Source organism: Xenopus laevis, chromosome 8L (assembly GCF_017654675.1).
Source record: "Xenopus laevis strain J_2021 chromosome 8L, Xenopus_laevis_v10.1, whole genome shotgun sequence".
Classification (NCBI taxonomy): domain Eukaryota; kingdom Metazoa; phylum Chordata; class Amphibia; order Anura; family Pipidae; genus Xenopus; species Xenopus laevis.
The window spans coordinates 53,274,093-53,346,181 of NC_054385.1; positions in this window are offsets into that span (position 1 = coordinate 53,274,093).

Here is a 72,089-nt window from a genome sequence, read left to right on the forward strand (position 1 = left end):
AGAAAATCCAGCATCTCAGACCTGTCGAGGTTGCATATAAGTCAATGGGAGAAGTCTCACTGATTTTTTTGATGTGCCCTGGGGTGCAATACCCCAATGATTTCGGCGTTTTCAGGCACAAAATCGTAAGAAATCAAAGTGGCATATTAAAGAATCTTACCAAACTGGAATATATATTTAAGTAAATATTGTCCTTTTACATCTCTTGCCTTGAGCCACCATTTCGTGATGGTCTGTGTGCTGTCTCAGAGATCACCTGACCAGAAATACTGCAGCTCTAACTGTAACAGGAAGAAGTGTGGAAGCAAAAGACACAACTCTGTCTGTTAATTGGCTCATGTGACCTAACATGTATAGTTTGTTGGTATGTTTGTGAGTACAGTGAATCCTACGATCCCAGGGGGCGGCTCTTATTTTTTAAAATGGCAATTTTCTATTTATGATTACCCAATGGCACATACTACTAGAAAAGTATATTATTATGAAAATGGTTTATTTACATGAAGCAGGATTTTACATATGAGCTGTTTTATGCAATATCTTTTTATAGAGACCTACATTGTTTGGGGGGTATAGTTTTCCTTTAAGTGAAAATGATCTGGGAATTTTTGTAGGCAGGCAGTGTCATTCAGTGGCTACTAAAGCAAATAAAGTACTGTCTTGTATAAAAAATGGCATTAACTCAAGGGGTAGAATTGTAATTTTTATTCTTTTTATATTTTGTATAAAAAAAAAGTTAGCGAATTTCCCGTGAAATTTGCGAAACCGTGAAATATTCGCGAAACACAAATTTTGCTGCCGGCCTCAAAATATAATTGATGCCAGTGACAATTCCGACGCCGGCGACAATTCTGATGCTGGCGACAATTCTAATGCCCATTAAAGTTAATGGGCGGCTAGAATTGTTGTCGGCGTTGGAATTGTTGCAGGCGTCAGAATTGTCTTTGGAGTCAAATATATTTTGACAGCGGCAAAAATTTGCCGGTGAATTTCCGCTGCAATTTCGCAAATACATTCGCCCATCACTAGTGACAGCAACCCACTCAGTAATCAGACATATCACTAGATGCGTCATACAGACACATTGCAATTATCAACTAGTCTATGTGTTTTTATCACTATTATATCAATTTTATGATAGCATTTACAGACAGCCTGTTACACTTTTAAGCTCATGTGAATTTTTTTGGCAGGCAGGAATTTGCAGTAAAATGTTCTATGTAAAAATTATAAGGCAAAAATACAGCATAAAAAAAAATGTATTGCCAAAACACCCTTTGACTCCCAATGTATTTTGCATGGAAAAAGTTGCAGGAAAAAAGAAACATTGCGTTTTGAGCAGAAAAATTGCCATAAGTAAATGCCCATTGACTTCAATGTATTTTGCTCTGAAAAAAATTGCCACAAAAAATGCCCATTGACTTCAATGTATTTCGCAAATTTTTGCTGTTTCAAAATGTTCCCTGTGATTAGAGAATCTGCTTTATTTCAAATCAATGGAAAATTTGCAAAAAATTTTTCCTGTGGCAACTTTTTTGTGTTGCCTTTTTCAGCACAGAATACATTGAAGTCTATAGACACAGCTCTTCCCATGCAAAGTACATTGAAGTATATGGCATTTTTTTGCGGTGACTTTTTCAGCACAGAATACAATGAAGTTTAAGACATTTGTATACAAAATACATTGGGGTCTACAAGGCCTTCTGGCTCAGCAAAATTTCCTGCTGCCAAATATGCCACGCTTTCACGGAAATATTCATTGATGGCGGAATGCAGAATTTGATGTGAATCAATACATGGCGAAAATTTTCAGGCTTTACTTTCAGCGAAGCAGAGCAGTACAGATTTGTTCATCACTATTTGCAATTTGTGTTTCACTATGTTTCGTAAGCCTGGTATAAAGGAAGGAAAAAAGGAACAGTATCTCCATTGGTCCTATGCATTTCGTTATGGGTCGTGTCCCCCGGGGGGGCACAAAATGCATAGGGCCAATGGAGATACTGTTCCCTTTTTCCTTCCTTTATACCAGGTCTCAAACAGAAAGAGGGAAATGTATTATCAGAAAATATATGAAAACAAACTTTTGAAAATTCCTGCACATGATATATGTGCTGCAAGTGAAAAAGGTTCAAGTCAGATTCTCCTACAATGTTTTGTCCTGGTGATAAACTTTGCTATTTATTCACATTTATTCATCTTGCCTTTTTCAGTTCAGGTTAACCTCAAACTATATTTTAACACACATCTTTAGATGGAGTAGACTGGGAATATCACCTGCCTTTTCTCAAGTCATAAACCCAGTATGAGAATCACAAAATAGCAGACTATGCAGAAATTTTGATTTGCCTGTTCAGCTTTAAAAATACCTGGTCCATAAGGTGTATTTTTCTTGGCCTTGCTTAGGCATGCTTTACAAAGTAAATTCTGTTATTTTTATTGTATATATTTTTCTCTGTGGAATATTTTACAGTATACGTTCCTGTTTTTCTATGCCGTACAGTTTTGATGTACATTTTTTACATATAATACTATTCGTATTTTGCATAGATTGGTACTGCTTTATAGCTGCTTTCCTTCCCTTGAGACTTGTAAAAGAATTCTAGCAGGCATTTAGGTATGTGGATGTGGGACTTGAGAACAGAAAGAAAATGAAGCCTGCAAAAGCCAAACCAATAATGAATGTGTTATCTCCCCTGGGAATATTTTACTCTATGATAAATTGGGGATTACTCCTGAAAGAAATTTAATCCTCTGATTGTGGTGAGATTTCATACTATATGGTCAGGAATATAACCTTCACTCAGAAAAGCATGTGGATGCTACTTTGGTATGATGCTTTATTATAGGCAAGTTAGATGCTTGTGTTTAAGTGGCTGCTTTTGTTTTTCCACCACTTAATTTAGAACTTCAGTTTTTCCATTTAAGGCTCAGTAATAATAAATATGAAATTACCCACCTGCAATATGTTATGTGAAAAGGTTAAATTCTAACTGCATCTATATGTACATTAGTTTAACATTGAATGCATCCATTATGTAGCATAGGTATAAGAATTTAATCATATTATTTATTAGTGTATGAATTTATTGTTAATTAATTACATGTTTATGTAATTTTTTTTCTGGCATATGGTTAGTATGGAAGAAACATTTATAGAAAGACATAGGAGCAAATGTATCAATATTTATATTTGTGAATTTTCCAATTTTTTAAAAGTTATTTATTTAAAAAAAACTTTTAAACTGGAAAACGTATTTAAAAAGTGGAAAAACTGCAAGCAGTGAAATAGTATTCTACTCATCATTTATAAATCCACTTTTAAAAATTAGAAAAACTGGTATTGGAAAAAAAAAAGATTGCATGAATTTTGCCCATGAAAGCTTTCATTAACTTCTATATTAACTAGCCAGCTTTGGGATGCCATTTTTTTTCCATGTGAGTTTTTTTGAGTTTTTTATGCTTGCTAAATCTCTAACATACAAATTTTTAATTTAAGTTTGTGAGTTTCATAAAAAAAACTAAAAAAAACAAACACTTGCTACAAGAGAGACTAGTTCAGTATTTTCTGTCTGGTTTAAAATAAAATTTCCTTTACAGCAGGATAAGCAACCCAATATTGAAGCATCTAAGGAATAAGAACTTCAATATTCTTAAGTACCCCACTCAAAGTGCCTACCTTAAATATTTTGAAAATCTGTGCCAACTATTTTCAGATTCAAGAAAGCTGGATGAGCTGGAAAGAGAGAACACTCTTAAAAAGCATTTGTGTCAGGAAGATTGCAACCGATAAATGCTTGAAATAAGCACACCACTTTCATTTAATTTTGTACTATTGATTGTAAACATAAAAAGGTCACACTTTTAAAACACTGGCAGAGCTGAGTGCCTTATACACAATAATTCAAGAATGATAGACTAATCAACCATTCCCAAATATTCCACTTGGCGCTGTCTCTTGTTCCCATCTTTACTTAATCATTGGGATTTGGTTTCTCCCTTTAAAAAACCTAACTAAGCAGCACCTTCCTTTTTTTTATTCGAGGATAATAGCAAATGGAATTAAGGGTTAGGAATATCTGTGGAAATACCTGAAAAACCTGATTTTTTTTTTTTGGAATATACAGTAGCACAAAACATAAATATAGCGCAGAATATCAAATACTTCTGGTCCTATCAGCAAATTTGGATTTAATTGCTATGAACCAAACAACAAAATGTCTGTATAATTTTGTTAATTTGTAAATAGACTTTAAAAAGAGCTAAACCCTAAAAATGAATTTGGCTATTAATGCCATATTTTATATACTAAACGTACTGCATCAGCATCTCTGTAACCATAATAATCCAGGGCTTCCATGTTGTGAACAGAAGCTTCCCATCTTGCATTTTGTTATATATGCTGATGCTACAGGGCAGTGGTGAAACTAAGGGGCAAATTCACTAAACCGTGAAGCGGCTAACGCTAAGGCAAATTCGCCAGCGTGACGTTATTTCGTTACTTCGCCAATTTACTAACGGGTGCTGGCGTAAATTCGCTAGCAAGGTGGACCTACTCTAGCGCTACTTTGCACCCTTACGCCAAGCGAAGTTTCACTATGGCGAAGGGAAGTAACTACGCTAATTCACTAACTTGCGCATTTTACTGAACGTTACCTCTTGCGCCAGACTTGCCTTCGCCAGCTCAGACGAAGTGCAATAGAGTAGATAGGGCTTGCTTCAAAAAAAGTTTAAATTTTTTCCAAGTCCCAAAAAACGCTGGCGTCTTTTACTTTTTTAAGGGTGATAGGCTGAAAAAGATAGACTTTTTTTGCGGGGTACCCTCCTTCCCCCCTACATTTCCTAACATATGACAACTCAACGATACAGTGGGCACATGTGTAGGGCAATAGAACACCTTTATTTTATTTTTTAAAGGATTCATGGGCTTCTGTAGTGTAATGTAGTTGCTGCAGCATATACGTTCATTATATTTTAACTTCACGCTGTATGCAAATTAGGCAATGCTAGCGTAACTTCGCTTTGCCTGATGAAGTAATGGTAGTACAACTTCACTACCATTCACCTCCCTGAGCACAATTTCGTATTTTAGTGAATTTGCGTAGCGCTAGCGAAACTACGCCTGGTGAAGTGCGGCGAAGCTGTCGCTGGCGCAACTTCGGATCTTAGTGAATTTGCCCCTATGACTTTGTTGTCATGTTGTCATGCCCCTAAATACCATTACCATTTTACAAAAGCATGCCATGTTTGGAATGGCAGCATCAGAAGCACAAAGTGGACCAGAAAACAGACATACAGTATTGTCCGCTGCCATTTCATGGCATATTGTGGCCCTAAACATATGACGAATGCATTTCACGACAGCTTATACCAGACTTTCCAGTAAGACATTGCAGAAATAGCCAGCTAAGCACTGTATTAACCTCAGACTTGCCAGTAAGATTATTGCAGAAATGGCCAACTAAACACCTCTGTAACCCCAGGCATGCCAGTACAAGCAAAGATGCCCGCAATATCTACATTGGCACTCACGTCCATCGTGTCCATCTCAGGTTTATTCAAGCAGCATCAGACTGGCAGGTGAGGAGGTTTTGTAAGGTCCTTTCAGACTGATGTGACCCAGCAAGGGTGTTATTTGCACCACTGCTTGAAGGCTGATTATTTAATTCTGATGCTAATTGCAATGGTTTCAAACTGCTTTATTTTCTCTCTTTGTCTCTCTCTCTCTCTCTCTTGGCCCAGTGCAGAACCCCAAAACATAATGTGCAACATCTTTACCTTACTACTTTCTTAAGCTTTAGTTAAGCTCCTTTAAATTTGCTGCTGTGAAAGCAAGTATTGTGTTTTAGTCAATATTTATAGTCAATAAATTAAATTGTCTAGAAGACTGAAAAACATCATTATCATATATATATATATATATATATATATATATATATATATATATATATATATATATATATATATATATATATATATATATATGTTAATAAATGTGTTTATAAACCGTCAATAGCAATAGCTAAACAACAGTACTTTTCTTTAAAGGACAAGGAAAGTCTAAAATAGAATAAGGCTAGAAATGCTGTATTTTGTATACTAAACATAAGCATGAACTTACTGCACCACAAGCCTAATCAAACAAATGATTTATGCTTTCAAAGTTGGCCACAGGGGGCTGTCATCTTGTAACTTTGTTAAACATCTTTGTCTGACCCTGACCCTGCACATGCTCAGTGTGGTCTGGGCTGCTTAGGGTTCGTCATAAACAAAGCTGCTTGAATTCTGCATGGCTGGTAAGTAAGGCGGGGCTCCCCCTGCTGTTCAAGTATGATTGTTTCCCTGCTCAGCAGTTAGGGACAATCTGACAATTCCTATTCACGGCAGTAAATGAAGGGAGAATTTCACTGCATACAGTCAGGTGTCTTATAAAAACGGTACACATTTTTTAATTAAAGTATATTGGAGATAGGTTTCTTTTTCATTAAAGAAAGTAAAAATGGGATCTTATTTTTTTGCCTTTCCTTGTCCTCTCTTGTCCACTCTAGCCTCTAAACCACAGTGACTGTTTGCCATATTTAACTCACTCCTATGCCCCCTCCACACCCTCTGCCCATTAATGTAACTGCCTAAGATCTTGTTAATTTCTTTAATCGAATCGATCTCATTAGACTGAGCATATCATCTGACAACAATCTCAGACTTACTTGCAGTCCACTCTGGACTCCTTCACCCCTGCAACACTATATGAAGTTAGCAAATAGCCTGCTCAAAACGCATAACCTGCTCTCTTGACCTCATACCCTCTCAACTCCTTTATCCAATCTCTGATACACTCTCTCCTGCACTTACCCACCTATTTAACCTTTCACTCTCTACTGGTACTTTTCCATCTTTATACAAAGAATCACTAATCACTCAACTATCATCCAGTTTTCCTTCTTCCATTTGCATCCAAATTATTATTTCAGTCGTTTGTAATTCAGTATCACCTTTATGCCGATGACACCCAACTCTACTTGTCTACTCCTGACCTTTCTCCTTATGTCCTTTCCCAAGTTACAGATTACCTCTCTGATGTCTCCTCCTGGACTGGATGTCACAGTGAAACCTGAAACTGAACCTTTCAAAAACAGAACTCATTATATTTCCTCCAAGATCTCCCCCTGTCCATCAGATATCACTCATAGTAAACAACACCACCTTTCAATCACCCACACAGGCATGCTGCCTAGGAGTTATCTTAGACTCGCATCTGTCTTTTTTACCACACATCCAAACACTTTGCAACCTATTCCTCGCAGGTATTCCAACATGTCACCTTTCACAACTATAATCTGTTCTAAATGCTGCTGCTAGACTAACTCATCTATCTTCAGGACTGGATTTCCTTACCAGTCACTATTAGACCGTGCCCCAGTGCTCCACAGAAAGCAGCTGGTCTGCAAACTGCCCCTCATATTTTGCTGCCATAGGCCAGGGCCTTTGTGGCCTCACCACAAATCTGGACCTGTCTCACCGCTGGACATCAGCTGCTCTAATATGCATGCCCCTTCACTGGCTCCCAATCTCCTCTAGAATCAAATTCAAACTACTCACACTTACATTCAAGGCCCCTCCCTATATTTCATCTCTGATCTCCAAATATACTCCTTCATACAACCTTCACTCTGCTTCTGATTGTAACAAAACTACCTGTGCGGCAGGATCACCCGGTGCGCCATCGGCGGGGACACCCGCCGCGTGGTTCTTAGTCCGGAGCCAGCGCCGTCTTTGATCCTTAGGGCGTGCGCGGCGCGCCTGCGCGCCTCTTAAAGGTACAGGCGCGCTGGCGTGATTGCGCCAGCGCGCATTGGTGCACGTTTTGGCGCGAAATTTTAATATAGTTAAGGCCCATTCATGCTCCCAGCCAGTGCCCGTGATAGAACTTAGTTTCTAGTGGTTTCTGAGCCTAGTGCATCTGTTCCTGTTACTCTTTACCTTGATTATTCCGTGTTTGACCCTGCCTGTATCCTGACTACTCTGAACTCTGTATCCTGACCCTTGCCTGCCTACGACAACTCTTCCTGCTTAACCCCTTGATTGACAACCCGGTTTGACCCTTGCCTGCCTGACGATTCTGATATCCGCCTGTCTGACCATCCTTCTGCCTAATCCTTTTGTACCGTGACCTTCGGCCCAAAAAGACTTTGCTAACAGCCGTGCCCCTTCGCCAGCCAGAACATCTCACCTTGCACCCCTCGTTAAGTCCAGGTGGCATCCAATTAAGCTGAGGGCTCCTCCCGAAGCCCAACGGTGGTCACACTACTGGTGAAGCTGAGCCGAGACCAGGGTGCTTGGCATTTGTTCTGGTATCGGGTGCCGGCCATGACACTGATCTTCGCCTCGCTTCTTCTTCCATCACTTCTGCCCATTCTCGTCTACAGGACTTCTCTCTGGCCTCTGCTTTTCTCTGAAACTCTCTGCCATTAACTGTTTCTCCTTCTGTCCAAACTTTCAAACGCTCCTTAAAGACCCACCTGTTTAAATTAGTTTATACAGGAGCAGTGGCCAGCTCCATGTTGTAGCCCCCACCCTTTCTAGCTATAGTCAGGTGATCCCACTGGTGGCTAACATGTCTTAATAATCAATAATTGCTGTATTATAAATCACAAAATTGTTTCTAAAATCCTAATGTCTCAATTGTAGCCTAACCTTTGTTTATAAACTCCCGCGGGTAGGGCCCTCTAATCCAATTGTTCTCTGTAAACCCATTTGTTATTCAGCATTTATTCCCCGTTTGTTATAAACGAAGGTAAAGCCCTGCGTAACTTGTTGGTGCTATATAAATAAATGATGATAATGATAAAACATGCAAAGGGTATCAATACTTTTGAAAAACACTATGGGGCTTATATATTAAAATTAATGTTTTAAAATCCAAATGTGTTTTTTGAGCTGAGTCTTTGAAAAATTAGTTAAATTTGTGGATGGGAGTTAGGTCAATTTTGTTTTAATAAAAAAATCAATTTGAGTTTTAGTAACTACCCCCATAGTCAGTTTGGGTTAGTACTAATGTTATAAAAAACAGCTATAACGTTGCTGCTTTGCGAATGCATATTCTAAATAGTGTTTTATTATATTAATATATATATATTATATCGTTATAGCTTAAGAAAACAATTCTTTATCAGGATAATACCCTTCTCCATACTTTTTTTTTTTTTTTTTAAACATGATTAGTTTTCCTCCTACATTTCCACAGAATACATTGACAATACATAATTCTGAAGTATTTCACTGCTTTATAGTTCAAACTCAAAAAATGGCATGCTTTTATTCCGTCACCTTGGTTTTCTCTAGCACATTGAAACAAGGTAAACTATTTGTATTTCTTCTCAGCGCTATAAAAACATCAGAATGTAATAGATGCTTTTTGTCTGTATTTTTTTTTTTCATAATAACAGCCTCAGATTTAAGGAAGGAATAATGGATTAGCCTGAAATGCTCAATCTACCTGTCCACCTTGGCATAATAAAGCCATCTCACGCTGATTTTAAATACAGAATGTGCATAAATAGAGAATGTGCATGGAAAGTACAAAATGAATTTTGTGACAAATGACTCATGAGACTTTTCTCAGTTTCCGCTGCTAAAACCATCAAATTGTTCTTTTATTCTTCATAGCGGGAAATGTGGGTTGCCATTACAATTGCTTGAGCGGGAAGCATAATGTATTTGCAAGCAGTGACCGGTACTTGCTGAGTGTTACATCCAAACATATTGAGAAAAAAACAAGACATATGTATGCACCAAACCATTACAGGAAACAAGTCAGTTTAAAATAGAATTTTAGTCTTTTTCAATAAGAAAACATTTTACAAGGATAGAAAGTAAGCTGCACCATGAAAATGACTGGTGCTATTTTCCATCACAAAAGAGACTTAGGGGGAAATTCACTAAGGTACGAAGTGGTGAACGGTGGCAAAAATACGCTAGTGAAGGAAATAGACTCTAGGGCAACTTTGCAATTTTCGTTACTACGCAAATTCACTAAGAAGTTGATTTTACTGAACGTTACCTCTTACCCCAGACTTGCCTTCACCAGCTTAGACCTGGCGAAGTGCAATAGAGTAGATAGGACTTAAAAAAAAAGTCAAGTTTTTTCTAAGTCCCAAAAAACACTGGCTTCTTTTCCATTTTCATGGGAGATAGGCTGCAAAAGGGCTACATTTCATAACATATGGCACATAAACTATACTCTAGGCACATGTGTAGGGCAATGAAACATCTCTATTTGCATTCATTAAGGTTCCCTGGGCTTGTGTCGTTTTAAGTATTCGCTGTAACATATACGTCCATTCAAACTTTAAGTTCCCGCCGTATGCAAATTCCCCTTCGCTAGCGCAACTTTGCTTTGCCTGGCTAATTTTCGCTAGCGCAAATTCGCTACCTTTTTCACTTCGCTGAGCGCAACTTCGCATTTTAGTGAATTTGCGGATCGCTGGAGAAAATTCGCTAGGCGAAGTGCGGCGAAGCCATCGTTGGCGCAACTCCGCAGGTTAGTGAATAGAGATGTCGCGAACTGTTCGCCGGCGAACTTGTTCGTGCGAACATCGGGTGTTCGCGCTCGCCGGAAGTTCGCGAACGTCGCGCGACGTTCGCCATTTTGGGTTCGCCATTGTTGGCGCTTTTTTTTGCCCTCTCACCCCAGACCAGCAGGTACATGGCAGCCAATCAGGAAGCTCTCCCCTGGACCACTCCCCTTCCCTATAAAAACCGAAGCCCTGCAGCGTTTTTTCACTCTGCCTGTGTGTGCTGAAGAGATAGTGTAGGGAGAGAGCTGCTGCCTGTTAGTGATTTCAGGGACAGTTGAAAGTTTGCTGGCTAGTAATCGTTTTGATACTGCTCTGTTATTGGAGGGACAGAAGTCTGCAGGGGTTTGAGGGACATTTTAGCTTAGGTAGCTTTGCTGGCTAGTAATCTACCTTCTACTGCAGTGCTCTGTATGTAGCTGCAGTGGGCAGCTGTCCTGCTTCTGATCTCATCTGCTGACTGCTGCAATAACAGTAGTCCTTGTAAGGACTGCTTTTATTTATTTTTTTGTTGTTTTACTACTACTACTACTACTACTATAAGAGCCCAGTGCTATTAGTCTAGCAGTGTTGGGGAGTGGGACTGGTGTGCTAATCTGCTGCTCCTAGTAGTTCAGCAGCACCAACTTTAATTTTTTTTTTTAATATTCATTTTTTTTTATTTTACTTTTTTTTATTTTACTACCGCTGTAGTAGTGTATAAGTTGACCTTTTAGGCATTATTTGCCCTGTAGGCATTATTTGCACAGTGTTTTCTTCAACCCGCCATCTAGCTGTGTGACCTTGTTCACATTCTGTCTAAATATCCATAATATTACCGTCTCCAGAAAAAACACCGGAGTGACTTTTTTCAAGCAGCCATAATATATTTTACGTAATCCGTATCCACCGCTGTAGTAGTGTATACGTTGACCTTGTAGGCATTATTTGCACACTGTTTTCTTCAACCCGCCATCTAGCTGTGTGACCTTGTTCACATTCTGTCTAAATATCCATAATATTACCGTCTCCAGAAAAAACACCGGAGTGACTTTTTTCAAGCAGCCATAATATATTTTACGTAATCCGTATCCACCGCTGTAGTAGTGTATACGTTGACCTTGTAGGCATTATTTGCACACTGTTTTCTTCAACCCGCCATCTAGCTGTGTGACCTTGTTCACATTCTGTCTAAATATCCATAATATTACCGTCTCCAGAAAAACACCGGAGTGACTTTTTTCAAGCAGCCATAATATATTTTACGTAATCCGTATCCACCGCTGTAGTAGTGTATACGTTGACCTTGTAGGCATTATTTGCACACTGTTTTCTTCAACCTGCCATCTAGCTGTGTGACCTTGTTCACATTCTGTCTAAATATCCATAATATTACCGTCTCCAGAAAAAACACCGGAGTGACTTTTTTCAAGCAGCCATAATATATTTTACGTAATCCGTATCCACCGCTGTAGTAGTGTATACGTTGACCTTGTAGGCATTATTTGCACACTGTTTTCTTCAACCCGCCATCTAGCTGTGTGAGCTTGTTCACATTTTGTCTAAATATTGATAATATTATCGTCTCTAGAAAAACCACTTGAGTTACTTTTTTTCAAGCAGCATTCATATATTTTACGTAATCCGTATCCACCGCTGTAGTAGTGTATACGTTGACCTTGTAGGCATTATTTGCACAGTGTTTTCTTCAACCCGCCATCTAGCTGTGTGACCTTGTTCACATTCTGTCTAAATATCCATAATATTACCGTCTCCAGAAAAAACACCGGAGTGACTTTTTTCAAGCAGCCATAATATATTTTACGTAATCCGTATCCACCGCTGTAGTAGTGTATACGTTGACCTTGTAGGCATTATTTGCACACTGTTTTCTTCAACCTGCCATCTAGCTGTGTGACCTTGTTCACATTCTGTCTAAATATCCATAATATTACCGTCTCCAGAAAAAACACCGGAGTGACTTTTTTCAAGCAGCCATAATATATTTTACGTAATCCGTATCCACCGCTGTAGTAGTGTATACGTTGACCTTGTAGGCATTATTTGCACACTGTTTTCTTCAACCCGCCATCTAGCTGTGTGACCTTGTTCACATTCTGTCTAAATATCCATAATATTACCGTCTCCAGAAAAAACACCGGAGTGACTTTTTTCAAGCAGCCATAATATATTTTACGTAATCCGTATCCACCGCTGTAGTAGTGTATACGTTGACCTTGTAGGCATTATTTGCACAATGTTTTCTTCAACCTGCCATCTAGCTGTGTGAGCTTGTTCACATTTTGTCTAAATATTGATAATATTATCGTCTCTAGAAAAACCACTTGAGTTACTTTTTTCAAGCAGCATTCATATATTTTACGTAATCCGTATCCACCGCTGTAGTAGTGTATACGTTGACCTTGTAGGCATTATTTGCACACTGTTTTCTTCAACCCGCCATCTAGCTGTGTGACCTTGTTCACATTCTGTCTAAATATCCATAATATTACCGTCTCCAGAAAAAACACCGGAGTGACTTTTTTCAAGCAGCCATAATATATTTTACGTAATCCGTATCCACCGCTGTAGTAGTGTATACGTTGACCTTGTAGGCATTATTTGCACACTGTTTTCTTCAACCCGCCATCTAGCTGTGTGAGCTTGTTCACATTTTGTCTAAATATTGATAATATTATCGTCTCTAGAAAAACCACTTGAGTTACTTTTTTTCAAGCAGCATTCATATATTTTACGTAATCCGTATCCACCGCTGTAGTAGTGTATACATTGACCTTGTAGGCATTATTTGCACACTGTTTTCTTCAACCCGCCATCTAGCTGTGTGAGCTTGTTCACATTTTGTCTAAATATTGATAATATTATCGTCTCTAGAAAAACCACTTGAGTTACTTTTTTCAAGCAGCATTCATATATTTTACGTAATCCGTATCCACCGCTGTAGTAGTGTATACGTTGACCTTGTAGGCATTATTTGCACACTGTTTTCTTCAACCCGCCATCTAGCTGTGTGTATTATCGTTTCCAGAAAAACCAACTGAGTTTTTGTTGTTGTTGTTGTTTTTTAAAAAATAATGCCAGGCAAAGGCAGGCCGCCACGCAGAGGCCGTGCTAGGGGCCGTGCTGCTATGCAATCCTGTGGCCCTAGCAAATTGCCCAGTTTTAAAAAGCCAATGACCCTGAACTCCCAAAATGCTGAAGAGGTAGTTGACTGGCTTACACAGCACACCCCATCCTCTACCGTTTCTAACTTTACCACAACATCCTCCTCATCCTCCACTGCTATGGCCACCCGACGTAACACTTCCTCCACCACCGGTGCCCCTTCTTCACTGGGGTCAGAGGAGTTATTTTCCCATGAGTTTCTTGAACTGAGTAATGCGCAACCATTATTGCCAGAAGAAGATGAAGGAGATGAGGACCTTACACCAGATTTAATTCTGGCAGAGAACACGACAGAGATGGACATAATGAGTGATGAGGAGGAGGTCCCCGCTGCTGCTTCCTTCTGTGATGTGTCAGAAGAAATTGATGCATCTGAGGAGAATGATGATGAGGAGATTGATGTTTTGTGGGTGCCTAGTAGAAGAGAGCAAGAGGAGGGTAGTTCAGATGGAGAGACGGAGAGTCAGAGAGGCAGTAGGAGAATAAGACTTAGAAGAAGCAGGGAGGACAGCCCGCAGGGATCAGTAGGGCAACAACATGTATCGGCACCTGTGTTCAGCCGGCCAACGCACCCGCCATTGCCGCCAATGCCGCCAACTTCTACTGTTACCGCCAGATCGCACACTTCCAAAAAGTCAGCAGTGTGGGATTTTTTTAATGTGTGTGCCTCTGACAAAAGCATTGTAATTTGCAATGAGTGCAGTCAGAAACTGAGCCTTGGTAAGCCCAACAGCCACATAGGTACAACTTCTATGCGAAGGCACATGAGCGGCAAGCACAAAGCACTTTGGGAGCAACACCTCAAAGGCAACAGGCAAACTAAAAGCCACACTCCTTCTGGTCCAGCATCTTACTGCTCTACCTCTGCTCTCCTTGACCCGTCTGAACCACCCTCCACTCCGCCTTCCACCTTGACCACCTGTTCCCATTCCCAGTCATCTGCCACCAGCCAAGTTTCTGTGAAGGCCATGTTTGAGCGTAAGAAGCCAATGTCTGACTGTCACCCCCTTGCCCGGCGTCTGACAGCTGGCTTGTCTGCACTCTTAGCCCGCCAGCTTTTACCATACCAGCTGGTGGACTCTGAGGCCTTCCGCAAATTTGTAGCAATTGGGACACCGCAGTGGAAGGTACCCAGCCGTAATTTTTTTTCTAAAAAGGGAATACCACACCTGTTCCAACATGTGCAGAGCCAAGTTACCGCATCTCTGTCACTTAGTGTTGGGCCAAAGGTCCATATGACTACTGACGCATGGTCCTCCAAGCATGGTCAGGGCAGGTATGTCACCTACACTGCCCACTGGGTGAACTTGGTAATGGCTGGGAAGCAGGGAATGGGTAGCTCAACAACAACAGTGGAGTTGGTGTCACCGCCACGGATTGCACGCGGTTCTGCCACCACCTCTACTCCTCCATCGCTCTCTACCTCGTCTTCTTCTTCTTCTTACTCTGCTGCTGGGTCCTCCTTCTCCTCCTCCACACCTGTGCACCCCCAGCTCCCCCTAGGCTATTCGACGTGCCAGGTACGCCGTTGTCACGCTGTCTTGGGGATGACGTGCCTGGAAAGCAAAAACCATACCGGATCTGTACTCCTGTCATCTCTGCAGTCACAGGCCGATCGGTGGCTGACCCCACACCAACTGCAGATCGGAAAAGTGGTGTGTGACAATGGAAGCAATCTGTTGGCAGCGTTGAGACTAGGCAATTTAACACATGTGCCCTGCATGGCACATGTGTTAAATTTAATAGTCCAACGTTTTGTCTCCAAGTACCCAGGATTCCAGGACGTTCTCACCCAGTCCAGAAAGGTGTCGGCCCATTTCAGACGTTCCTACACAGCCATGGCACGCCTTGCTGACATTCAGCAGCGCTACAACATGCCAGTCAGGCGTTTGATTTCTGACAGCCAGACTCGCTGGAATTCAACGCTCCTTATGTTGGAACGTCTGCTGCAACAACAAAGGGCCGTCAACGAGTACCTTTTTGAACTGGGTGGTAGGACTGGATCTGCACAGCTGGGGATTTTTTTCCCCCGTTACTGGGTGCTTATGCGCGATGCCTGCAGGCTCATGCGACCTTTTGAAGAGGTGACAAATATGGTCAGTCGCACCGAAGGCACCATCAGCGACCTAATACCCTTCGCTTTATTCCTGGAGCGTGCCGTGCGACGAGTGACAGATGAGGCTGTAGACCAGCGTGACGAGGAGCTGGAAGCGCACGATTTCTGGTCGGAATCACCAGAACGAACCCAGGCACCTGCTGCAACGCAGGGAGAGGTGCCAGAAGTGGAGTCAGAGGAGGAAGGTGGCTTTGTGGAGGAGGAGGAGGAGGACCAACAGGAGCAGGCTTCCCAGGGGGCTAGTGGTGACCTTTTGGGGACCCCTGGTCTTGTACGTGGCTGGGGGGAGGAGACCGTGGATGATGCAGTCCTTGATAATGAGGAAGCGGAGATGGATAGCTCTGCATCCAACCTTGTGAGAATGGGGTCTTTCATGCTGTCATGCCTGTTGAAGGACCCCCGTATCAAGAGGCTTAAGGAGAAGGACCTGTACTGGGTCGCAACGCTACTAGACCCTCGTACAAGGCATAAAGTGTCAGAAATGTTACCAACATACCACAAGTCCGAAAAGATGCGGCATTTACAAACCAGCCTGCAAAACATGTTGTACAATGCTTTTAAGGGTGATGTCACTTCAGGAACTCATCAACATTCCAGGGGCAGAGGTGCCAGTAATCCTGCCACGAGCACACCTGCAAGGACAAAGCCCTTTGGCCAGTCTGTAACGTCAGACATGCAAATGTTTTTCTGTCCAAGGCAGCGCCACAACCCTTCTGGATCCACCCTCAAAGAACGCCTCGACCGGCAGGTAGCGGACTACCTGGCATTAACTGCAGATATCGACACTCTGAGGAGCGATGAACCCCTGGACTACTGGGTGCGCAGGCTTGATCTGTGGCCAGAGCTGTCACAATTTGCCATGAACCTCTTGTCTTGCCCAGCCTCAAGTGTGCTCTCAGAAAGGACCTTCAGTGCAGCAGGAGGGATTGTAACTGAGAAGAGAACTCGCCTAGGTCACAAAAGTGTAGATTACCTGACCTTTATTAAAATGAATGAGGGGTGGATCTCGGAGGGTTACTGCACGCCGGAAGACTTGTTCTGACTTCTATGCAGCTGTCCTTCTCTTCAAGCCTCATGACTCCACACACAGCTGTCCTTTAGCGTCCTCCTCCTCCCTCCGCCACCGTTACAAACTAGGGTGCAAACCCTACTGGTTTAATTTTTTCTGGCCTCTGTGCTTCAGTGGCTGCAACCAAAAAAACTGGGCAAACAATGTCTACAAGGTCAACGTATGGCGAAAAATTACTATTTTCAGCATTTATATGGCATATTTTTCTGGCAACTGTGCTTCAGTGGCTGCGTCCAAAAAAATGCATATTTTCTGCATTTATATGGCATAATTTTCTGGCCTCTGTGCTTCAGTGGCTGCAACCAAAAAAATGCATATTTTCAGCATTTATATGGCATAATTTTTCTGGCCTCTGTGCTTCAGTGGCTGCAACCAAAAAAATTTATATTTTCAGCATTTATATGGCATAATTTTTCTGGCCTCTGTGCTTTCAGTGGCTGCAACCAAAAAAATGCATATTTTCAGCATTTATATGGCATAATTTTTCTGGCAAACTGTGCTTCAGTGGCTGCGACCAAAAAAATGACTATTTTCAGCATTTATATGGCATATTTTTTCTGGCCTCTGTGCTTCAGTGGCTGCGGCCAAAAAAACTGGGCAAACAATGCCTACAAGGTCAACGACGTTGACCTTGTAGGCATTGTTTGCCCAGTTTTTTTGGCCGCAGCCACTGAAGCACAGAGGCCAGAAAAAATATGCATATAAATGCTGAAAATAGTCATTTTTTGCCATACGTTGACTCAACGTATATGGCAAAAAATGACTATTTTCAGCATTTATATGGCATATTTTTTCTGGCAACTGTGCTTCAGTGGCTGCGACCAAAAAAACTGGGCAAACAATGCCTACAAGGTCAACGTATGGCAAAAAATGACTATTTTCAGCATTTATATGGCATATTTTTTCTGGCAACTGTGCTTCAGTGGCTGCAACCAAAAAACTGGGCAAACAATGTCTACAAGGTCAACGTATGGCGAAAAAATTACTATTTCAGCATTTATATGGCATATTTTTTCTGGCAACTGTGCTTCAGTGGCTGCGTCCAAAAAAACTGGGCAAACAATGCCTACAAGGTCAACGTATGGCAGTTGTTTAAAGAGAACAGTAGATTACTAGCCAGCAAAGCTACCTAAGCTAAAATGTCCCTCAAATCCCTGCAGACTTCTGTCCTCCAATACAGAGCAGTATCAAGCAGATTACTAGCCAGCAAACTTACTATCATCTGTCCCTGAAATCACTAACAGCTCTCCCCCTACACTATCTCTTCCAAGCACACACAGGCAGATTTTTCAGATACATTTTTGCCCTTGATCCCCCTCTGGCATGCCACTGTCCAGGTCGTTGCACCCTTTAAACAACTTTAAAATCATTTTTCTGGCCAGAAATGTCTTTTCTAGATGTTAAAGTTCGCCTTCCCATTGAAGTCTATGGGGTTCGCGAACCGCTCGCGTTTTTGCGCAAGTTCGCGAATATGTTCGCGAACTTTTTTTCCGACGTTCGCTACATCCCTATTAGTGAATTTGCCCCATAGAGTTATGCAACCTGTTATCCCGATTGCTCGGCACCTGTGATTCTTCAGATCATGGTTTTTTCAATAATCTGGATCTTAAGACTATGAATAAAAATCATGTAAACATTGAATAAACCCAATAGGATTGTTTTTTATTACAGATAAAGGGAAATCTTTTTTTTATTGTATTTGGTTAAAATGGAATAATTTGGAGCTTTTTGGATATTTTTTTGGATAATGGATCCCATACCTGTATATTTACAGGTGCGGGACCTGCTATTCAGAATGAATGGGACATGGTGTTTTCAAGATAATTATCTAAAGGGGAACTCAGGGTTCTAAACCAAAATTTGATAAAGAGGCCCACATAACAGAGAAACCCCTAATATACCCATCACACTTATTTCTTCAAAAAGTATGAATAAATACCTTTTTCTATGCTGCAATCCAACTGCTTAACAGTTCTTCTCTTTCTGCATCATTTGAAATTCTGACAGGGAAGAAAGGACTAAACACTGATGTTACAAAATATAACAACTTCTCCACATCTTACAGTCAGCATGCAGGAACTACATAATCCACAATGCATTGCACTGTGATGTTCCTTATTGAAATCGCATATGCAGGGAATTGTGGGGTTTGGAGGATGCATCCTGAGGACAGATGGCTGTTAACAGTAGTCAGCCACCTCAGCAAAGTAGTCAGACAGATCAGCAGGAGAGCAGGGGGCTAGGCTTAGGGAATTGTTCCATGAAATCATGAAAAATGCAGCTCTACCATGTAAATTTTAATTCCTGAACCAACAAATATAATTATTTTAGTTGTAATATTGGTGTGTAGGCAGCCATCTCAGGTCATTTTGCCTGGTCATGTGGTTTCAGAAACAGCAAGTGCTGCACTATGGAACTGCTTTCTGACAGGCTATTGTTTCTTCTACTTAAAGGAACAGTAACATCAAAAATAAAGTGTTTTAAAGGGATACTGTCATGGGAAAAAAAATGTTTTTTTCACAATGAATCAGTTAATAGTGCTGCTCCAGCAGAATTCTGCACTGAAATCAAATTCTCAAAAGAGCAAACAGATTTTTTTATATTCAATTCTGAAATCTGACATGGGGCTAGACATATTGTCAATTTCCCAGCAGCCCCAAGTCATGTGACTTGTGCTCTGATAAACTTCAATCACTCTTTACTGCTTTACTGCAAGTTAGAGTGATATCACCCCCTCTCTTTTTCACCCCAGCAGCCAAACAACAGAACAATGGGAAGGTAACCAGATAACAGCTCCCTAACACAAGATAACAGCTGTCTGATAGATCTAAGAACAACACTCAATAGTAAAAACCAATGTCTCACTGAGACATATTCAGTTACATTGAGAAGGAAAAACAGCAGCCTGCCAGAAAGCATTTCTCTCCTAAAGTGCAGGCACAAGTCACATGACCAGGGGCAGCTGGGAAATTGACAAAATGTCTAGCCCCATGTCAGATTTCAAAATTGAATATAAAAAAATCTGTTTGCTCTTTTGAGAAATGGATTTCAGTGCAGAATTCTGCTGGAGTAGCACTATTAACTGATGTGTTTTGAAAAAAACATGTTTTCCGATGACAGGATCCCTTTAAAGAAATAAAAGGTTGCCCTGCACTGGTAAAACTGCTGTGTTTGCTTAAGAAACACTACTTTTGTTTATATAAAAACACTGCTGTGTAGCAATGGGGGCACGCATTCAAAGGAGAAAAGGCTCAGGTTACACAGCAGATAGCAAATAAGCTCTGTCTTTCTAATGGTGTTATCTGTTATCCATTAGTTAACCTGTGCCATATAGCCGTTTTTCATTTTCCGCCATTACTCTAGAGCAGCTTGTTTATATGAACTATAGTAGTGTTTCTGAAGCAAACAAGTCAGTTTTACCAGTGCAGGGCAAAACTACAGGATTTTTTCATTACTTTAAAGCGCTTTCATTTTTTGGTGTTACTGTTCCTTTAATGTAACTGAAGTAGTTGCAATGGGGCTTTGATATTTACAACTGAGTGCTGTTGTTATATCAGGGAGCTGTTATCTGGTTAAATTCCCATTGTTCTGCTGATGGGCTGCTGGTGGGGGGTTGTGGAGGGAGTGGGGTGACATCACTCCAACTTGCATTGTAACAGTAAAGAGCTGCTGGAAAATCTGCATCCAAAAAACCTTTCAAAGTCATGTAGAAATCAATGGCAGGTGTCTCTTTTACAATTTGAAGATATTGCGATCTGTGTTGGGTTTCATGATAATCCCAAAAATTCAGGGTTTCTGGACAATTTGAAAAATTTGATTGATTCGGCATCAAATCCGAAAATGATTTGGATTTTTGCTTGATTTTTGTCCCAACGTTTTCAAGCTGATTATTTTGTGAATGAGTTAAATTCTTGGATGGACATTGGGTCGAGGCAAAGAAAAAATTTGCGGTCACTTTAATATGTTATCGTTCAATGACTGCAGTTTTATTTCGACAGTGTTTTCTCAGTGATTTAAGGCATAACAGCATCCTTCACTGTCAGACCCTTTCTGAAAAGTCATCAAAATATCTTCGTCTTTTGCACATATGTTAGAAACAGGATACCTCTTTGTCTGTGGGAGTGCTTGCATTGAATTATATTACCAATGAGATCTGACAGGTGCAGCAATTCTTTAAAAAGAATGAATAATTACTGTATGGGTCTCACTTATTTAATGTTTTTATTGAACTGCGCTTACTGAACTCCAATACCCCGTCACTAAATCCTTAATAAAGGGCTAATTCTGACTGCATATTATTATTTATGTAAGATAGAGAGACTGAAATAGCCTTGCCTGAATACAAAATCAATATGCACTAGCAAAACAGCGGTTCTTCTATTTATATTGTTATCTGCTTAAAACAAAATGAAGTGAGTTACCATCACAGCACCAAACTCCATAGCTGTCTGCTTGTTTCTAAGATTACTGAGAGCAAATGAAAACTATTTTGGAATGCTGGGCTGAATAAAAATTCAGAATACATAGCGCTAGAGGCTTTTTTCATAAGAAAGAAATATAAATCTCATATCCAAAAACAAATCTAATAGAGCTCCCGGACACCAAAGGGTTAAGGCAGGGGGAGCCTTGGCTGGGTTAGGAAGGAGGACTATGACTGGGTTGGGTATTAGGGAAAGAAGTGTGGGGTAGGGGTGGATGGAGAGAGAGAGAGAGAGAGAGAGGCTTTAAGAAGGGGTCACAGGGAGTTGTACTTCCTTTTCCGGCTTTGGCAGCACAGAATAGAACATCCTGTCCTACAACTTCTATCGGTATAAGGGGTTATCAGGTTGTCACAGCTTGTGTTTGGTTATGGGTAGTAATGCTTGGCAGGTGGGTAGGGGCTCAGGTGCCCTGGTAAAGTAGAGTACAATTCAGCACCTCATGGGTAGTGGTCTCAGGAGGTAACAGTGGGGAGTGAGGCTTACCCGCTTCCACTTGTCTATCAGAATGTGGCTGCATCTGGTTGCTGGCATGGCGAGTGGCCCATTCACTTCTGTGGAGTGTCGGTAAGTATTCCCAGGGTTCTGGTTAACAATTTCTATAAATCATGTTTTGTTAATAGTTGTTTTGTAAAATAAAGCTGTCGCCTTTCAAATCCATCCTGGTCTTTCTGCGAATTTCTTGGGGGGATTTTATGAAGTCAGAAGGGTAGTAAATTGGATAATGTTCTGGGGGGATGACCAAAGACATTAATGCTGCCCCGGTCATGTCCTTTAATATAAGCAATCAATTAATATGAAAATACACCTAAGATAGCCTTCCAATATGTGCCTGAATGCAAAATGTATTCTTACGGTAAGTTGCTAGAGATAGATTTATCCATACATTTTCCATCAGCACTGAATACTGAACCAAAGTCATTAGTTAATACATCTGAAATATCCTAGATCCAAAGGTGCTTTGAAAAAGAGCAATATTATGGAAGGAGGCTGCAATAAAATAAATGATCTGCTTAACGGGGACTGAGAATGGTATTTGCTTAATTTTACTGTGTCAAATTAATGTAAAAATGGAAGTGTGAGTTATGATTCTAGTTCATGGGATGTAGCTGCTGCATAACTCAATAGGCATGGTATCAAATATACATGCACAAGCTAATAAAAGACATGGTCACATTAATAGATTTCTGCCAGAATATAGGTGCAGAACTGTGAACTGACACATCTGATTATAAGCCTACATTTCATCACATATGATATATTATTAATGGACAACATGTATGTTTATTTTTAGAAATTTACTATAGCTGAGATATAATGGCAGAGGGCTTTGACAGCAGGGGTCTTACCATCACATAAATTATGTTATTATGATACATCAAGATACATTTCAGATTCCTCTGTGTTTTCAACTGTCAGGTTCTACCAACGTCCTTGACATCATATGAGCCTGTTTGCAGGTGTCGTATGATATAACAAAATCAGTGAGGGCAAAACTACTACATTTGAGGAGCAGCTACAAATAATACTAGTTTGCACACAATGCTGCATTATGCAGAAATGTATTCTTTTTCTGATGCAGCTTGTTGGAAATGGGTGGGTTGGGTCTACTGCAGCTGTAAATCACAGCAAGAGCTTGAGGACACTGCTGTGTCCCTTGAGAATCCATCAGGGACATAACAGAGGTGACAAAGTGTTCCATTTCAAGATAGTTCTCTGGCTTGGCAATTAACATTTAGATTACTGGTCCATGATTGGGTATTGCTGCAAGTGTAGTTAGTAAAGAATAGACCTTTACATTTTTAAACAGCAAAAACAGCTATAGGAGGAATTTCAAAATACATTAAGAATATTTACATCCATTTTTATATATACCTTATAACAGTCATGCCAAATTATGGTTCCTAACACCTTTTTTTCTTTAAAGGGATACTGTCATGTACTGCAACCTTACTATTAACCATTTAACAACCAGAGAGGCAGGTATTATGGGATTATTGTTGACCATGGAAAACTGAAATGATATGTTGTTTAAAGATGATTTCATTCACAAATGCCTTTTGTTAGTAGTAAATCAAAGTATTTAAAGGGAGTGTTCACCCAATGCCTTTTTTTGCATAACAAATGAAAAATGTATAAAAAAAATCTCCATAGCTTTCATATATTTGTAAATGTATGTTAAACTGAAAGCCGTTTCTGCCTGTCTTTCACAATCACCTCCTCTTCTTTCCCTGACTACCTGAATACCATGACATGAATATCTGTCAAGGTCGACACCCAGAATCCAGAACCAATGCTAGGCTCCCTGGTCTTGTCTCTTGCTTCTGCCTTTAACGGTCACCTTTTACCTCGGGAGGAGCCCTCGACTAATTGGATGCCGCCATATCTTATAAAGAGAGAAGCCAAGCTAAGGGTTCTCGACGAGCAGAGGGCACGATCGTTAAACAAAGTATTTTTGGGCAGAAGGTCACAGTTCAAGGAACAGACGAAAAGCGTAGTCAAATTATGCTGGGTCGGTGTGGGCAGTATTCAAGCGTAGTCAGACAGGCAAGGGTCAAAACCGGGAGATCAATCAGAAAGGTCAAGACAAGCACGGGTTGGAATACAGATATCAGAAGAGTTGGTTTACCAGGCAGAAATCAGGATCACAGAAATCAGGAATAGTCAGGCAGCAGGACTGGACTGGGATTCAAAATAGGCCCTGACATTCCTAGTAAACAGAGGACCAAACAGCCCCCACCAGCCCACTTAATAGTCACTTTCTATGGCATCTTACAGCAGCCCCTCTGGCATTTGCCAGAACCCACAGATTGCCAGTCCGGGTCTGTCAGGCAGGCATTGTCAAAACCAGAATCAGAACACAGGATTATTCAGGAAAGCACCCAGGAACTCTCAAAAGATGAACCTAACAACGGGCAACAACCTTCAGCCAGAACTCCCTTTAAATAGGTTTGAATTTCACACCAGAATGAAGTCATCACGATAGCGTCAAAGCCTATAAAACCAGGAATTGCGCGCTGCACGCACCTTAGTGTCAGGCAGCCGGCAACACAGCAGGCCCCTAGACCACCAGGGTGAGTCCTCACAATATCATTGCAAGAGTATGGCGCTAGTCAGCTCTCCTGTAGTCATTACTCCAAATCTCACAATACATAGCATATTCTGTGACTAACAGCCCTGTAAAGAATAAGAATAAAAAAAGTGTGCAAGGCATTGTGGGACACCGAGTTTTGACTGTGGGAGATCTGGTTTCTGAACCATTGTTTCTGTAGTCTGGCAAACAAAGAACTGAGTAAAGGAAGGGGCAAAGAACAGATATACACTGGGTAAATTGATAGGTCCAGGCCCGGACTGGCAATCTGTGGGTTCTGGCAAATGCCAGATGGGCTGCCATAAGATGCCATAGAACAAGGGTGCCCAAAAGGTAGATCTGGATCTACCAGTAGACCTTTAGCTGGTGATCAGTAGATCTCAACAATGTCAACAAACAGCTTGTCTGTATTATCCTCCTGTTTTAAACGTTTCATTCAGATATTTATTATGTTAAGGTTACATAAGAAAAGATTGTTTGTTAAATATAGCAGTATAAATTCTTTCATAAATCAATATAATATTTAAGTAATATTTTCGATGGAACAGAAAGCTAACATTGCTTTTATGGATGTAGATCATAATGGGACAACATCACTAAATGCAGACATCGTAGTAGTAATGTATGGGCACTCCTGCCATAGAAAGTCACTATTTAGTGGGCTGGTGGGGAGCTGATTGGGCCTCTCTGTATCTGAATGACAGGTCCTATTTTGACTCCCAGTCCAGACCTGGCTGTATGTATGTATGTATGTGTGTGTATTTTTTTTTGTATAGCGCTCCTTGAGAGCTATTTCTGTACAGCAGAACAATAAATTATTACAATAATAAGTACAAATAAGTATAACAATACACATAAATATAAAGTTTAGTTACAATATATATTAAGTGCTTATTGTCAAGACAAACGGATGGAGGTCCCTGCCCCTTAGGGCTTACAGTTTAAATGGGAGGGTAATATATATAGACACAAATTGGAAGGATATTAAGATTACAGGGGTTGACACTGCTATATAATTGCCAGTTCCCAGTTCAGGGGTTGTGCTCCAAGAGGCAGTCTTTGAGTTTAGATCTGAATGCATTGAGGGGGGGATTCTCTCCAGAAAAATTCAGGAATGGCACTCCAGGTATAAGGAGCAGCAAGACAGAAGGGTTTGATGTAGAAAAATAAAAAAATGTTTATATAGTTATCCAAAAATGTGATATATAAAGGCTGGAGTGACCAGATGTCTAACATAACAGAAAATAACCCAACTTCCTGCTTTTCAGCTCTCTAACTCTGAGTTAGTGAGCGACTTTTGGTGGGGACATATGGGACATGTTCAGTGAGTTTGCAATTGATCCTCAGCATTCAGCTCAGATTCAAAAGCAAATAGTTATGACCCATGTGCCCCCCCCTCAAGTCACTGATTAGTTACTGCCTGGTAGCCAATTAGTGGAAACAAGATAGCTGCAAAGCAGGAAGTAGTTTTCAGGCTATTATGTTAGACATCAGGTCACTCCAGCCTTTATACATCCATTTTTTGGCTAACTACATTGAAAACATTTTATTTTGCATAGCTATTTATTTACCCATATTATAGCTATATATTTACCCAGTTTATATTTTTATACTGAAAAATTCCTTTAAGGGGCTGTTATCGCCTATAGAAAGTCTTTAGTGGCATCCTAGCTATGATAGAATGTCCACCTTCTTTGAAATCCCCCAGTGTTTGCATCTATGGACATTCTAGGGCTAGAGTTCCTTCTTCATTATGATATGCCGCTTTTATGGGGCTATTAACCAAGTAATTATGCTTTCTTTTCAAACAATATTTTGACTCATGCATTCTATAATTAATAATTCTCAAGGGCTTGACAAATATAGTTGTCAGCTATATAGAGAAAATAAGGGAATCAAAGAGAAAGAACAAGTGAGAGTTGCTTCACCTTTTTTTGACCTCCTACTTGCATTAGTCTACAGTGTAATTCTATTTGCATACTCTGCCATGGGAAGACTATGAAAAATGAAATTATCAGTAAGAAAAATGTCTCATCTCATAACTCTTTTAAAATAACCACCATTGTGATTATATTCCAAATGGCTTGTTAACCTAATCATAAACACTGGCCCCTTGAAACTGCTGCCGATCCCTGTCTTAAGCTTAATGTAATAACTCACTGTGACATACAATGCTAATTGGACATCGTTTAGCCACATCTTTTTGCATGTACTCCTATACAGTGAAGTTTTATGCAGAATATGGAAGGCTTAATAATTTAGCAAAACTGTGTTTTTTGATCTCAACATTAAACAGCATGTAATGGCAGATGCAGCAAGTCTACTCATACTATACCTCTACCTACACAGATAAGAATTATATAATGCAAATCACAGCAGGATTCTTGACTTAAGTTTTTGCTTCTCAGTCTTTCCTACTGTTCTTTGAGATGTAGGTATTGTAATTGTCTGATCAGTGAAATCTGAATCCAATTGTGAGCTGTTCCAATTGGTATTCATGTTGTTAACATTTGAGTTATTCACACATATGGGAACTGATTTAAATGGGCTGTTAAAAATGGGATTTAATTTGTATAAAGTTCCATAGAGGTACTGTATGTGTCTTAGCAGCATGGATACAGTGTATCTCTCATAGAGATCTTACACAAGAGGGGTTATTTACTTATGCCACTGCTGCAAGTTTAGGTACTCAAAACACCTGTTACTGGGGCATCTGCTTTTGCCCCATGTGACAAGTGTTTTTAGAATAGCACTGGAAGGGGAAATTTTGAGTACCGAAGTGTTCCTGAACTTGCAGCAGGGGCATAAGTAAATAACCTCTCATGTATATTATCTATAGAAGCCCTTTGGCACTTGTGGAAGAGAGACTAACATTAACACAAATATGTTTGGTGCAAATTGTGGTGCAAAATCCAGAATTATACGTTCCAGAGGGGAAGGAAAGCATAGCAAAAGGGCACCTGTCATCTGAATCCCCCCCCCCGCCCAAAGGTGCAGGCTATTAGCCCTCACCTCTGGTGGGGGGAAATAATTCAGTTGACAGGTGCCCTTTAAAGCTTCAATTTACAGTGAATGAAGCACTAGATACAGGAAGGCTTAACACTTTAGGTTTGCGAGATAAGGATGGTGTGGCACTCATATACAGACTCATATACACATTGCTATATAGCACCTGCAAAATGTAGAGATAAAGACATTGGGAGAAAAATAAGGATGACATTTTAGAAAGTGTGAGAATACCTGGTGGTCTAGCAGTGGTGTTGTGGGGATGCCCGGTGTGTCCTTTTCTTTTGGCACCATTTTGCAAATGACACGTGCCGCTTTAGAAAATTTAAATGAAGTCCAATAAATTGCAGCACACTGGATAGGTGATTCAGTTTTGTGTCATGGTGATTTTATTTGGCTCACACACATGTAGAGAAATAAAGCAACGTTTCGGGCCACACAGGGCCCTTTATCAAGAAAATTTAAAGGGATTGAGGGCAATAATTCACTGCCCAATATAAGTCTATTTGCCATAGTTCCTGGATGTATTTTCTAGTTTGTCTGCCTGTTCCTGACCTTGCCTGTCCCTGACCATTCCTAGTGGCCTCTGCCCGTTTATTGACCTCTGCCCGTTTATTGACTATTCTCTTGGATTCTGTTATTGTACTGTGATACCATTTGTTTTGACACAGCCTGTGACATCGACAACACTGCTTTCTGATTTGGTTCTCATTCAGGTTCCCTTGCCTGCCCAGCACTCTTTCCTTGGTCCTCTCACGTTAAGACCTGGCAGCATCTGAGTAGAGAGGGCTCCTCCAGAAGTGAAATGTGGCTGTTATAGGCAGAAGGGTGAGCTGAGACTAAGGAATGGAGGAAGTTCATATAATACACAGTACTCAGTACCCAGTGTCGGACTGGCCCACCGGGATACCAGGAAAACTCCCGGTGGGCCCAGGTGTCAGTGGGCCCTTTTGCTTCTAACTATGTGGCCAATTTCATGGACATTCCTTATTTTTTTATGGGAAAAATGCTTAATAATGGAAGACTAGACTAAGTAGATATAAAAGACTAGGAGAATAAAGAGGTTGAGAGAGAGAGAGGAGAGGAGGAATAATAGTTTGGAAAGTGGGCCCACGGTCTTATGTTTTCTGGTGGGCCCCTGGCATCCCAGTCCCACACTGTCAGTACCATGAATGTTGTTTTGATTAAGACAAATGATGTACTATTATGTGATCTATTAGCCAGAAACTCGTTATCTAGAAAGCTCCAAAATACAAGATTATGTCATATAGGGACCATTTTTAGGCAAATAGTTCTATTTTTCAGTGTTTTTTCAATAATAATTATAAAACAGTACAATGTACATGTACTTGATTATATCTAAGCTATGTACATGGCAAAATTCCTATTTTTATGTTTTTTTAATAGGTATGGTGATCCAAATTACAGATTTCTTCAGAAAACCACAGGGACCAAGCACTCCAGATAACAGATCCCAAACCTATGTTATTGAAAACAGGCATTTTTTATTATAGCAACTTTGCATCAGTGTATTTACAATGACATGGCATATTAAAATAAATACAAAATTCCATGAGGTAAAAAGCCCCATTTTTTTTTTTGCTTTTTATTACAGCTGAACTGAAAATCTATACAGTCTTAATATGTGGTCTATTATTTATACAGATAAATCATTTGTTTATCGATGTATTTACTGAATTTATTTTCTAAATAATGACTGCAAAGTATAATATATATTTACAAAGCTCACTTCAAAATGCAGCTTTGATAAAGTGCCCTTAATTTCAGATGTAACTGAACGCTGTCTGTGACTGAGAACCAGGAAAGGATCATAGTTGGCTCCACAAATAAACTAAAAATGATACATACTGAATAAATGTTATGTTGCTAGAAGCAGACATTCAGACTCCCTGATGTTTTAATTTTTGATTTAATTTTTTGATAATGCAGTACACTGTTGCTTCTTTGTCTCAGACAGGGATGGAATAAATGACAAGGAGACATTAGGGGGTTTGAGTCTGCTTATGGTTAGTGCAGATTCCTTTTTTCCACTCATATCTGAAATCTAAAGTCCCCCTGTGCTGGTTTGCCATGTGTTCAGGTTTATTGGACAGAAACCGCAGGAAACATTCACATTAAACATGATAAAATGCAAAGACTTGTTTCCTTCTTCCTAATTTAAAATTTTTAAAGACACAGGGCATTTTATCAAAGGTAGAAAGTAAAGAGATGTGGAGTTTGATCTGTATCCTGAGATGCACCCCGTTGGTGGAAAAGCTAAAGATAAAAAAAGACATGTTAAAATGTGTAAAAAAATATAAGATATTTTCGTTTTATTCATTAACATACTGAAACTGCACCCCTTCAGCTGTTGCGGAAATTCAACTAGTTTTAGTTTAAAAACAGTTAGATAGCTGTATGTTCAACAGCCCAGATTTATATATTTTTCTAGTCCAAAGAACAACCCAGATTTATATATTGTTCTAGTGCAAAGTAATAGGCTCAATAATGCATTTAAGTAGCCTGTTTTTTTTTTTTCGGGAGGGGGGGCACATGTAAAATAGCATGTATTATTTATTAGTGCAGGTAAAAAATCAATGTCCATAATTTGGTAAATTACACAATAGAGGTGAAAATGTGAAATTTGAGCTTGCCACTGTAAAATTCAACCATTTTTATAGCCAAATTAACAAATGGGAAACTCTCACCCATAACTTTCACCCAACAAGGCAAAACTCAGATAAACATAAATTAATGTTGTGGTTCACAGAGTGAACAAGAAGGTATTTTATTATAGAAAATAAGAATTTAAAAAAACTATAATTTGCAATCTAGTAGGTAATTCTTGTCTGCTTAACTAACCTTTGTATGATCATGGGGAATATTACTAGCCTTGATTTTCATAGTAATTTGCCAGATGCCAAGAGCCTTAGTAGGGAGAAAATCATTACAAACCTAAAGCCTTAAAATAAATTGTCTGTCACTAGATTTAAAAGTGTGTATTTAGTGAAGGGCGAAAATATTTGCCATGCACAAATTTGCGGCGAACTTTCACGTTTTGCCACCAGCGAATAAATTTGCGAATCTGTGGCAAAAAATCCACCACAACAAAAAGAAATTGTTGTCACGCACATAAAAATTATTCGGATGCACATTGCGCTTGCGTCAAAATTGACTTCAATGTCTCTCGTGAATTTTTTTGCCGTTTCGCAAATTTTGCTGAATTTTGCTGAAGCAAAATGGTACAGATTCACCCATCACTGTGAATTTAGTCCACCACCCACTTTCTGAGATACTTAAAAATTGTAAGAAATTAATTAATACAATATGTGCATTTAGTTCATCATAATTCAAACATATTCATAAACATACTGTACATGTATATAAAATACATATCATGCTTCCTGTAATGCCAGTATATACTGTAATTATGAAGAGAGCCACTTTGGATGAGAATCAGAATCAAACCCAAATTGGCTCTGATGTTCAGTGTCCAAAAATGCATTCATTCTAAATTTGTATATTAAAATACTATTACAGATATACAGATCCTTAAAAGTCTCAATGAATTTTGCCAAATATGTGAAAAAATTGATTTACTCAATACTAAGGGACAGATTAATCAAAATTTGAGACCAAGAAAAAAAAGTAAGTGCAAAATTTTTTTTACTGTTTTTTTATTGTTATTTCCCAGAGGGTAGTGATTAATAATTTCGTGAAATGCTGGTTTCCATAAAGTTCTTATAAAGCAAGAGACCCACACGTGTTTCTGAACTTTATTATTGACCCCAGGTTAAGTGGCATGATCAACAAACCAGGAGTGAAAAAGTATAAAAGTTCATGCTCTTCAAGAGAAACCACTATATTTTATAATGTTAGCCTATATTTGCAGTTACTGTATCTTATTTCCTGAAATAAAATGAACTTCCTCCTTCCACAAGCTGAAGGTTTAGTGTTCCAAAGGCTTTCAAATGCAGAATTAGCTTGCTTGCCTACCAAGTATGTATCTCAAAAAATTTAATTGACCAGAGAGATCCAAAGGGTTGATCTACAGTTCCAGCTGGGGATCAGTAGATTGTAGTATTTCAGCATTGTCCAGAAACAGTTCAATTTGGTCTCCCTTATGGTAATTTCCATTTATATTTATAATAAAATATCTACAGAAATGGGTTGCACATTTTAGGGGGTTATTTATCAAAGGTTTAAATGTTAGAGTTTTTTTTATACCTTGAATGAACTCACAACTTGAATGGTATCTTATTTAAGAAAAAACTTAAATGGAAAAAACTTGATTCTGCAAGTTCGAGTTGTGAACCCCAAAAACTTGAATCAAGCAAGTTTTCCACTGGAAAAACCTTGAATCACTCAAATTATTTGAGTTTTCAGGCAAAACCTCTGAAAACAACTTCAACATCACACAGGCCCTGAACATCTTCAAAGGGTTTAAGGGACCTCTGCCATTGACTCCTACATGACATTGACAGGTTTTAGATGGTGTATTTTCAGGATAGGGTATAATAAATAACCCCCTTAATGTTGTGAAGTAAACTAATCAATACAAACTTCCAAGAATGACTGTGGTCTTTAGTTCAATTGACCATTATAACTGAAAGTCCAGACACCCTGCCTTAAATCTACAGTATAGGAAGTTGGATCAAGCATATTTACATGAATGGTAGGCACTCCAAAGGAACACTCTCATCCAGGCTCATAAGATCACCAAAAACAGGTACCAGCTCACCTTTATTTGTTTTAATGCCTTTGAATAAGTTGCAGGGTAAAGCACAGAACTTGTACAGGTGAGCTGAGGAAAATACATTTTAGTGCATGCCATTTATCTATGAATGGGTCATTTAAATTCATGAATGTCTGTTCTTGTTCTATAAATTTCAACAAAGTACCAGTTTCAAGGCAGTGCAACTGTTATGGGAGATTTTTTATTAATTAATTAAGTTTCAACCCATCTGTTTGGATCTTAACCTGATCTTATCATATTTGACTCTCTTCTACATAATTCATATGCCAATGTGTTTGACTCTTTTGTATAAGTATTTTTTCTAATTTCACTTGATTCAGAAGTCTGAATTAATTCTAGAGGCTGTGCCTTGTTAGAAAAATGTACTTCAATGTTCTAAAATGCTTCCTGAGGTTATCATGTTACACAATAAATGTATCACCTTTATACCTCTTTTGTTATTCTTCATCTGCAGAATGTCCCAAAGGCAACCAGATCCAAACAAATTTCCTACATTATACAATTAAGTCTGCTAATAAAAGCATTATTATGTTTAGGCAAGTGTTGATGAGAATAACGTCTTCTTTAAACATAACATTAGTTTATTGTGGTAATATGGCACCTGATGTTGTGGGAAGTTCCCTCAGAAACAGTGTAGGCACTGGACTTTTAGAATTGACATGATTTATTTGATACCTCTTTATAATATAACATTTTAGATTCAAAAATCACAAATATAAATATGTTACCACTTTCATTTAACAACTCGAATAGAATTGACACTCTTCCTCTACAGTTATATCATCTTACCTAATCGCCATCGGCTGTAACCCAAATAATTATTTCTGAACAAAGTGACTGAAAATCGGTAGTTTAGAACTAATACTACTAGTGAGGGAATGATTCAATAGATAAATCTGTATTGTACCTTTAAGGATCCTGACAACTTAGTTGAAATTCACTTTAAACATCAGTGTTTCCCAGATTTAAAAGTATATTTTACAAATTTATTGAAACTAGAAAATACACACCTGGTTTTATTATCAAATACAGTGAAACCCAATTTTACAAACCCTGATTTTAAGCTTTCCCTAACTTTACATTGTTTTCTTTATGGTCCCACCAATTTTGAATGCATTTCAACTGGTGCTTTTCCATATTTGACATAATGTTTTCCTGGATTTTACACCAAACTTTTATCCCGATGTGATGTTCCCAAAAATGACTGTTTAATCAAGTTTAATTTGTCTGTTGCTCATACAGTCATGCACAAATAACTTATCACTTTAGGTTGTGCAGTGAGTGTCAAAGAGGTCTTGCACATACCCCCCCCCACTAATGCTGCAATGCTTAACCCATGTCATCAACACACTAAATATTGCATTTCCAATAGTGATGGGCGAATTTGCGCCAAATACGTGAAACGGCGTTGGCATTTCATTTTTGACGCCGGCGTCCATTTTTTGGACACCAGCAAATTTTTTTTTTTAATGCCGCCAAATTTTCGCGGCTGTTTCGCAAATTTATTCGCCTGCGGCGAATCGCAAATTCGCGCCTGCCGAATAAATTCGCCCATCACTAATTTCAAATTATAGCATTTTCATACTTGATGAATAATTTGCTTTAGCACATTTCCCTGATTTTACATTTTCCAGGATTCAGCGCTTATTTTATTTTAGTCTAACAAAGAAATTATTGCTCAATTTACATGAAGTGCTACAGATGCAGCTTGTAGATTTACTCTGTACCTTGACTTTCATGTATTTGGACACAATTAACCTCCCTTACCCACCCTTTTGTCCTGTTCTTTCACTTACACTGCTTCGAATTTATTGATGTGTTTCATTCAGTAGCCTTTAGATGCTGTAATCATCATCACTGTTCATGGAAAGGTAAAGAGATGGGAAGGTACTACAATGATCTTATTTGAAAACAGCTGCATTTATTTATTGGCTATATAAAGGTGTTAGAGCATCAAGCATACATTATTCTATTAGTGCAATAATATGGGGATTCTACTAACATTTAGCATTGCAAAATGTTATTATTAAACATATTTAAAGTCTATTTTCTGGGCTTCTATGTTTTTCATTTTTAATTCATTGTATAATATATATATATATATATATATATATATATATATATATATATATATATATATATATATATATATATATATATATATATATGGAAAGAAGATCAGCACTCACTGTAGTTTTGGTGAATTCGTGTTGATTTATTTGTCAAAAATCACATCTTATCCGACGTTTCGGTCCCGCATGGGGACCTTTCTCAAGGATCCTTGAGAAAGGTCCCCATGCGGGACCGAAACGTCGGATAAGATGTGATTTTTGACAAATAAATCAACACGAATTCACCAAAACTACAGTGAGTGCTGATCTTCTTTCCATATACATGAACCACATTTGGATCGAGCACCACTGGCTTTACTTTTTGGTTTGTGTGCGGGCACTGTGGGACTTCATTTATATATATATATATATATATATATATATATATATTTATTTATTTTTTTTATTTTTTTAATCTGTCTTATTTTTTTTGTTTCTCCTTCTTCTAAAACTGTAAAAAATATATATACAAAAAAAAACCAAAAATTGCATTTCTAAATACTTGAATGCAACGTGTAAGCACACAGTGACCCAAATTAGCATGTACATTGCTAAATCGCAAGGCAGGCACAGACCATGAGTGCCTGAAATTATAACAACATTTTGAAAAATAATATTTAAATGGGTAAAAAAGTCAATCCAGTTCCTTACACTTGCTTCCTAAGTTACCTTTGTTGTACAGTTTGTATTATATTTACTACATGGTAAAGTGCAGGGCACAATAGATATCATTGTATAACTGAAGCCAGACCTGACAAATCTATCTTGTGTAGTATAAAAATAAAAGACAGCAGGAAATGTAGCATGCTCCAGGCACTTTGTTCCAGTATAGTGTATGTTGTATTTCGCTGTGCCTTAATACATTAAATATGATTTCCAATCCTTCTAACACTGAAGAACTTAATAATAAATAGGACAGCCCGTATTTTGACCTGATATGGTGCTATTGGCTCTGACTGCAGAAAATTAACTTTTACCAACTTATCATTTTTATAAGTAGTATACACATCTCCCACAAGGAATTATGTTTTTCTTTTAACTAATACAGGTTTTTTATTTAGAAATTATTATTAAAAAATTTTGTAATAAAGTGTTGTCTAGGATAAGGGATACACCCAATCCCAGATTTGGCCAAGTGCCTGGCTGAACCAATTCTGAACCCTTAAAATAGTGTGACTTTTGGTCACCCAAGCTAAATATTTCCCATGCACTGAGAGTTATGGATGGCATATTATTTCATGAAATATGTAATAAGCAGTAGGCACCTATTGCCTTTGGAAAATCTTAACTGCTTCTACTTTCATTCTAAATTAATTAAGTCTAATTTTATTTTTTATTATAATATTTCCTTTTTCTCTGTAATAACAAAACAGTACCTTGTACTTGATCCCAACTGAGATCATTAATACTTAATTAAGTAAAAACAATCCTATTGGGTTTCATTAATGTTTAAATTAATTTTATAGATTTAAGCTATGGAGATGCAACTTATGGGAAAGACCCCTTATCCAGAAGACCCTAGGTTCCAAGCATTCTGGATAACAGGTTCCATACTTGTACTGGAATAATGGACCATTCATTGAGGAATAAAGAACCACCACACTGAAGCATGACGAATTAGGAGAGGGAATTACTACTAAAGAAATTCATATTATTGACGCACCAGATGATGGAAACCCTGGAGCTATCACTAGCTTTGAGGGTATCTGTAGCTCCAGGGTTTCCCTGCATCAATAGGCACATTGTGTTAGATTAGCAAGATGAGATCAGATAAAAACAGCGGTGCAGAGCAAATTATACAGAATTGCAAAGGCACTTGTGGAAGTTTAAATGAATGTGTCTAATTAGACAGTTGCCTTGCTGCATTTAACCAAAAATACTTTGATCTCCTTATTTGGATGCACACCACCTATTGGATTTTGCAGAATCTGAATTTTGTATATGGTAACTGCACTGCTAAGACCTTTGCATTATGAAACTACACTTTTACTAAATGTTTAGGTTTCATAAATTACCCCGGCTACCAACACATTAAGCAACACTGAGACATATTCATTTTTTTTGTATGGGGCACATTTACTAAGGGTCGAATATTGAGGGTTAATTAACCCTCGATATTCGACCATCGAAGTAAAATCCTTCAACTTCGAATATCGAAGTCGAAGGATTTACCGCAAATACTTCGATCGAACAATTGAAGGATAAATCATTTGATCGAACGATTAAATCCTTCGAAACAAATGATTCAAAGGATTTTAATCCATCGATCGAAGGATTTTCCTTCGATCCAAAAAAGCTTAGAAAGCTTCTGGGGAAGGTCCCCATAGGCTAACATTGAAGCTCAATAGGTTTAAAGTGCTGAAGTAGGTAGTCAAAGTTTTTTTAAAGAGAAAGTACTTCGACTATCGAATGGTCGAATAGTCGAACGATTTTTGGTTTGAATCGTTCGAGTCATAGTCGAAGTAGCCTATTCGATGGTCGAAGTACCCAAAAAAAACCTTCAAAATTCAAAGTTTTTTTACTTAGTATCCTTCACTCGAGCTTAGTAAATGTGCCCCTATGTTTTTTTCTTCTTTGCCAAGTTAGACATAGCTGATTGTCCACCTCAATCTTCTTCTAAAAATTAAAGTTTTTCTGTTGGCAAAAAATCATTTGGATTTAATGATGTACCAGACTGTATCTAGAGCATTTTCACAAAATTAAGATGAATAAAAAGGAGAACATTCCATGAATCATTATATAGTTTATAAACCCCTCCACTTTCTCTAGATACCTCTTGTTAAAATGTAACAGTATACATCAAATTTATCTACAGGGTACACAAAATCTGCAGTAAAGTATTTCTCTTTAAGCTACACTTTACATTTACACACATATCCCTATCTTAATTTAATCTTGGTCTCTTGCTAAAAGAGTGGCCTGGAAATAACTATGGGCAGCCCCATTGGTAAGATATAGAAGAACAAATCTTTGAAGCTGGAATTCAAAATGTCAGAAGTCAGCTTTTGGGTCAAACACATCACTTTCTTATATTTTCTTTTTTTAACCCACCAGAAATCAGAGAACAAACTGACTATCATGTTTATATATTTATTTCCTATATACTATCTTTTCTTTACCTTTCCAGGCTATTTTCATCTTATTCCTGTTGGGATGATTAGGAGAAAACTTCAAAGTTGGTGGAAATATCATGAGACACACACAACACATAAAGTTGCAGATATTAAACACATACTATATTCATGCTTTCAAGTTCACCCAGGTGCTGACTTTTTGATGATAGATTTATTCCTTAGGAGTTAGCAACTGAAGCAGAACATAGTGTGCTTTTTCTAAATGGATAAGAGACAAAGCTCCCAGCTCACAGAGCTCTAAGGTTTTAGTAAACAATTTACATGTCTGGTTTCACAAAGTTCATAAAGTGACTTAACTTCTCAGTTAACATATCGGATTACTTGAGGATCCCATTGCAAAAGCAATAATTTATGTTAGCATCTATTAAAATTTGTTGAGTATATTTTATTGGAACTGATCTGTAATTTCTTGACTACTGCATGATTTCTTAGAGTATTATATTTTCCTTTTAACCCTGATAGGTTTTAATTTTACTTGTACAAGCATGTAGAGTAAAGCTGGTCATAGGTGTAAAGATTTTTAAAAGATCTTCGTTATCGCGAGACCACGATTATCTCGAAACTATCGTTCATCAACTAAAAAGACCATTTCAAGTGAGAGAGGAGAACTGAGGGTAGCTGCCTGCGTGGCCCTGCAAACATAGATAGGTTGCACTGGGACCCATACATTTTTTTTAACCTGGCCAATCAATTTTCTGACAGATGTCGGATGAAAAATCGTAACATGCACGATCGTTTGATACCCACTAACCTCGTGATAATTTGACGGATTGGTTGGATTGCACTGAAAACGATCGGTCACCAACGAAAGATCTTTGCATCTATGGGGACCTTAAGACTAGATAGTTATATAATTATTACAGGTATGGTACCCAGTATCCAGAATGTGCAGGACCTGGGGTTTTCTGGATCAGGGATTGTTCTATAATCTGGATCATTACAAATTGGACCATACCTAAAGTCTACTGAAAATTTTTTTACAAAATTAGACAGTAGGATTGTTTTACATACAATAAGTATCATTGTTATTATATATTATTTAGTCAATGACCAGGTACTGTTTTATTATTACAGAGAAAAAGGAAATCATTTTTAAAAAAGGAAATTATTTGTCTAAAATAAATCTATGGGAGATGGCCTTCCCTTAATTTGGAGCTTTCTGAACAAGTTAACAGGCTTTATTAGCAATTAGCAAAGTGTTCCCAGAGTATTAAGGGAGACTTATTTAGGCTCCGCGAAGTAGGCATCCCAGGTTTAATTGCAGGTAATTCTGCAATGATAATCACCAGCATTATATCAGTCATCCAACATAATGGGAATTGCTGTGCAATATTAAATTGCCACCATTACACACCAGAAGGGCAGCTAAAATGCAGTTTGGTTATACTAATGTAATAGTTTAATTCTCTTGGCAGTGGTTGCATGAAATCGATTGAAACTGAAGAATGTCCACTGTTGGGTTGCTGACCACCTCACGGCTTGGAATTATGGGGGACATTCCTGCATTGTGGGTAAAAAATATGGTGACCTGTGCCTGAAATTAGTTATTTTTATATTTTTTATTTCTCAAACTCTTCATTCTTATTTATTATACATTACATTGCACTCACCAGCCATCCAGTAATAGGTGACCGGTACCTAATTTCAACAAGAAAATCATGCAGTTAAAGGTCATCCATTATCCTGTTTAATAAAAAAGTACATGAAGGCAATAACTGTGCAATTCTGGCACTTTAATATCATGTACTGTAGTGCCAAAATGATTTGAACAGATACAGTCCAAAGCAAATAAGTACCACGCATATGTCTTCTCTTCTACAAATGTGTCACACAATCTTTTCTTTTTGTACATGTGAGAAAAAATGGTAACTCTGAATATACTGAATGTGAAAAGCCCATTGTTGCATGTTGAGTATGTATATAAAATTCCATTAAAAAGAAACTAAAATTAAATGAGAACAGACCCAATTGTCAGCACTAGTGATGGGCGAATTTGCGCCGTTTCGCTTTGCCGAAAAATTCGCGAATTTCGCGTGAAATTTGCGAAACGGCGAAAAATTCGCGAAACGGTGCCGGCGTCTCGTTTTTGACGCCGGCGCCCGAATTTTTTCCGCGAATTTTCGCGGGCGTTTCGCGAATTTATTCGCCTGATGCGAATCGTGCAAATTCGCCGCGAATTCGCGCCTGGCGAATAAATTCGCCCATCACTAGTCAGCACTGTAGACAGAATTTGTCAGCACTGAAGACAGAATTTGTTGGGATCATCTATAAGTGGATTGTTGGATCTGGAAAGCTAATACAAATTTGTTTAAGCCATGAATGAGCAGCACTGTGCTGACAGCTTATGTATTGCTTACTGAATACATCAGGTATTGTTTATTCTCTGACCTTGCACCTGACACATCAACAACATAATTGGCAAATGAATAAGTCATTAACCACTTGTCACCTTTCATAACACCCTTCATTCTTCTCCAACTCCCCCATATACAGGCAGTAACGTAACTAGATGGGGGGTGGGCCCTGGTGTGGGACTTGCACCCCCCTCCGTACGTGATTTTTCCGTACGTGATTGGAATCAGCTGTCTGGGTGCCTTGAGGGGGTGCGGGCCTTGGCCCAATCGCACCCCCTGCTCCCCTGGTAGTTCCGCCACTGTATACAGGTCTACTAATATTTTTTCACTACATGTCACCAATATGTGGAACTACAGGACCACACAGGTTAGTCACACTTAGCTATGACTCTTTCCCTTCATACTTAGACTGTAAGCTCTCCTTAGCCAAGCCCTTTCCCTGCGATGAAACTCTATAACATCTATTTGCACCAGTAAGATGTCATTGCTTGTATGTGTTTATTGTTATATCATGTGTTTGTATCCGCTTAATTTGTAAAGTGCTGAGGGTGATGAAAATAATTTTAATAAGTCAATTTTTTGTGACAGAAAAATTGTCCTATTTTCATGCCAATAAGTACAGCTCCATTAGCTTTGCCAAAACACTGAATCACATCTTTCCGATAAATTACTGCATTTTAATGAACTGTATAATGTGCTTTTACATTTTAGAGCAGCTACGGAGTCTTTTTAATCTTCTTTCTATCAAGGTGTGTAATTAATAAACTGGACATCACCTGATTCAATACAGTATTTGGCAATGTTGTAATGTCCAATCAGTACAAGGAGATTTACAGTCACAGCACACCGAACAAGCCATTTTCATTAAATTATTTAAAAGCCCGGTAGATATCCGTTTTTAGACCAATAAAAGATTGATTTAACATTTTAAGACAAAGTCATTGGCATTATTGTGGTCAAATCTGCTATGCAATGAACATTTGGATGTTTAATAGATGAAACAGAGGTGACAGATTGTGCTACTGTATTGCCTAGCCAACTTTCATTCTTGAACATTGCAATTGTAATTTATATTGAATGCTACTACCATATGGATCACATGAATGTTTGATAAAGTAATCTAAGAAAAAAACAAATAAACACATCTAAAGTAAAGCTAAGTATCTCTCACACACACACACACGCACACACACACATACATTAAATACAAACAAACAGGTACAACTTCCTAGTTTTCCTTAAAATCATGAAAAAGTTTTACAAATTGACATAATAATCAAAGATGGCTTGTTTGCCGAAAGATTAGGTTACTGCTGTAATGGGCACCTTCTGATGCTTCTCTGCTCAGTTCCATTACTCGCTGTAACTTTCTTTGATTAAACAAACTGACATGAGTGATAGAACTGAGCAGAGAAACTTCAGGAGATGCTTCCTGCGTCCCTGCTGTTCTGTACGGCCAGACTCCTGAAAGTTAACATAACTTTCAGGAGTCTGGCCGTACAGAACAGCAGGGGTCTCCTGTTGCAAATTCATGTTATGAGTAGTGTAAAATTTGACATTATGATGTGTTTAGTTCTTTTTTAAAAGGGGTTATAAGTGCCGATATCCAGAAATGTCAGCATGTTGACTGCTTCAATGCTTTTCTAATAACTGCTAAGGATCATTCAGCATTCAGAACATTCTACAGCTGAGCGCTAGCCAGGAACAGGTCCACTCCTGAAATAAAACATTGGGTGGCTGGATTATGAAGAAATATGATAATAAGACTGTGGGGAGATGAAAGAATTTATAATTTTTATATTACTTTCTATTGTCTAAAGCATTTTCAGTAGTTTTCTTTCCATGCTTGAAATTAGCATTTCCTTTCGCATTCTGGGGCTGCAAAGCATAATAAAAACACCACACAGAAAAAAAGCTGTCAGTCTTGTCAGCCCTTAGTATATTTCCCGCTATTTGTTTTGATTCTGTGCAAATACAGTAATATTTGCTTATATTACTTTACCTATGCTTCGATTATAATAACAGCAACTTCCTATGTAATAATCATTTCACTTGCTCTTTGATGGACAAGTAGTAATAGAAAAATCACAACAGAGTGTTTCAACCAAAGCCTTGTGATAAAATAATACAACATCCATAACATTCCTCTCTCGCTCCAAATGTAGTCTGTCCTCTGACAGCTTTACTGAAATGAATTCACTGCAGGTTTACCGCAGATGAGCTGAAAAGTTCAATAAGTCAGTGCAACAATGCCATTTGAGAATGCACAAACAACAAAGATTGCCCTTTAAGAAATGACCCAGAGGCAGCTGTTTACATGATCAAAATGATATTTTCTCCCCCTATTGTTTTTCTTGTATTTTTTGAAGGGAAAAAAATGTCAACTTCTCCCCCTTATATGAGTAGGCAGGTACAGTAACTGCTAAAACATAAAAGAAAAGTAATAAATGATGTAGGAAATATATATGAAAAAAATGTGCATTGGTTAATTTTTTCCCTAAGTGATGGGCGAATCACATTGAAGTCAATGGGTATCAAAATTATTTTGACGCTCGACAATTTTTACTTGATTGACAATCTTTATATGACTCTTTTGTCAAAATGCATTAAAGTCAAGGGGTGTCCACATAATTTTGACGTGCGACAATTTTGACGAACAACAATTTTTCTTTGTCGCTGCAAATTTTTGCCACCGTTTTGCAAAAACATTCCTGGTGAATAAATTTGCCCATCACTATCCCTAAGCTAATAATGTAATGCACATCCCATTATATTTATAGATATAAGTTTAAATACTGCATTCTGAACAGGACAATTTAATAATATAATCACTGCTTAAGGGTGGTGGCACACATGGCTATTCGGGGAGATTAGTTGCCCAGTGACAAATCTCCTGTTCTTCAGGCGACTAATTCCCCCGAAATGCCTTCTCACAGGGTACATTGTGTATCGCCGTTGGGGTGGCACTCGGATTTCTGAAGTCACCTGAAGTTGCCTCACGAGTGCTTATAGTCCACTTATAATATTTTCTTTTGTGTTATTTTTTATTCTGCAATTTTTTTATTTGTACAGGTATGGGACCTGTTATCCAGAATGCTTGGGACCTGGCGTTTTTTGAATAACCAATCCAGGGCCAGAACTAGCTGTAGGCAGAAGAGGCACCTACCTAGGGTGCAAAGATGTGGTGGCAATGAGCAAGTACCTGTTTAAACGTTTTCTGCCTACCCCTAGTCTGGTTTGTTCGCTCCCCTGCTGCTCGATTTCCTTTTTTTCCTCCCCTCCGTCTGTCACTCCCCTCCCTCCCTCTGTCCTTCACTCCCATCACTCTGTCCGTCACTCCCCTTCCTCCTTCTGTCCATCACTCTGTAGTCACTCCCCTCCCTCCTTTATATCCCTCCCTCCGTCACTACCTTGCCCTTCCCCTTCCCTTTCTTTAATCTCCCCCTATATTGCATGGGGGGGGGGGCGGCTTATTTCAGTGGGTTATACCTTGTGAAATAACAATTGTATCATAAACAATCTACTTAAATAAACTAGTAAACATGAAAAGCTTACTTACCTACCCTCTCTGCACTGTCCAAGCTCTGAAATCTGATTTCTTTGCACTTCTGAATAGTGTAGGTCTAATAAACATAAAATAATATATACACACGGCCTCTGAATTATCTTTAGAATTAGTTTGCCATTTTGCAAACAGCTTCTTTTTCGGTCTTAAATGTCCAGCCTTTGAATGCCAACATTCTGAGACCATGCTGCCTTGCACTGTGCATTTGATGCCTGTTCCTAGTGGTTCCTCTGAAATGCCAAATTACTCTAAAAAAATATAGGTATTTGAAAAGAATGAATAATTTACAAATTGCAGCAGTTATTTCCGTTCTCATTCAAGGCCTCCTGCAAATGTTAACAGCTGCTGTTTAAGGCAAAGGCAGCAATGTGGAACTTTATAACCAAGCACATTATTTATTCCTACAACCAACAACTTCTTTAGGCTGAGATGTTAGTCTTTTTTTTTTTTGGTGACAGTGCAGAGAATCAATTTCATACATTTCAAGGCACTCCTGTTGAACTCAAATAACGTTCTCCTTTATTTCTGATTGAATTAATTATTTGCCTATTATGAGATTTTGTGACTGTGTGTTTGCTGCATCATTATCATTCAAGATAATTTATAACAGAAATGTGTACCTCAGCAGCATGCTTGCAATAGGCTCGCTTTCTCATAGGGGTTTCTCAGCGGGAGTTGCTGTAAATGTTTATTATCATAGTGGCTATGTTTTCTTTCATGAATTATTGATTGCAAAAAGATTCAGAGCCATGGTGCTCGGCTGTTAGTGCAATGCTGATATGCAGGAAGACAATCCTTTGGAGCTAGTAGATGTAATTTATATACAAAATCGAATTTTCTGTAAGGATGCACTTGTTACATTTGAGTTTAGGAAATAATTCCTTTTTTGACCTTAGGTAATATTTGAGCAGTTAATTTTACACAAAATATTCAATGCCTAGTTTTAAACAGATATTTTTTCCATTTTATTCATGTAGGGCTTTGTATCAGGCAACCTTTATGTCTGAAGGTTAAACAAAACAGCAGATACACAACTTTAGTGATCACATTCACATATTGTCATTAAACAGATTTTGAAGACCATAAATTGGCCCAGGAGCAGTAATCCATAGCAATCAATCAGCAGGTAGCATTTACTGGTCACTTGTTTAAAAGCAAACATCTTATTGGGTGCAATGGTTTACTGCTCCTGGGCAAACATAGTGGCTTTTATTACATATGGGGGTTTGAGTCCAAAAATGCAAGTTATATACTGTGTCTCGTCTGATGCATGGAATATTGGCTTGGACCAAACATACATTAGTTAGCTGACCCATAATAAAATGTGTGAAACATCTGCTTTCAGTCCATCAAACACAAGGCAGTTTAGCAAATGAGAATAATGTCTTTGAATAATTTATACCCTTTCTAGCTTAGGGCACCCACTCCTATTGTCCCTTATTTTGCCCACTGCAATGATTGCATTTTTCTTTTAACTGAGGTCTTTATTTTATTGTCTTTAATATTGTTCCACGCCTACAATATTCTTAGTCTGTAACATACTTGGCTTCACTTGCAATATCAATTTCTGTTTCCATAGATATCAGTATATATTTTCTCTGATCAGTTCATTAGAGAGATGATCTCACAATTTGAGATCAGACATATTATCCATATCCTGTTGCATGTGTTTGTAAATATAGCATGCACAAAACCTGTAAATAAAAATGTGCTTTTCATTTTATTGTCTCTGCATGTTGAGGTGTGAATCGTTCAATCACTATCCCTAACAAATCAATCACTATCCCTCAACATACTTTAGTTATTCCCTTCTTTTTGCTTGATTTCTGTTCACAGTTGCCTTTAGAAAGCTGTGATTTGGAGTATATAATATATATGGAGTATGGAGTATAAGGCAGAAATCTCACAAGAGCTCAGGCTCAAGATCACAGACTAAATCTGTATATTTACCAATTCAATTCACTTTGTTCTTGAATCTTTGGGAAATCTCACCAACTACCTTTATTTTTCATTGTTGGCATGTACCCTTAGACTGGGGTGGACAGTAGGAACTTCCTCAACTCTACATTACAACAAATTTTTGAATACACATGTGAGGGTTATTTATCAAAGTCCAAATTTATCTGAATATTTTCTGCTACAAACTCCGATCAAATCCACTCGGGTTTTTTGCGATTATTTATTATTACATTTTCCCGAAAATTTGGTTTGCCGGAAAAAAATCAGATTTTCACAAATTTTTCGTAATTTTCACCCAACAAATTTTGAGGTATTGCCCGAAACCCAGCGCACATCAAAAAATCATAGGGACTTCTCCCATTGACTTATATGCAACCTCGACAGGTCTGAGATGCCGGATTTTCAAATTCTGACTTTTCCATCTTCGGGGGTTTAATAAATTCCGAAAAATTTGTGATTTTTTTTAAAAGTCAGATTTTATATTAAAAAAATCACAAATTTTTCATGATTTTTGCATTCAGAGTTTAGTAAATAACCCCCCGGTGTGATGCCCCTACTTTATTTTTCAATGTGGGCTTTGTGCACCATTCTTTCCCTTTTTGCTCTTTATAGTCAAGTCCCATTTATTGAAATCGTGTTGATCAAGGGGTATACTGCACTGTAAAAAATGTCCTTAATTACATCTTAGTCGCTGACTGATAACAGAAATATAAAATATATCTTTGAGACATAAACTTGAAAATGTATAATTTATACCAAACCATTTTAACTATGATTGTTTATGGTCAGTAATTAAACTAAAATATGCACACATTCTGTCATGTAAGAAGTGTGGGAGATTGTTAATACATTCTATTGCTCACCCTTCTCCCTTGCTCTTTTTGACACACACCTCACATGACAGAATGTGTGCATATTTTAGTGTAGTATATGTGGTAACCACATACAAACTATGTTGTACATTTTGTCCTCAACAATGTGATATATTGTAGTTGCTACCATAACTCGAGACAATTCTAAATGGGAACTGATGTATCATGAAGAGTCAGTGCATAAAGCTTTAAATGTGGAAGGCAGGAGCTCATAGATCCACTCCAAGCAAATACAGTTATGGATTGATACTCCAGTAAGGAAGTGTCATTCACATCATCTACTGTTTCCAGTACCCCATTGACCTACAGTAAAGATTAGAGAATTAGGGGTATGACAGAAGCGGCGATTGCTTAAGCCCCTCCCTACTCCAGGTTTCTTAATGGCGTTTTTATTGGTGTTGGATAAGAGGAAGTGGGGGGGTTGTAGACATGGGCTGGGCAACTCCCAATGATGTCTCTGTCATGAGATAAAATGTTTAAAGAAAATCTAACCCCCAAAAAACAAAAGTCCACTGTCCTCCATTGACACTGCTCCCTCTTCACAGAGTGTATTTCTTGGAAAAGTGTCCTTGTTTGTATGCAGAGTAGCACAGTGGAATTCATAGGAGCAATCTTCTGTATCACTGACTGGCTTATGAGCAGTTGGAGCTAGTCCTGCATTATCTCCAACAGCATATGCGCAAGAAAGCTCCCGCCATCAGCGAAGTGAAAGATGAGAATCTGAAGATACAAAAGAAGGCACCTATGAACTCTGAAGGGGGAGTGGGTTCTCCTTCAAGCGCTTCTTTGTCAGTATAGTAACATTGCATGTAATATGTCATCCCAATACTCGCTGGTCTGGAACAGACTTGACTGGCTGGTCTGGAACAGAATTGGTAGCACTGCTGTCCCACCTATATGTTATACTCATTCCAAGCTTAATTTTAATGGTACATTAAGACATTTTAAAATAATGTTTCCTTTGCATTCTACTGCACATTTTAAAACATAAATGTATAATATTTCCTGTTATCACATTTACTGCTTTCCCAAATGTGTTTCTAACTCTTGTTGATTCACAAAATATATTCCTTTGCATGTGACTTTTTCCATTGTGCAAATGTAATACAGTATATTCCAAAAACAAATAACTGGGGGTTCCAGGGCCAACCAGGGCTTCTGATTCAGGATCCCTCAAAGCCCCCCCCCCTCCCATCGTACTCCATCTCCAGCTTCTGTTCTCCTCTTGTGGCATGATTGGGACCAGGATGGGAGGTCAGGGAGCAGCTCTAAGAGCCTCTGCCAGGGATGGGTCTGGGTTGGTGAGCCCATCAGGTTTTTTTCCTGATGTCCCACTGACTCAGTCCCTTAGTCTAATCTTAAGAATGAATGTTATGGTAGTACCAAAACTTGCTCCAGGTATATGAAAACATAGCAACCAAACAGGCTCTACCATAATCTACTATGTCCACATTAGTTGTTATGGATTACTAAAACAGGAGCAAATATTGGGCCTGTTATTATGGCTCATGTCAGTGTAAATTGTCAGAAATAAATTTCTAACTAAGACAGATTTATTTGTTTATGCATGTGTGGTTTGACAATTTGGTCAATAATTGTTCAGGATCTGGTCATAATCTATGCAATTAAGAGAACATAAAATAATATATAGCATATGTCTTTTCCATTAAGTGCTGCAATTGATCATCATTTTTACAGTAAGAGAACATATCATAATGTATAGTGTTTGCCGTCTCTAGTAATAGGCACAGTAAAGCAGAAATCTGAACATTATTAGATGCCTAGAGCAGGCTTACTTCATAATCAGGCAATTAGTTAAACTGTTTGTTCTGATCTTGTTTATTTAATACTTTCATAATTCTAAGTATGACAGCTGTATTTAGCATATCTGGGATTCGAGCAAGACTTTGATTTGACTGTATCAACTGTGTGAATATGTGTAGGTGTCTTAAACATGTTTATTTATATACTGAGAACATGAATTATACAATATAAACACCCTTCCTGCATAGAAATGCATTGACTGTCTAGTGTCAAGTTAACAGTTTATCCTGAGAAAAACTTTGCTAATATCCCCACTTACTAATCCAGACACCATATATATATATTGAATTAAATAAGAATAGAATAAAGCAAACTTATCATTTAACTCATATATCCATCAATGCTTGTCCCCAGAATAAAACACTTAAAAGCTGACTGTCTTCCATGCCAGCCAGCTCCCACAAGAAAGATACTGTTTGTGGACAAATAAGAGGAAGCAACCAAATTACCACTGTCCTGGGACTCCTACAACTTTGCAAACCTTCATCCCCAGTTGTGGTGAATAATAGAATCTTATCCATGCATACGGTACCTCTTCACCATCGATCCCTCTACCATTGTTTGTACTGGAGGGAGGGATGCTGCCAATGCCCTGCACCACATGGAACAAGCCTCTCTTCTCCTTAAAGGTGACATAAAAAATAAAAGTGTTTTAAAGTAATGAAAATATCATGTAGTGTTGCCCTGCACTGGTAAAATGGATCTGATTGCTTCAGAAACCCTACTATAGTTCATATAAACAAGCTGTTGTGTAGCAATGGTGGAAATTGAAAAATATATAGTGAATAAAGTACCCCATCTTGTAAAATATAAGGATATTATAAGTTACCGAGGAGTTTCATGACCATATAAAAACACGAGGCCGAAGGCCGAGTGTTTTTATACAGGTCATGGAACTCCGAGGATAATCATGGCTTTTGTGTATTATATATATATATGGCACAGATTAAATTGTGGATAACAGAAAACACCATTATGTTCTGCAGAGCTTATCTGCTATCTGCTGTGTAACTTGAGTTTTTTTCCTTTGAATGGCTGCCCCCATTGCTACACAGCAGCTTATTTATATAAACAATAGTAGTGTATTTGAAGCAAACACAGCAGTTTTACTAGTGCAGGGCAACACTGCATTATATTTTTATTACTTTAAAACACTTTTTTTTTTTTGATATTACTGTTCCTTTAATTACGTACAGTCTTCTACATCTGCCCTACATAGCCTCCTGTTTTCTGGCCTGTCCCTTCCTAATACAGTCCAGTACTATTTGATTATTTCTATACAGATCTCAATCCTGTCTGCCTTCAGGAGGACAATTAACTTGACAGTGAGTCAGATTTTATAAAAAAAAATCAAGAATTTTTCGTGATTTTTGCATTTGTTGTTAAGTAAATAATCCCCTTACTCTTCAGATAATCAAACCCCCAGTAAACATTACAGAGAACCAGTTTCAGAAAAGGCTGGCTGAATTAATTTTATGCTATTACATCAGTAAAAAAACTTTGAAATTCGATCATCGAATTTGAGTACTTCGATAGTCGAAGTATTTTTTCCAGCAAAAACTGCCATATTCGAAGTACGATCGAAGTTATATCGTACGATCAAACAATTTAACCCTCTGAATCGAACGTTTTGAAGGATTTTTCAAAATAACCTTTGACTTCTCAAAATTGCTCAGAAGCCTCAGATAGGTTCTATGTGGTCCCCCATAGGCTAAACAGCAATTCGGCAAGTTTAAGGTGGCGAAGTGTCGAAGTCAACGTTTTTTAAAGAGACAGTACATCGATTTTCGAGTGGTCAAATTTTCGAAGGTTTTTCAATTCGAATCGAAGTCGAATTTGGCCTATTCGTTAGTCGAAGTACCCAAAAATTACTTTGAAATTTTACGTTTTTTAATTCAAAAATTCACTTTGACCTTTGATAAATCTGCCCCTAAATCTATTAGTAAGATAAAAACAAAAACTCTAGCCCAGAGCAGCCCTACACTCCCCTGTCTAAGCAGGGTGTACCATTTCTCCTCAATATTTAGTAATACAATTTATATATTATGACAGGAACATATATAAATAACAGGAAAGTCTGTACGCATTATTGAAATGTGTGATCAAAGTGTATCTAGCTTACAAATAACATTATTTGTTTTTGGAATGGTAACAATACCTTAATTAGAATTTGCAAAAAGCTGTCTTTAACAGTTTAATAGCTAGATTTAATTCAGCCTACACGATTTCCTTCCATTAACCCCCATATATATTACGTGTCCCCTTCATAGCAATGATAGCACTGGCATCAAAGTGCCCTTGATTAATTTATAGCTCAGAAAGCCATAATAATTAAATGCATACATCGAACAGATTACTTGTCTGGTCTGCAAATGCAGTCAACAATTATTACAGTTCCCAGAAGAGCAGGTAAAACTTGCAAAGCTATTTATCAAGGGAACTGCTGAGAAGTGAATTCAGAAGGTACACATGTAGGAGAAGGAGTTTGGAAGGTACAGCTTGTATTCGATTTTAGAGGTTATTAATAAAGGCAAGATTTGTGTTATTCATGCATAATATACTAGAAAAAAAAGAAAGAACCCTCAAAAAAGGAGACATGGTCAAGGAGCTCAAAGTTTTTAATTAAACACAATATTTTCAGGCTTCTAGGTGCAAAGTCCAAATAGGTGAAGTTTAGCTTCTCCTACACCTCCCACTAGAAGAACAGCCCCTGTAGTAGAACAGAACTGTACTCATTGGAGCAGTGGCAGGAATGTGTGTAACAGAACACTTCTCCCACATAAGAGAGCCTTTATCAATGCAAGTCCTTCTTAGTACAGGTATGGCATCTTTTATCCAGAATGCTTGTAGTTTTCTGGATAAAGTATATTTTTGTAAAGTGTATTACCACTCAATTCATTAAAAATCACTTTAACAGTACAACAGTACAAGTTTTATTATTACAGAGACAAAGGAAATAATTTATAAACATTAGAATTATTTGCTTAAAATTGACTTTCTTGAGATGACCTTCCTGAGCTTTTTGGATAACACATTTGGACAGATTCCAGAGTTTGGACGGGTTTTGCAAAGCACACTAAACCTAACTAGGCTCCTTTATCATTACAATTCAGTTTAAATATGTTGGGCTCAACATCTTTTGTTTTACTTTAATCTGAAGCAGAGTCAGACCTTACTCTTTATCTTTGCAGACCCAAACATCTGCAGTTGGGGACATTAAATATTCACAACAGTCCTTTGACTTTGCTACCTTTTGCTTTATCAACAGGGTAACTGGAGAATGGAGTATCAGATCATGCTATACACTGACAAAACAGACTGAATGAATTAGAGCAACATTTCTTTTATGCTCATTTGTGCCCTGTTTTATTGGAAATTGAATATCAATGTAAACTTTGTGTGGAGAACCATATTTAATTATAAACTTACATGCTTACACATAGTACTCAGCAATGAAGTTTCAAAGGTTATAGCAGGGTAGCTTATATTTAATCTGCCAGTGGTACTGGAGCCTCAGTCACTTAATTAGTTTTTTCTAACTAGAATGTAGTTAAACTCACACACATTTGAGATGGTGCATTGTCAGGCTGCATAATTAATAAGCATACCCATGCCAAGTTTAAGATTCAGTATGTATCATGTCAGAAGGAAGTTAATTTACATAGTTCTTTGTGCTAGAATGTATACCACAAATTTCTTTCATACGAAGACAGGTCTGACATGCAAAGAACTGTAATACAGAACAATTAGAATTTAAATCAAGAAAAGGTGAGACTAAAATGCCATTGTAAAATTTAAAATCCTTATGACATTTAACATTTATTTCAAGCGCCAAAGACATTTGCCGTACTAATCTTTCTTCTTTGTAATGTTTCAAACTTACTTACACCGGCTTCACCTAGTTAATATTGAAATAGAGATATATTTCACAATACCAGACGCCGCTGTGTTCTTCATGGTGTCTCTAGTGATGGCACATAGACAATTATAATGAAAATACTCTGTACTATATACGTGTCAGGGTAGCAACACATTGCCTATTAGTGGACTGCTAGAAAAGTATTATGATAAGATAATTATTATCAGAATAACAGGCAAAACGTACTGTGAAGGGTAAACCAGGAAAGGAAACTTAGATAACATTTTTAAACAACATCATTGAAGCATGTGACCAGTAGGAATATAGTGCTAAGTTACCCTTTGTATATATTAATATATGACTATACTGTATTAAGCATCTATTACATGCTAATCCTATTCAAAAATACATAGGTGTTTGAAGAGCTATACCCTTTACAAAATATTCCCTTGAATTAGTCCTCACTTCATCCATGATTGTCATGGTTTGAACAAGGCAGGTTTGTTCTAAGAAAATCCACCATCTGATGCTGCTCTCTTTCCTGATTAGGCCACACCAGTCCAGCCAATATAATATAAAAAAAGAGGGAGAGGATGGAGCACACAATACAGCAGATTTTACTGCAAAATATTTATTAACACGACATGTTTTGGACCTACAAGGATCCTTTTTCAAGTGTCCTTGAAAAAGTATCCTTGATTGTCATGGTTTCCCATTAGGCTACTTTGACCCCTGTAGCAGCTCCCCTTGTCACCCACTTGGAGCATAGACATAAACAACATAGAACAGAAGTAGCACCACGTATTGCAGTCTGAGGCTTTTTTATGCTTTTTCCTAACATTTTTCCCTTCTCTTTTTTTTTGCTCAGTTCTGTCGCTCATCAGTATACCGTTTTATTCTAATACACCCCACAGGGCTTCAACTTTATTCTGTTAAATGAATAAATTATTTGCAGCTTTATTTTTGTCTCCTCTTTAGAAAGTAAGAAAAACTGTGATTGTTGATTTCATGTACAGAAAGGCTTTCTGTACAGATTTCCCTCTCTGTGGAGACATGTAATTAAATACTGTCGTGTAAACTGCCTTGCTCCTTGCATTTAATTTTCTATTGCATAAGTTGAAATGTAAGCATTCCCATAGGCTAACAAACTAACATTATTCGTAAATAGTGTGAAAGGCATTTTCTGTTACTCTCTTCTTTTATTAGATTGGCCACATAATGCACATTTTCATTTGGGGGTGTCAAAAACAGTAAACAATATATTTACTGGAAGAGTCAGCTAGCAAACTAGAATGTATTAGCCATGCAGAAATGTGGTGAATGTTAAGTGATTCTTATATAATGAAACTGCTGTAAACTATACTGTAGAGCTGTGTGATTGAAACAAAAATTTTTATTGTTATGTATTATAGTTTCCAAACATGTGGCTTAGCAATATCCCTACTAATTGCGATTAAATTAAAGAGGCAGCACTGGAATGTATAGAAAAGCTAATCTGTACTCTTGGACTTGGAAATACTACGAAAGTCTTAACAGTAACCTGTCACCATAAGAAATAATTCAAAATTCTTTTCTATTGAGTTTGTAAATCAAAATAAATGTTACTTATGCCATATAAATTATTTAAATCTTGTTTTCTTCAGTCTTGGAATTCACAATCACAGCAAGCAGACATCTTGTCCACAACCGGGACCTGATTCACATAATTAGACAGTGAGGAGGGAGAAGAAATGTAAGGAGTGCAGTCACACCTAGAAAGTGCAGAATTTAAAGTGAAAATAATTGTCTGAGGAATAGAGGCGGGCAGGCAATATATGATTGACAGCTGAGATTTTTAAATAGCTTTATAAGAGATATGGAAGCTTTAATTAAAAAAAATATAAGTTGGGTTTTGTGTTTAATTTGAAAAGTACTTTCATGATATGGCTTTTTTGGGGCAAGTCCCCTTTAACAACCTTGCAGGGCATTGGTTGAAGCCTGAGTGATAAATGTAATCTGTAAGGCATACAGCTTGAATCCTTGAACAATCAAGGAACAATGTGTCCTTCTTATTACGCTAAAGAAAGGGGGGGGGGGTCAAACAAGTGCAAACCTCACTATGTAATGTTTTTTACCACGATGTGACTTTTCTGAATTCAATTAAGCTGCTTCTGCTGCAGTTATTTCAGTGCAAGATACCCAAGTTGTGCCTGTGAGAAAAAGGACAACATAGAGGTGGGCCATAAGCACCATTTACAAACCTTTCAATTGCATGCAATTTAATAAACTTGCAAAAGGCACGCTGTATATATTGCTTGGTTTTAACACGTGGGCAGTTGGCAGTGGGCAGAGGTGAACTGCATTAATAGAGCAGTTCAGCAACATTTAAGCACCTAGTAGGTATTTACTGTAAATTTTCTTTCTGATATAACTTATTTTAAACCTATGCTTGGTTGACCATAGAAACCATAGAACCCTGGCAGCATTATCAGTACACAAAATTATCTTGGTTAGTGATGGGCGAATTTGTTCCCGCGAAATTCGCAAAATGGTGAAAAATTCACAAAACTCAAATTTTGACACTGGCGTTCATTTGCAGGCAACGCTAAAATTAGCCGGCGTAAAAGCTTTTTGTGACAATTCCGACAATGGCAACAATTTGACACTCATTAAAGTCATTGGCCGTATGTTTAATTGTCGCCCGGGTCGGAATTGTCACAAAAAACTTTTACGCCGGCTAATTTTAGCCCAGCAAATTTTCGCGGTAAATTCACGAATTTATGTGCTGGCAGCAAAACGCAGGAATTCACCGCAAGTTCACATCTGCTGAATAAATTCGCCCATCACTAATCTTGGTCTCTAAAGGGTTATCTTTCATTCATGTTTCATTCACAGTTCTTTAAAGGGATTTTAAAGGGATACTGTCATGGGAAAACATGTTTTTTTCAAAATGCATCAGTTAATAGTGCTGCTCCAACAGAATTCTGAACTGAAATCCATTTTTCAAAAGAGCTAACAGATTTTGTTATATTTTATTTTGAAATATGACATGGGGTTAGATATATTGTCAGTTTCCCAACTGCCTCCAGTCATGTGACTTGTGCTCTGATAAAATTCAATCACTCTTTACTGCTGTACTGCAAGTTGGAGTGATATCACCCCCCCCAGCAGCCTAACAACAGTAATTCCATTCTAAAGTGTTTGCTCTTTTGAGAAATGGATTTCAATGCAGAATTCTGCTGGGGCAACACTATTGACTGATGTGTTTTGGAAAAAAAACATGTTTTTCCATGACAGTATCCCTTTAAAGTTCTCTAAATAAGTTGATTGTACAGTATATTACAGGTATGGAATCTGTTATCTTAAAAATTGGGATCTGAAATATTGTGTTTTTCAGATTGTGCTGGGGAAGGTTTAAATTTAATCACCATACCTCAAGTTCACTAAAAATGAATATTAAATAAACCCAATAGGATTGTTGAGCTGCCAATATGGATTCATGCAGCTTACCATCAATGACAAGGTACTTGATGGTATTTGGCTTTTATTATTACAGAGAAAATGAAATCATTTTTAATTCAAATTATTTGCTTAAAATGAACTCTATGGAGACAGCCTTCCGGAAATTAAGAGCTTTCTGGAAAACAAGTTTGGATAAAAAATTGCTTAAAATTGACTCTATGGGAGATGGACTTTCAATAATGTGGAGCTTTCTGGAGATCGGTTTTCTGTACAAGAGGTCCCATACCAGTGCTTTTAGCTACAGTATTTGCAATATGCTTTTTACAATTTAATCTGAGAAATATTGCCTTTTTGGTGGGGATGCCTGAAGGCAGGAAACTGTTAATAGTTTCCTTGGTCATTTATAAAAGAACGGGAAAAGCACCATCAAATGAGAAACATGTGGTATAATATGATTCATGCTATTTCAATTGTTTGCCTTTGCTATACAATGGCTATGAGGCTGAATGAATGCTCTAGTTCTTTCTTGTGTACCTGACATGCTTTAAAATATCCAGTAAGTAGCATTGTGGTACATACGCTTAGGTTCTTCAATTTGCCATAATAGGTGACTTCAGGAACAATAGGTCTGCAATGATATTAAAAAAACCATGGCTGTTTATTTTAGGCAGGTAAAGAATTTGAATAGCTGCTGTTTTGCTTGCTAGTTTGAAAGTGCAGGCTTGTTTCTGTGAAAACAAAGTATTCCCATTCCATTGTAAGACTAGGGAACCAGCATCTGCTCAACATCTTCTTTGTTCTTGTACCATTCAAACCAATGAATAGCATGAAAGTATAAAGGCACCTTCTATTTTGGGCAGTAGTTTCTGAATCATGGTAACACCTTGATTGCTTTTCTTCTCATTGAAGTCATCTTATGTTCAATGTCTTCTCATGATATTTCCCCTTAAAGCCTCATTTTAGAGTCTTGCATAGTCCACAGTTAAAGTTAAAGTTAAAGTTGCCATTCCTTTGTAAAGGACAAAAGACCTTTTTAAGATCTGTAGGTCACCTCTCTTAAAATGGTTTAACAGAAAGGGGCCTTGATGTAAATGTGATCATTACTTTAAACAAGAGCTTCAGAGGACTTTAAAAAAAATTAGTTCTAAAAGTTAAAACACACACACATATATATATCGCACTCCTGGGACTTCTCATTTGTGCTGCTAAATCTGTTCTTATATAGAGTATCCCAGGAGCAGCACCCAGGCATTCACATGAGTTTATTCAGCCATATTACACCATGAAGACTCTTCCCGACCACTTCAACTTCAACTTGATGGTTAGCTGTAATGAATATTATCAGAAATTATACTGAGGATGTACCGGCTCAACAAAAGAAAACATGACATTTGCCTATGATAGGGCTGCTAATATATTATCAAACTCCTGCACAGCCCATTTTCATAAATGCTAGAATGTATGCATACGGAATGATTGGCAAATCTTTTAATTTAAAATGAAATAATTGAAATCCTATATGCTATTTAGCTATTTTTGCAATCAATTTAGGCACTGGCTGTAGGTTATACTGCCTTCTAAGTAGCTATACGCGTGAGTCAGCTCCCACTGCCCCATCCACATTCCGCTGTCCATTTCCATTGGGTGCTAAAGGTCAGCGTGCCAGGGCAAGTGGGTAGCTTCTCTCCTTATACTGAAGGTGTATGATATGGGTTGGCCAGAAAAGAAGTTTAATTTGTCAATTGTCCATTCTACCAGCCCCACTCCTTACTCTTCTGCCACTAAACCGCTCAAGGTAGGACTCTTCCCACTCCTGCCATGTGTCATGCTGAGGTCACACCAGGTCCCAGCAGCAGCAGCTCCTCTCGTGAGCGTCACATACATGACTCAGCCAAGCTGCGACCATGCCAACCCAATGCTTAACTATTTCCCTCTCCAGCTTGGACAATGCCTAGGCTTTACACACATGAGAACTGCTGCCGAAAAATCCTCAGCCAAACCTGCAGCTGTCCATTCCCTGAGTCTCTCATATGAGGGCTTCTCTCCATGACATGTCTTCTGGTAAAACAATCTCCTTAGCATTTCAAGCAGACGCGTGATGTGAAATACCTCTGAGCGAGAGGCAGACAAACTGAAATTTCAGCTCTGGGCCTGGAGACAGTGAACTTGTTAACCAGAACCTTACAACTCCCTCCTCCTTTATGCTCCTTTCCTCCCAGGTTGTTCTGGCCCAGATGCAGCCGTGGTCATGTGAATTGCCAGCAGTTCCAGAGGAGGTGCGGGCCCTGGTACAATTGCACCCCCTGCTCCCACAGGTAGTTCAGCCACTAAGGGGCCGATTCATCAAGCTCGAGTGAAGGATTCGAAGTAAAAAAACTTCGAATTTCGAAGTGTTTTTTGGGCTAGTTCGACCATCGAATGGGCTACTTCGACCTTCGACTACGACTACGACTTCGAATCGAACGATTCGAACATAAAATCGTTCGAATATTCGACCATTCGATAGTCGAAGTACTGCCTCTTTAAAAAAAAACTTCGACCCCCTACTTCGGCAGCTAAAAGCTACCGAAGTCAATGTTAGCCTATGGGGAAGGTCCCCATAGGCTTGCCTAAGTTTTTTTGTTCGAAGGATATTCCTTCGATCGTTGGATTTAAATCCTTCGAATCGTTTGATTCGAAGGATTTAATCGTTCGATCGAAGGAATAATCCTTCGATCGTTCGATCGTAGCATTTGCGCTAAATCCTTCGACTTCGATATTCGAAGTCGAAGGATTTTAGTTCCTAGTCGAATATCGAGGGTTAATTAACCCTCGATATTCGACCCTTGATGAATCGGCCCCTTAGTGTATAGAATCCTTCACTGAATTAAACCTTTAAGCAATTTAATCAAAATTCTAGCTTTCTAAAAACAAAAAACAAAAGCTTTTGCTGTTCACACTGCACAGTTAGGGTACTAGAGCTGGAAGGCCTGAGTCTTATTATTTGTATTTAAACTGCATACTAACATTAGATCAATAGAGAGACAACTAGTATAACAGCATGCTTCTGACACATCTGCTACACAGTTTGCATTCAGAATGTATGGCTTCCTAATTTATTCATGTTTTTCCAGTTTGGTAAATAAAATGATTAACAATTAGTGGCCGATTTATCAAGCTTTGCAAAGGATTTACATCAACCAGCGAAAACATTGTCAAAAGCGGTGTATTTAATAGCATATGTGAATATGCATTGCCTTTCATCTTTTTTAGTGTTCTATGGAAAATAGATATAACTTGACTTTACGCAATACAAATGTTTAAATCTCTTTAAAAATCTCACCCCATTGCATTACGTAAAATCCCATGCAGTTTAATGACATAACTTTCACACCCCAGAGGCAAATTGTATTATATATATATCTACATTTATATAATAAGCATTAGTTCTGTTAAAGTGACGCCTGAAGTTTCTGCATTGAGTTTTAAGTGTTCACACAATATATTGTTCTTAAGCTGATAGATGCTGAGCCGATACCAATGTGTAGCAATGATCTTTATGGAAATACTTTGTAGGATTTGGACAAAGTGTTCTGGATTTTATTGGCATTTGTTCCGGCTTTAAATTTAGGGATTTGTAAAAAGATTTGAATATACATGGATGAATCAGTGTTATCAAACATAAATACAGTGTCTCTAATGGATTACCTTCAACAAAAAATGTTTGCCCTTGCAGTAATGAAACTATTCCATATGAATTAGAGACATCATGAGAACACAATTCCTACCATTGCATTATTGTAAGACATAATTGTGCTGTTAACTGTACAAATAGCAACTGAATGCCATCAATACCATTCTAGCTTTTGATCACACATTTACAAACACTACAAACATAAGATGCTATTGCCAATTCCCAGTAAAGATACTTTTTGCTCTTTTTTTGGAAAATAAGTGTATAAAAGGCTCTAAATTCAGTTTTATAGATATTATAGGTAAAAAATGTACATACAAAAGAAGGTAACATGTAGTGATATGCTTAAAATACTACTGAATAGGTATTTGCTGCCGGCGAAATGTCGCCACCGCCCATTAAAGTCTATGGGCATCAATTTTTTTTTTGACGCACGGCAAAACAACATATTGAATGAAAATTATGATTTTGAGTTCATGGATTACTAAAGAGAATTACATCTACTAATGCATCCCTGCTATGTTTCATAAAATCTATCTCATGTACAGGTATTGGACCTGTTATCCAGAATTTTCAGGACCTGGGGTTTTCTAGATAAAGGAACTTTCTGTAAATGATACCTTAAGTCAACAAGTAAAATCAATTAAACATTAAATAGGATTGTGTTGCCTCCAATAAAGATTCATTATATCTCAGTTTGGATCAAGTACAAGGTACAATTTGTATTATTCGAAAGAAAAGGAGAATGTTTTAAACATTTTAACTATTTGATTTATTCTATTAATCAAATTCCATTCTATGGAATGTGGCATTTGTGAAATTCAGAGATTTCTGGATAGCTGGCTTTTAGATAATGGATCCCCACACTATACTTTGTTTTAATTCAGAGATACAGGCATGGGCAAGGTTACCAGTGATGCAGAACATAGACATACACTTGGGGCTCTACCACTTATGCGCACAATAGATTAGGGAATAATTATGAAGAGACTCAGCTCAATCTTTGGTTCACCTCTTGGCACAAACAATACTCCTTCACTTGAGTTATCTAAGATATTATCTTCTAAACGAGCAGTGACTCTGTTAACTGTTCCCACAGTGTCTGTGGCCGAATGCCCAAAAACTTCATCATAATGTAACTTCTACTTCTATTCTCATGAATTATTTATTTTATTGAAATAAGCATGACAGCAAATTATGAAAAGAGCTTTCAGCCAGCATGATTCTGACTTTTATATTTTCTGGCACACTGGATGTAGGAAATTGTAGGAGATGAGTATTGCTCAGAGTAGAGCTGATGATTTGGATAAATTCGAACCTGACCACATTTTTAGCATTTTATCTCTTCCAAATCTTTCGCTGAAGCTTTGGTATAAACATTGTTCTTTTATAGTAACACGGTTAATTTGATTTAAAAATAAACTTGCTTTGGCTTCCAGAATGATAACTTTGTTTATAAAGAGACATTGCCTTTAATAAACAGCATCAAAATAAAAGAATAAGCTGCACTGTGGCGAGCAACACCCCTCACTCTGAGAGGCAGATTTATTAATGGTCAAGTTGTATTTAACCCAATAAAAAATTGTGTTTTCAAGGAAAATTCGATCTTTGATAAATAACCTCCAACTGTACAAAAGAAGTACGCAAATACTGTATGTATGTATATGAATATTACTCTTACTACCCTTCCTGAGTTCCTCCTCTGGTCATTTAGCAGATTCAGGGCATAATAAATCTCGAAAAATGTTAGGTTTTTTTTTTAGTTTTTTAGTGAAACTACCCTTGAAAAACTAGATTTTTTTGGGAAAACTCAATTTGACCTTTAATAAATAATCCCCTATGTGTACTTCAAGTCAGTGTCTAACTGGAACCCTGGTGTTCAGCAAATAGCCTGTTACCAAGGGCCCCATATCAATACTATTACAGATATGGAATCAATATATTATATATTATTTAAAAATGATGGAACCCATGAAATAGACACTGGGGGTCATTTATCAACACTGGGCAAATTTGCCCATGGGCAGTCACCTATAGCAACCAATCAGTGATTAGCTTATTAATGTCAGCTGCAAGTAGAACAATAAATGCAGCAATCTGATTGGTTGCCATGGGTTACTGCCCATGGGCAAATTTGTCCAGCGTTGATAAATGACCCCCACTGTCCGTTATTAATACATTAAGGGGGAATGTAATATATTTAGGGATGCACCGAATCCACTATTTTGGATTCGGCTGAATCCCTGAATCCTTCGTGAAAGATGCGGCCAAATACCAAACCGAATCCAAACCCTAATTTGCATATGTAAATTAGGGGTAGGAAAGGAAAAAGTGGAAAAAATTCTTCTTTTGTTACGAAAAGTCATGTGATTTCCCTACCCGCCCCTAATTTACATATGCAAATTAGGATTTGGATTCTGTTCGGCCAGGCTTTACATAGCAGGCGCCCCTAGGCCGCTGTTGTTCGTCACCCTATCCCCTCCCTTTTATTCAATCAAATTTATCATTATCGGGACCAGAGCAACTGGGATTGACATACAGAAAATTTTAAAAACTATCGTATCTCCTGCACATCCCCAGTGTTTCTGAACCATTGTGGGTGTGGTTGGGCAGCATGCCGCCCCCTAAAATCCTCCCACCCTAGGCCCAGGCCTTGGTGGCCTCTCCAAAAATCCAGGCCTGAAGATGTTTCTCTAGTGCAAAAAAACAGCTCAAAGACAATTGCAAACTTTAGCGTCCATGTTTGAGTCCTTTTGGACTGAACACAAAGCTTGCAAACAAATGACTTTTTCAAACGTTCGCAGCATATGTAATTAATTTTTGCAAACGCAAAGTTTTTTTAGCGACAAAATATTTAACAAAACTCCAGAGCAGGTATTGACGCTAAACCTTTGCTTAGCGAAAATGCACAATGTAATATTCCCACTGATTTTACATTGCGAGCTGTGCTAAACCTTTTAAATAACGCCTGAGACTTTTAATTACATTCCCCCTCAAAACAATAAATGGCTAATTTACAAATGTATAACGGGGTAGAAAGTGCAATGTTTAGTACAAGTACAGGATTTCCTATCTGCAAACCAGTTACTCAAGTAAGGGAAGATTATCCCCCATAGACTCAATTATAGGCAATAATTCAAATTTTTTTTAAATGATTTCCATTTCTCTGTAATAATAAATCAGTACCTTGCACTTGACCCTAACTAAGGATTAAACTATTTTAGCAGATTTAAGGTATGGTGATCCAAACTACAGAAAGATCCTTTATCCGACAAATCCCAAGTCCAAGTCCCAAGCAATCTCCTCCACATGTTTCATTTCATTATAATTTAATGAAGCCAAAATTAGCAGGTTATCTCTGTATGTTAGATGACAACAAGATTCCTGGCAACACGCTTGCAAGCAGCTTTGCCATTGATGAATTTTCTTGTATCAGTATAAATAAGTTTGAATTACCTACTGACACATTCCTTCCCACAATGAGGAATAGATCAGCAATGATTCTGTACTGTGCCATTCATTTAGTTCATATGTGTCTCTAAATGGCCCCCAGCCCCATTGTACTTACACCCTTCTAACACTCTGACCAGGCTAATGCTGCCTGATCACAGAGAGTAGATTGTTAGTCACACTGGGCTTGACAGCGCATTATCTTCCCATAGGCTGAAATACAATTTACAGTCTATGGAAAGATGGTACTGTCCTGAGCCCAGTGTGATGAAAGTCACTCTTTCTATACTAAACAAACAGCGCAGTCCTGCATCATTAGCAATACTGACACTTTCCTTATGGGGACATGCCATTATAAAGAGCTAGGGGACACAGTGGAACAGTTTATAGAGGGATAAGATAACATTTAAGGTACAAAAATTGATTTTTACAGTAAGATCTATGACGATGTAGAGACAGAAAAAGAGAGGGTTTTTTTCCTTTTTGTCCTCCTCAGGATCAACTAAGTTCCAGATTTATTTATTCAATCAACAATATATGGTAACAATGATCTAAATATCATCATTTTTTCATATTAGTACCTATACACAAAAAACAAAACAAAATTCACTTGACATGCATTTAGAAGGGAGAAAACCTATAGAAACAGAAGAGTTTAGTGGTGCTTCAGTTCCATAAACAATTTTAATTGTAAAATATATTAGATTAGTGCAAAGTGCTAACATTTGCACCTGTGGCATTGGTCAGTGCAGCACCTTGCACCAGAATAAAAATGATACAAACACATACCTGAGGAAAGTATTTCATGGTGGTTTGCAAGTACTCTATTAAATAGTCTTTAAAATGAAGTACACCAAATTGCAAAATCAATCAAAATAAAGACCTTTTTAGGAGTTTTAACACTAATTTTCACTCAAGTGACAACACTGTTTCAATTCTGCATGCTGAAAGCACATTTAATTTGTATTTAAAGGCTGGCCCATGTCATATTGTGTTCCTGCTGACGGCACTGCAGAGTTCAACAGAAACAAGCTTTGGGAATAAGTCATTTAAAGAATGCTTTGCATCCTTACCTTGTGTCGTGCTTTCACTGAGCATTTGCAAGAAGCAAAAAGCTATGTCGGACTATTTGTATTCTTCTGAGGTCCTTTATGTAGAGGCAATTCATTTTGAACCTCTAGAATTAGTGAAATGATTGATGCAGTACAAAATGTTTTTTTTCTGTGATTCGGTAAGCATACTGTGCCCTTTAATTCATTTCTGTCTTTAGAAGTAACAATGTATGAAAATAATAAAGGCCACTTTTCAGTTTGTCAGTGGAATCGTATTACTATCCATCACTGTAAAAAAGTGGTGAAATTCAGATGTTGGTTATGGCAATAAAAACCAAGACCAAGATATTGGAACATGGTAAGGAATCCATTGGCACTATTTTATGTAAAAGAAATATAAGAACATTTCCTGTGCCATGCCATGTTCATGTTTATATAGTGGATAATGTACCCCCTACTGTAATTTATAAAGATATTATGTTACCGAGGAGTTATGTGACCATATAAAAGCACGAGGCCGAAGGCCGAGTGCTTTTATACAGGTCACATAACTCCGAGGTGACTTCTAATATCTTTATAAATTATAGCAGGGGGTACATTATGCATTATAATCTACAATTTCTAGGTGCAGTGTCGTGATTCCTAAAGATGTCTGGCTTTGCTTTATGACCTACAAAATGAGTCTGTTTTGCTTCTGTCCCACTTGCTGTTTGACAGTACCTGTAGCTGAATTCCTAGTTTTTTCTCCCCTTGCCTTCTTGCCTGCCATGGGTAACATCATAGGAGTAAGGCCAGGGTTAGGAGGGAGATTGAAGGTGGGAGGGGGAACAAGGGTTGGGAGAGAGAGAAGTTATGCAAAAACTGGGAGGGTCGGTGGAAAAGAGGGGAGGCAAGAACAGAAAGAGACCATGTGAGGGGAAGGGAGATCGAAGAGGGGGCCTAGATAGAGTGAAAATGGAAAGTCAGGTAGTGAAACTTGAGACGGGGTGCGAGAGAGATAATGGGAAGAGGAAAGGGAGAGCAGACATGGATGTGCTGGGGGGGGGGGGAGGGAGACATGACTGAGACCGAAGCAATGAGGGCCAGTATCTGAGGAGTGATAAAGGTTCCATTCCTAGGGGGATAGAGGGCTGAGTTTTGTTCACTTCCATCTATTCTGCGAGATCCCCTCAATCCCAGCCTATCGCAAATGTGCCCAGGAACAACCTCTGCGCTGATCATTCCCCCAATTATTTTCTTTTGGAGCACAAGCCTTTCTGCTGCTGCTCTTAGAGAGCCTGCCCTGCCTGCATTGCCTTTGCATTAGAATCAGCAGCAGGGCTACTTGGCAGCCCGAGCACTGTGTCAGGCTGCAGCAGTCACTCAGCACTAACAGGAGGGGGAGTGAATCGGCGCCATATAAGGTCAAAACTCCGCCTCCTTAGACGTCACGTCTGACGGTGCAGCTCCCCGTGGCTTAGAGTTTTGTCTCCCAGGAAAGGAGGAGTGTTCCATGCTGCGTGTGCTGCTTGTGCTGCGTAAGGTACATTTAATCATTTAATCCTGGCAGTCAGATGGGCGGGGGGCAAGAGCGGATGTAAAGCTGCAGGGAGACGGAAGTACTGAGCAGCGTGGCGGAAGTGCTGACTCAAATAAACGGCGCGTTCTGACGTCAGAACGCGCCGTTTATAGGGATATAATTTACAGTCTGGTCCCATAGGGAAATGACCAGACTGTAGATTATATAGTGGATAATGTACCCCCTACTGTAATTTATAAAGATATTATGTTACCGAGGAGTTATGTGACCATATAAAAGCACGAGGCCGCAGGCCGAGTGCTTTTATACAGGTCACATAACTCCGAGGTGACTATTAATATCTTTATAATTTTCTGTAGGGGGTACATTATCCATTATAATCTACAGTGTTTTTACTTTTTTTATTGTCTCCCTGTGTGATTCTTCTCCTTTAGGGTAGGGACACACTGGGCGATTTGGGGAGTTTCAGTCGCCTGGCGACTAATCGCCGCGACTTTTCTCCCCGAATGCCTCCCCTCGCTCTGCGCCTGGCTAAAATGAAAAATCGCCTGCGCTAATCACACGCGGCGATTCGTTTTCCGAAGTCGCCCGAAGTTTCCTCGTGAGGCAACTTCGGGCGATTTCGGAAAACGAATCGCCGCGTGTGATTAGCGCAGGCGATTTTTCATTTTAGCCAGGCGCAGAGCGAGGGGAGGCATTCGGGGAGAAAAGTCGCGGCGATTAGTCGCCAGGCGACTAAAACTCCCCAAATCGCCCAGTGTGTCCCTACCCTTAAACTAAGTTCTGTGGCATTCTGACCACATGGTTGCAGTCATTTGGCTTTAAGCTAAAAAGTGGCAGAAGGGGAAAGGCACGAAGGGTGTAAAATGCAGGGGGGTGGGCAACTCCAGAGATGAACTGAGTGAGATAAACAGAGAGGAGATTGATGGCACAAGAGGGACGTGAGTGGGAGGGACAGACGCAGCGAGACTAAAGTTTGAAGCTGGGGGGTGGGAGCAGCAAACAGATTGAGACAAAGAGTAACAGGGTGTGGGAGGGGGAGCAGTAGAGAGAGGCAGACGGAGCAATATTGAAGTTACCTGGATTGGAGCGCTGAAGAAACAGGAGCAAACGGTGACAGGGTGTGGGAGGGGCAGAGGGAGGAGGAGCGGAAGAGGAAGCCCGAGGCAGACGAAGCAAGATCAGTAATGGAGGGGGAACAGAAGAGGAAGAGAGACACTGAGGGAGCAAGCATCAGAGGGTGGGAGACAAATGGAGAACGGAGAGGTAGGAAAGGCAGCACGACCTTAATAGGAGGCACGAGAGAGCAGGCAGCGTAAAGGCGGAAGTGAGGCAGACAAAGCAGGAGGAAAGCTGTAGGGAGAGTGCAGCACTGATAGCTGCTGACGCATTAAGCTATAATCGGCGCGTTCCGACGTCAGAACGCGCCGTTTATAAGGATATAATTTACAGTCTGGTCCCATAGGGAAATGACCAGACTGTAGATTATATGTTTATAAAGCCACAGAGCTGTAGTATAGGCAAATAGCATCATAAACTTGGTGTTATTTGTCAGTGTCATTTATTTACGAAAGCATAATTTCTGAAGAAAGGCCCAGGACAGAAATGTATGTCATATAAAGAAGATGTATGCCTCCAATGCACATATCTGTGGTTCACAATCATTTCTGTGTGTGCCATAAATACCAAGCTTGTTTCTCAGAGATATTTCTTAGCATTTTGTTCCCCATCCAATATTTCTTACATCCTAGAATTTTACCATGACATGTCTTCCCTGGGAAAAGTCTACACATTTCTGGGAGATATTTCTCCAGAGGACTTTAACCTTAAAAAGTCTCAGAGAATAGAAATGAAAATTCCCCATGTGTCACTGCATAACAAAAATGGGCTCTGGTGAAGTACTGGAAAACATCTTCTATTGAAGTCAACAGATTTCGCCTAACCTTGCATTATTTTTATCTTTTGGTGTAAAACAGATGTCATACTTTTATTGAAAGGTGGAATCTATCAACTTAATTCAGATAGAACTGCTCTGAACTTTTAGCTGTTAAGATATGTATTAATGGGTGTTCTCTCATACAGATCCCATACTGATCTGATACTGATACAGTGTCATATGAAATGATTTTTGTCTGCTAATGCAGAAGTTTTAATAAAGTTTTTTCTTCTTGAAACAAGAGAAGCATGGTGTCTGTGTGCAGTTTTGCCTCTGCCTAAAAGAAAGCTGCAGGCTCATGTGAGATTGAGCTACTGGTTATCCCATCTCTTAAGCAAAATGGCAACACTGGCAGTTGAATTTACTTCTGTAAGCTGAAAAAAGATCATCAGAACTAGTAGGGGTTCAGTTAGACAAGGTGGCTAGTGATGTACTTGTTGACCCATAACCAGCAGTGACCAACGGGTTGACCACTGGTTGGGGGGGGTTGTGTTGAGTACAGGTCAAACTCAGGAAGAACACACATCCTCTCCATCTGAAGATTCCCTGTCTTGGAACCAGAGACACACACAGAAGTAGCATAGAGAGCACACAACATGGGTATGGTTTGGGTGCAGGCCCTACAATGGCAACATTTTGGGTGCAGGCTAAGGTTTTGTGGGTTATGATTGGGTGCGGATCACTAAAGGTGACCATACTCTGTGCATATTCACATTCCATCGTTTTGTTCATAGAATACATGTCAACAATGCAATGGGTAGATACAACTCATTTTGAAACTGGACAGAACATCATCCATCCAACAGGACTGAAGGATGGTCAATTGTAACCAACCCCATTACTGACATACAGTACATGCCCAGTCAGTTGGTCAGTATGGTTTAAATCAGTCGTACTGTTATACCAAATTGAGGCAGGTATAGCCTAGTTTAGAGTAATTGCCACATCACTTGCTTTTAGAGGCAATGAGCTGTGCTGAGGTGACATCCCGAGCTCAGTGCATTTTAGCAAATGAAAAATCCTATTATGGTGCATTTGCCTCCCTTGTAAACATACTGCAAAGATGCAATGAACCGAGAACTCTTTAGTGAGAGAAAAGCTTTCAGATTTTAATATTAACTCTTCTATTAAAATATCTGCTAGACTAAAATTAATGTGGTTCATTGCTTTACTGTTTCCTTAGTATGCATTCTAAGCTCATTTCTATTAATGCAGCCCCAAAGTAACTTATGATCTTCATCGTGCTAAATCTCTATTATTAAGATTTATCTTTGACCTTTCAGCACTATTTAACACTGCAGACCATAGCCTTTTCCATCATACACTCCATTCTGTTGCGACAGGATATAAAGCCTTTTCAAAGTTTTACTCCTGCTTATTAAAGCAATCCTGATACCTCCCTAAATTTCCCATTATTCTATACATACATATATTTGGGGGAGGGGTTCCTTTTTTTTTGTATGGTTTCTTTTCTCCACAATAGCACTTTCACCTTTAAGTCTGCCATACAGTAGCTGATATTACTTGCTGAGAATACCAAACTTGGCTAGAAGTTTATGGCCTGTTTATGTCATCACTAACAAGATCACATGCTTGAATGATATCTGTATTGGGTTTGCGGCAATAGATAAAGCCTGGGGTCCGTGAGCTGTGAACTGGAGCTGATTAGCCAACAGAACTTTTGCAGCCTCTTTTTAATGTTTCAGTATGAAATAATTGATGGTAAATTATCAACAAGTTTATCCGCCAAACATGCATGCTTCCAATTTTTGAAGTCCACCCTTAAAGGGGCTTGAAAATGAAAATTACCTGGCCAACTTCCTGGATTTTGGTGAGGGAGCATCTTGTAGAGTGAACTTGTTTCTATCTTCTGGGGAATGCAGTTGCCTACGTTGGTCAACCCTAAAAGTTTCATTATTTTTACACTGGGACAGTAAGGCCTCAAAGGGCATCAATAGGGTTGGAAGGCCTGGTTTATACCCCTCTCTATATAAAAGAACCTGAAGCTGAGAGCAGTTATAAATCAAAAGGAATCCAAATCTGTTTAAAACGATTACTTTTTAATACTGTGGTGCACAAATTGTTGGGTGGATCTTGTGTGGATAAATGCTCTTCCATTAAAGAAACATCTAATAACATTAGTATTAAGAGACGAATGAATTTTCTAGTAGTTGTTATTAAAGGACACATTGAAAGAATAGGCTCTGAATAGTGATGGGTGAATAAATTCGGCTAACACAAATTTGCCACAAGTTTCGTCGCAAGCGAATTCATTTGCGAAACTGTGGCGACACTTCGCCAGTGAAAAATCTGTGTGTTGACGCATGTCAAAATAGTCTAGCGCATAAAAATTGTTGTGTGCCAAAATTATTAGGACATTCATTGACTTTAATGCATTTGGACCAAATAGTTGCGCGTATAAAAATTGAAGCGTACATCAAAATTGATGCGCGTCAAAATTATTTTGAGGCCCGTTGACTTCATAATTTTCGGCACAGATTTGCCCATCACTAGCTCTTAATTAATAACATGCTCTTGACAGCTTTTGAGTGATGTCAGTGTGAAAATGAGATTTTATTGCAGATTGTAAACTCCTATGAGCACTCCTTATTTAATACTATGCAATTCTACAATTTGTATCTGCTTTAGTAAGATGTCATTATTTGTAGATGCAAACTGTTATGTCTCGTGCTTGCATCTCCTTTCCCTGTAAAGAGCATAATGATGATGCTATTTAAATAATAATAATATTTTGTATTCAGTAGGAAGCAAATTGACACAAATACTTCATTCCACCCATGTAATACCTTAAGGCTATTTCCATATCTTAATCCCCTTTAAAACAAAACGGTTATCAAAATATGCTTTATGCTTATTAGAAAAATCCCATATAATTAATATCCTGATTTCCTGTGAGTTTAATTTGCATGAACCCTGAATTGGTTAGTTCAATAAATTCTGTCAAAATTGAGAGCAAAGGGGTATATTTTAATTTTAATTTAATTTCCAGTATGCAAAAATAAAGGGACTTGATTCTATTTGTATGTGACAAAAAAGAAGTTTATAACCTTAAAACTCTGTATACAGGTTAATTTATCTATTAATTGGTATACAAATGCATCATGCTCTACTAACTGCTTAGCAATTGTTATCAGGCAATGTGATAGTGCCACAGCTGCAGTAATTATATTACTGCATATGAAAGAGTTCAAATCAAATATGAGAGAAGTAGTAGAATGTCTGCAGAAAGGAAAGGATTACGTTTCAGTGATGATCAACATTGCAGGATAATTATATTAGATGGTTAGTGATTCACTACTACCGTACAAAAGTGCTACCTAGTCAATGTTGCAGTGTAACACTGATAACCTACTGCTTCCATTCCTTTTGTTTCCACTATTTTTTTGTATTATTATCTGGAATGTTGAATAATTTATTCAGTCCAATTATATGTTACAATTTCATACATTACTAGAAGATGTACTAGAAGATATAGAAGCTGAAAATAAGCAGATACAGTATATGAGTGTTCTTGCTGTCAAATCATGCTTCTGCTGCCCAATTCATTCTGCACTAAATTGAAACAACTAAAAAAAAATGTCCTTCAAAGTGTATGTGCACTTTCCATAGTAGTGTTGCTTTAACCAAATATTGCACAGATCATTTACTATGAACCCAGGCAGAAGTGAAAGAGCAATAATGGGCAATTCTGCCCCAGGTCTGGCTACCCTTTGCACCTTGTGCCGAAAAAAAAAACCCAGTGTAAAGTGCAACATTGTGTTGGTGGGTGCATGTCAGCCCTGTCCTATAAGTACAGAACCCCTAGGATGTCCAATCATAGCATACTGTGACATTTCAATGATTGCCAAAACTGTAATCCCAAGGTTTTATTCTACATGAGATTTGAACAAATTCATTCCCAATTTAAAGGTGATGAGCTGTTCACAAAGATAAGGCAGTGTGAGACGTTTTGGATTTTCAAACTCAACAGCGTAACGCCAGTAGGTCTCAATATTGATTTGGACTTGGTGACTTTAACGTTTCTCAGTATTTATTCCCATGTATTTTATGAACTGATTGCAGTTTTTAAGATTGTATTTTTATTTATATGTATTTTTTATTTATTTATGTATTTTACATGTTTATAACTTATTATACCTTATAAGGCATGATTGGTTATTGTTTTAGCCAATGAGATGACAAACAGCACTGATAAATGTTTTAGTCAATGTGATGGCAAACAGTACTAATAATTTTTTTCTGCCAATACTGTGCTGGGAGTGCAGTTTTGGACTCTCAGGATGTGCTAAGGGTGTGCACACGACCTTGAAAGGGAGGGAAAATGCCCTTTAAAGATGGATTCAGATTGGAGATAGAGCACTACACTTTTTGGTTCCTGAGGAAGCGTGGTGATCTACCACGCAAAATGTGTTGAACTTTCAAGCCCTACAAGCTGTTACTTTTTAAAAGATAAATCCAACTTGTGAGTAGCCATTGTGGCCTGTTCATTGTCAAATTTTTAATAAACATACTTCACTATGCTGTATTTGGCTTTATATATTCTTTATATGATGGCATGGGTGAGCATCTGAATAATTCTACATATTTGGGTGAGAGAAGGCAGTGAAACAGATTTTTCGATCTACACTTAATCCGATATTATTGATTGTTCAAATCTGGTGAGTAGGCTCGTTTACTGAATCAGTTGGTAGAGAAAAATCACCATGGATTTGTATACCCAACAGAAAACACACACCTTTTACGTTGTTTTATCACATTGTTGTCACTTTTTTGGATGTATACACTCACGTTAAGCACTTGTTGCTAAAATTTTGACAAATTTACTACATGAACTTTATATGCGCTTCCTTATAGCGTACCAAACCTGTTCTGTATTCATGGATGTGGTTCTGAATTCTGAAACCGATTACATGGAATTTTTTACACTGCTAGACACATAAAGTATATCTTCCATCCTAATGCTTGATTACATTGTAACACTGTCAAAACTAGAATGCAAATACAGTATTCTTGTATCTGTAAATAAGTTTGAGCTGCTTTTTTTGACAACTGGTGAGTGCAGCAGTA